Source organism: Populus euphratica, unplaced genomic scaffold (assembly GCF_000495115.2).
Source record: "Populus euphratica unplaced genomic scaffold, PopEup_1.0 scaffold86.1, whole genome shotgun sequence".
NCBI lineage: Eukaryota > Viridiplantae > Streptophyta > Magnoliopsida > Malpighiales > Salicaceae > Populus > Populus euphratica.
In genome coordinates this window covers 1,421,058-1,490,628 of record NW_011499880.1, presented here as the reverse complement: position 1 = coordinate 1,490,628, position 69,571 = coordinate 1,421,058, and the positions used below count along the sequence as shown (strand labels likewise).

Below are 69,571 nucleotides of genomic sequence, written 5' to 3'. Positions count from 1 at the left end.
CTGTGGTTTGACCCCGGTCTTGCCGGGTTATTTATTACTTCGACACTCCTGCACTTGGGAGAAGACATCAATCTTTTAGTCGTGTCACATATAACTTTATATTCAGGGAATTGTTTTGGTCTTGAATGGCTAATTTTTTATCAAGTGATAATATAGGATATAGGTTAAGGTTGCAAGGCATCACTTCAACAAACAATATGTGTTTTACTGATGTCTTTATGCAGTATATGCATTTATATACAGAGTTGTATTACTGTATTTGAGCTAAAAGAAGGTTGTTTAAATAGAGTCTCAATAAGTAAGTGCCTTATATTAATTACTTTGTCTCTATTGCAAAGGAGGTTGTGAGAGTTTCATTGGTAAAAGCATTAGTGAATAAAATGGAAGGAATAATTGAAGGGGTGGGAATTACCAATTTGAATAATGTTGGAGTAGGTTGAGTTCTAGTTTTTAACCTTTGCTAGAAACACTCCTTTATTAAACACCAAATGTTTAGAAATATAAACTTTGTTATTTTCTAAGTCTAAACATCAATATCCCTTCTGAGTGCGTGAATATCCTTGAAAAACACATTGTTTGCTTTTATATCCTATATTATATGGTTGATATAGTCTTAAGAAAGAATAACATGAGTAACCAAACACAAGTAATTCAGAGTAATTTGGGGTTTAACCATTTAAGACTTCATATGGACTGCAATTTTATAACACTTTGGTAGATAATCTATTGATCAAGTAAACTACCAATAGAAAACTAACTAACCTATAGGTTTGCTCTAGACATGATTCTTAATATAATTAACCCTAACTTTTAAATATCTTTATGTTTCCTTTTAGTTATTCCATTTTCCTAAAAGGTATATAAACAAATTAATCTGTGAAAAATTCCTAAGTTACTTAAAAAGTCTCTAAATTGATTGGACAAAATCCCCCTTCATTATCATTATGAAATTATGTAATAGAGAATCATAATAAGTTATTAGCATAGACTTTAAATTTGAAGAAAGTAACAAAGACCTCACACTTATTATGTAAGGGATAAATATATGAATATCATAAGAAATCATCAATAAACAAAACATAATAACGAAAACCATTTGATTGATGAGTGGATTTTAAAAATGACAATTTTTTTGTTATTACTAAGAGGACATGTAGAATAAAAGCTTGTTTTATTATCTTTTAGTAACAAACTAATATGGTTTGACTTTGTAAGTGATTGTAGGATAGCTTACGAGGGATGACCAAATCTTTAATATAACTATTCAGTTGTAGTCCCTTTATCTTCTTAAACACATATCCTTTTTCACCCATAGTGGTAAACTAAACAACTTTTTTTTTAAGGTTTGAGGTTTTGGTTTCCCTATACTCCATTTGATTTTATAAGGTTGCTTACCTACCTCCATTCATGATTAAGTTTCCATAGTTTAGGTGTAGATAAAACGACTAACAAGTGTATTGTTATTATAACAAAGTAGAGGTGTATTAAACTTGTCGCACCCTTGCGGTGGAGCACGGCGTGGTGACGATCCTTCCAGATCGGGGATATGGTGTTGAGGTCTTTGTTTCATGAATAAGGGAGTCACTACCTAGTATTATGGTTACTAGGAACTCTAACTGGTCTTTTAGATATTCTAAGACAAGAGACTGGTTGCGTAAGAGAAGGTATTAACATCTCTAGTACACCCCACCTAAGATAACCTATTTAGCATTTGGTTTACCTTATTATTGCTATAGTGTTGGTGTTCTCTTAATTAGTTTTCCTGTGATAGGTTTGCTATGATGAATGAATTTGGGTTCAAAATCTAAAAATCTCTTAAAATCTGTGTTTGATTCAGACTAAATTTATTAAGATAAAAATCTAAGAAGATTTAACATGCTTTAAAAGCTCATTTTTCTCTTGGTATTTCAAGTATTCGTGACTCATAAATTGCAAAGAAAATGAATGAAGATTTAAAAATCTAAGAAAATTTAGAGCACTTTAAAAGCCTCTTTTTGGCGTTGCTGTTTCATACTCTCATGGCTTGTAAACCGTGGAGTTAAAAAATAAAATGTCCTCAATTATATTGAAGCTTCTTTCAAGGATGTGTGGTGACTTATTATTTCTATAAAAATATTTTAGATATTAATCATTTGGGGTTTCTTTATCTAAACATTAACAACAAATAATAAAAAATTATTTCCAATAATATTTTGGATATTCATCCCGTAGGGATTTCTTTATCCAAACATTAACAATGAATAATAACAAGTTATTCCCAATAATATTTTGGATATTCATCCATTTGTGATTTCTTTATCCAAACGTTAATAGTGAATAATATATGAATTTATCTAAAAATAAGATTTTTATATTTTTTTGAAATATTAGCCAACACCCTTTGGAGTTTTATAGAGTTTTACAAACATATTGTAAAATCCAGAATGCAAGAAAATAATTTTTTTATGTGTAAAAAATCCATGTCAAAACACATTTTCTTTTAAACTTCAAATATTAGTTTTTTTTTAAATTAAAATATGTTAGTGTATTGACCGTATGCATGAAAACAATATATATATATATATATATATATATATATATATATATATATATGTTTGCCACATTGTGTCAAAAACCGAGTATTCTAAATACGAGATTTGTATTTGTTACAATATAAAAATACAACAACCATAACATAAATACACGAGAAAAACAACGATATTAATTGTTTTTCTTTCAGGGTTTGGATCCAGCTCGATCTATGTGGCTGGGCTAAACCTAATTGGTCTTACCGGGTCACTAGTTAAAACTAGTGACCCGATTTGGCACTGTGCAGTGATGCGTGAATTACTAATGCATACACTGCACAGTGCGAAGGTAATTAATTTACCTTCGCGACGATTCTTTTAAATGAAAATGCAGAATTAAGAAAGGAGAGAGAAGACTTACCTAGTGAGCCAACGACTATTGGTGAAGTGGAGGGAGATGATTGGTTGCTGCTTATAAAAGACGTCCTAGCTTGCTGTTCATGGTGGAGCCAGGTTTGCCGTAGTGTTGTACGCGTTGCAGACATGGTGCTGAAGAGGACAAACTGGCAAGCTGCAGGGCTGGTCAAGCAGGGACTGGAGGCGAAGTAGAGGGAGACAACTAGTTGCTACTCATGAAAAACGTCCTTGGTCGTTGTTCACGATGGAGCTAGGTTTGTCACGGTGGTGGACGTGTTGCAGACACAATACTGACGAGGATAAACTAGCAAAGTGCAGGGCTATCATGGTAAAGGGCGGCGACTCTTAGAAGGAGATTCAACAGCCTAGGGGGTGCTCCTTCTCAAAGAGAGATTCAACAGCCCAGAGGTGCAACTTCTTTATTTCTAAAACCAAGAACAGATGAAAGATGGCAGTGTGGCTGGTTTAGGTTGTTAGTTCCTGAAGAGAAAAATAAACATGGGCAGGGAGGGATGGGAGCGATGGCTATTAGTTTAGGTTTCGTTAAAGAAAAGGGTAAGTCTGGTTTGTCCTTAGCAAAGAAGGGGGCTAATCGAGAGATGGAATGAGGACCAATAGGGAAAGGGAAAAGAAAAGAGCAGAAATGGCTAGCTGGCAAAGGAAAATGAGAGGTGACTTCTGTGTAAAAAGAGGGAGGAAAGAGTGTGCAGTTAAAGGGAAAAAGGAAGCTTGTGTGCAGAGGGAAAGTTTTGGTTGAGAAAAGGAAAAGGGGCAATAATGGTTGTGAGAGGGAGAGCACTAGGTCTCAAGGTTTATTGGGGAAAACAATAGCAAAAGAGGAAGGATAGGGGGAAAAAATTGGGAAAATAATAAAGGTTGATCAGGGCATACTGGTTTTGGCAAGAAAGAAGAAAGAAAGGAGGAGGTGGTGTTTTGGGTGAGAGATGATTCTCTGGTCATTTTAGCAAAGGTAGGGGGCTCTTGGTTTTACATGGAAGATGGAGATGGGAATGGTGGCTTGGTTTAGTCCAGGAGAAAACATTAGGTTTAAGGTTTTGTAACTGCTCTTATTTTTTTGTCTTAAAATTATTTCTTTTTTTTGTAAATTTTTCTCCTCCCACCTTTTATATTATGGCTAGAGGTTCACTTATATAAAAATCATCTACATATGCTATTCAAGAAAATATTGTAATAATTATTGCAGAGATTGTGTTCTATAACCAGTACCAATAAATTCTATATATATGGTATTTTATATCATAGTTATTATTTTACATAACCAGTATTAATCAAATCATATATTTATAGTATTTTACATTGCATTAATTATATATGATTCAATAATTATCTCCTTGACATATTGCTTCCTTAATATTAGTCATGATGCTTTATGTTATCACCACATGTTCTTTCTATTTTCTTTTATTTTTTTTTGAAAAATTACCAAAATATAGGATAAAATTGGGTAACAACAAATGCCTCCTCTTTATAATACTTACAAAGCAAAACTCTTTAATGTTTTACATAGTAAGTTTGTAAAGGAAAAAAAAAGTCTTCCTTACTTACTCAGTGATCGCATCATCCAAGGACTTTACGTTTTAAAAGAAAATGATCTCGTTATCATGGGTGACTTGCCCTTTTTTTAAAGAAAATTGATCTATTTTCATGAACGACCTACCCTCATATACTCAAACCTGTCTATTTTCAAGGGTGACCTGCCCACATACTAACACTAGTCTATTTTCACGGGTAACCTACCCTTTTGATTAGGTTAACCTAAGATTCCATATAGCAATCTCTTTTAACGAAAGCTAAACTCTATGTGTGGTTGGGTTAACTTGAGATCCCATCTGGCGATCTCCTTTAATCCGAAGCAAAGTCAATGTGTAGCTTGGTTAACTTAAAATCTCATCTAGTAATTCCCTTTAACCAAATGTAAACTTTGTATGTAGTTGGGTTAACTTAAGATCCTATCTAGCAATCTCCTTTAACCAGAATCGATAAAAAAAATATGGTTATGGTCTCATTATGATGGGTGACCTACCTAAATGCAAGATCGTCTCATTGTGATGAATGACCTACTCTAGTTGAAAAAACAAAAGAGTGGTCTCATTTTTATGGGTGACCTACCAAGGGAAAGCATGACCTTATTATAATAAATGACCTACCCAGGTTAAAAAAAGATGGAGAATGGTTTCATTTTAATGGGTGACCTACTTAGAAGAAAAAAAATGATGGTCTCATTATGATGAGTAACCTACCCAAATGGAAAAGAGAAAGAGTGGTCTTATTCTAATGGGTGAACTACCCGGGGGAAGAATGACTTTATTATAATGGGTGACCTACCCATACAAAAAAAAAATGGAGAATATCCTTAGAAATAACCCGGTTTAAGTCCCTAAAGTCCAAACACTGATTTTATCTTCCTTTTTTGGCACAACAACTGTCTTGGACACCTATTGTGGATACCTGACTATTTTTAGAAAATTGACGTTCCACTATTTTTCAATTTCTACCTTTATTTGGATTGGACCTTCTTAATCTTTGCTTGACTGATTTGCATACTTCTATTAGTGGTGCCCTATATAAACTAGGCATATCCTTGTAGGACCAGGCAAAAACAGCTATATAATCTCGGAGTAGTGCAATGTAAAGTGCAGGTGTTGTTTTGGAAGATTTGCTTTCAGAATTCCTAAAAGTGGAAAGTGATGTGTAAATGTATTGTAAAAACATAAAGATGAACTTTTAAAAATACATGATCTCATTAAAAGGAAAAGTTTGGCTAAAAAACAAGGATAAAATCCAATTGACATTTGGAACCTCGATTTAAAAATGTGAAAAAAGCAAACAACATAATATTATGATCAAACAAGCATTATTGATTAAATTTTGAACACTAATAGAGCTTGTTGGGTCTCTCAATTATGGAACATCTCTTTCTTGGTTAGCTTTTGAATGAAGGTCTTGAGATTCAAGATGCTTTGAGCTTAGACTTACTTGGATAGAAAAAGATATTACAGACCATACATCCTATGGATAGGTTCTAATTCCTTTATGTGAGACATATGGTAGGTTTACTACTTGATCTCTAAATATGGTCTCTTGATATCCCAGTAATCACCCTCATAAAGGCAATATAAGGGTTCAATAGATAGTGGGAATAGACGTGTACTAATCATTATCGGTCTAAACACTCAGCAAAGAGTTAGGGTTTACACAAACTTAAACCTTGACTCAAGTCATAAGGCAAGCTGTTAGTCCCCCACTTAACTTAAAGTTTAATGTATATGCCCTCAAAAAATAACAATAATAAAGTTATGCGTGACTATACCATGTATGACAGAATGTAAAGATGCATACTAAAGCTTTTAAAAAATGTAAATCATTCATAGAAATCATAGAATAACAAATACGTAGCATAAATGAACAAATTACCAAGTTGAGTTCAAAGGTCTTTAGTAGAGTCGTCATCCTATCACACCCTCGCAGCGAGGCACGACGTCCTAATGACCCTTCCTAGATCGGGATATAGTGTCAAGGTTTTTGTTTTGTGAATAAAGGAGTTGCCATCTAGTATTATGGTTACTAGGAATCCTAACTAGTCTTTCAGAGATTCTAAGGCAACGGACTAGTTGCGTAAAGGGAAGATATTAACACCCCTAGTACGCCTTGTCTAAAGTAAGCTGCTTGGTGTTTGGTTTACCTTATTATTGCTATGGTGTTGGTGATCTCTTAATTAGTTTTCCTATGATAGGTTTGCTATGATGAATGAATTTGGGTTCAAAGTCTAAAGATCTCTTAAAATATATGTTTGATTCAAACTAAATTTATTAAGATAAAAATCTAAGGAGATTCAATATGCTTTAAAAGCTCATTTTTCTCTTGGTATTTCAAGTGTTCGCGACTCATAAATCATAAGGAAAATGAACAAAGATTTAGAAATCTAAGAAAATTCAGAGCACTTTAAAAGCCTCTTTTTTTCCTTAGTATTTCTTACTCTCACGGCTTGTAAATTATGGAGTAAAAAATTAAAATGTCCCTAATTATAATCGAGGCTTCTTTCAAGGATGTTTGGTGACTTACTATTTTTAGAAAAATATTTTGGATATTAACTACTTGATGCTTCTTTATCCAAACATTAATAGTAAATAATAACAAATTATTTCCAATAATATTTTGGATATTCATCCCTTTAGAATTTTTTTGTCCAAATATTAACGATGAATAATATATGAATTCTTTTAAAAATAAGATTTTTGTATTTTTTAGAATATTGGCCAACACCCTTTGAAGTTTTACAAATATGTTGTAAAATCCAGAATACAAAAAAATAATTTTTTATGTTTAAGAAATCCATGCTAAAACATATTTTTTTTAAACTTTAAATATTAGTTTTTTTTAAAAAAAATTAAAATATATTACAATATTGGCTGTATATATATATTTGTGTGTGTGTGTGTGTTGTTTGTGTGTGCGCGCGCACGCGTGCTTCGAAAGCCAAGCATTCTAAATAACAAGATTTGTATTCTTTACAATATAAAAATACAATAACCACAAAATAAATAAATGAGAAAAACAATGATATTAATTGTTTTTTTTAGGGGCTAGATCCAACTCGATCTATGTGACTAGGCTGAACCCAATCGGCCTAGCCGGGTCACTAGTTCAAACTAGTGCCCCGGTTGGGCACTGTGCAGTGCATGCATGAATTACTCACGTATGTCCTGTATAGTGCGAAGGTAATTAATTTACCTTTATGACAATTCTTTTAAATGCAAATGCATAATTGGGAAAGGAGAGAAATAACTTACCTGGTCAGATAATGGCTGTTAGTGAAGTGGAGGGAGACGACTAGTTGTTGCTCATAAAAGACATCCCTACTCGTTGTTCAAGTTGAGCCAAGTTTGTTGCAATGCTGGATATGTTGCAGACACAATGCTAAGGAGGACAAACTGGTAAGGTGCAGGGCTAGTCAAGTAGCGGCTGGAAGCAAATTGGAGGGAGATGACTGGTTGTTGCTCATGAAAGATGTCCCTACTCGCTGTTCACGATAGAGCCAGGTTTGCCACAGTGTTGGATGTGTTGTAGACACGTGTTGAGGAGGACAAACTGGCAAAGTGCAAGGTTGTCACGATAAAGGGCAGCGACTCTCAAAGAGAGATTCAAAAGCTCAGGGGGTGTACCTTCTCTGTTTCTAAAATCAAGAACAAATGAAAGATGGTAGTGTGGTAGGTGATTAGTTCATGAAGAGAAAATAAACATGGGCAGGGAGCGGTGGCTATTAGTCTAGGTTTCACCAAGGAAAGGGGTAAGTCTGGTTTGTCCTTGGCAATGAAAAAGGGGTTGGTCGAGAGATGGAATGGGGACCAACAAGGAAAGGGAGAAGAAAGGAGCTGAAATGGCCTGCTGGCAAAGGGAAATGAGAGGCGACTTTTATATAGAGACAGGGAAGGGAGAGTGTGCGACTAAAGGGAGAAGGGAAGGTTGTGTGCAAAGGGAAAGTTTTGGCTGAGAAAAAGGGAAGGGGCAGTAACGATTATAAAAGGGAGAGCACTAAGTCTCAAGGTTTATTGGGGAAAACAACAGCAAAGGAGGAAGGATAAGAGGCTGTGTAATAGAAGGGGGAAAATGGGGAAAATAATAGAGGTCGATCAAAGCATACTTGTTTTGACGAGAGAGAAGAAAGAGATGGGGAGGTGGTGTTTTGGGTGAAAGATGATTCTCTTGTCTCTTTAGCAAAGGCAGGGGGCTCTTGGTTCTGCAGGGAAAATAGAGATGGGACTGGTGGCATGGTTTCAACTGGAGAAAAAAATTAGGTTTAGGGTTTTATGGTTGCTCTTATTTTTTTGTCTTAAAATTGTTCCCCTCTTTTTTGTAAATTTTTCTCCTCTGTTTTTTTTTTTAATATTATGGCTAAAGGTTCACTTATATAAAAAATCTCTATACGTATTATTCAAGGAACTATTGCAGAAATTGTCTTTTATAACCAAAATCAACAAATCGTATATATATGGTATTTTATATCACAGTGATTATTTTCCATAATTAGCACGAATCAAATTATATATATATATATATATATATAGTATTTTATATTGCAATAATTATACATGATTTAGTAATTATCTCCTTGACATATTACTTCCTTAATATTAACCTTGATACTCGATGTTATCGTTATATATTCTCTCTCTTTTCTTTTCTTTTTTTCCAAAGGATATAGAGGAATACAAGAAGGAATTTTAAAAAACTAATACTTCAACATCTACATCCTGATAGATGATGTTTCTTCTTATAAGAATATGCTTGCAAAATGAGTAGAAAAGAAATTCAAGGGAAAATACCTAGTTGGCTACTCATATAATGTTAAAAATGCTTATTCTTTAACTGATTCAAACTCAAATGAGAAAGTTCAACACCAATTCATATCAATCATAGGAAAAAAAAAATGAAAGGCTATTTAAGATATTAATAATAAAAAAAGCCTATAAAAGCTGTAAAATCTAGTTACAAATACATAATGACTATTAAAATGGTTGAATAAAACAAAGAATATTTTTAGGACATTAAAAGAGTTAAGAAAATCTTTGATCAGTTGGTATGTGAGGGTAAATTAAGCTTATTAGCAATCATAACATTGAAGAGGATAGGTGCATTAGGTATAAATTGAATGTTTGATACTTTAATAAAATTAAGACCTTAATTTTGACAACAACAATCACACAATTAAGTAAGGAATAAATGAAATACAATAGATAGTGAGAGAAAGACACCAACTTTATAGTGGTTTGAACAACCGCTTATTCCACTCCTTTAGCTTCCATCTATGTGTCCATTAACAAATTATAGCCTGCTTAACAGCTAAGATCTTATTGAGTACACTAATATTTTTCAAGGATTAAGAATAGAAAACTTTACAATTATAATCTTTTCAAGGATCAAGATTTAAACATTTTAGATGGTTCGCAACCAAATATTATCCAAGTGGGTTAAGTGATACTTATACTTTTATAATAGATAAAACTCTCACAAAAACTCTCACACTTCACAAGAGAAGATTACAAAGGATTAAACTCAATTCTTTATAGAGATATAATATAGCTCAATAATGTGAAAGAAAAATTTGGTGCAATTTATGATTTAATGCTTTAAAAGAATAAAAAGAGGGATTAAAGCTTTTTGGATAAAGCATCAATTATATAATATTGTGAAGTTGTAAGCACTTTCTCATGAAGTCAAATTGTAGCATTTATAAGTGAAAAACATTGCATAAACATTATTCTTATGTAAGAAATTTTGATTTTTTGAAGTTCTCTTCTACTTTGTTAGAAATGGCTAGGTGCTTCCTTTGGAAGAAAACGAGCTGTTACAAACAACTTGAGTATAAACTATGTCAATCATGTCAAATAAGTTAAATATAGAGAGTTAAACACACTTCTTCTAAAATTATTATTTTACAATTTTAGCTAAGAAGGGATGAAAAGTGTTTTGGTGATTAAAAGTGCAAAAACAAATGTGATAAATTTTGTACTTTTTGTTTAAAAGGAAATAAGTGATAATACCAAAGTATTTCTTATAAGGTATTTTCAACTATGTATAAGTTTTGTAAATAAATATATTTTGGATGGAAAAATTTAGCAATTAAAAATAATTTTTAGATAAAACTATTTTTTGTAATATCAAATTCTATAAAGACTAGATTATATTAAATTGAGATTAGGCATCTTCAAGTGATATTTGAATCCTAAAAGTCTATTTCTTTAAACTGATGTGGTAAAAGTCCAAAAATATTTAAACTTTTGACTAACACATAACATTACTAATTATTGTTATCATCAAAATAATTAATCCATGGGTGTTAATAACCTTTCTGCTAATAAACATCCCTACTAATAATAATATTAATAAGAATAATTACTACTGTGAGTGATATGACTCATAGAAATATTGATATGATCTAAGTAAGGTTGAATTTAGATTTTGAGTGAAATGTTTTACTATTCAGTTTTACACTATTAAACATAACTTTCAACTAAATTATTGAATTAGACTTAAAGTTTTATAGGCATTTATAGACATGATTTTCTACATTGAATTAAAATTTCAAGTCAATTAGAGTTCAAGAGTAGACTATTTTAGAGAGTCGAAATTACGAGATGAATGTTGTCAAATTTGTCTATCTAAACCTTCATCTACTATTTGGACTATATCTAGAGCTATATAGGAATTATGTTGATATATCAACTAGGTTGGAAAGTATACATCCATAATTTTCTAATGGTTATGGTGAACATATTAATTCATTTAGACGAGAGAAAATGATATGTTTGAAATCAAGATTGAAATTTGCCAAGAATGTGTGAAAATTAAAAAAATATTATTTTCTTATATATTGTTGATTCTAGTGAATATAAGGATTTCTTGATACACTTGGAAACATGTGTGACAATTATTGACTCATGTATTCTATAAGGATTCCATGTCAAATAAGGAAACATTTATGGAAGCAATTATTACCCATAATTTGCAAGGATTTCATACCCATTATGGAATGTATATGGTGGTCAGGAGGCTTGTGATTCTTTTTTTTCTATTATTTTTCTTACTTTACAAGATTTCCTCGCACATTAAGGAAACTACAGGGAGGCGATTTAAGGGGAAAAAATTTCAACAATTAAACAAAAAGTTTCTTAGCTAATTTGGAGCATGATGTTTCGGCAAAGCCTCCACAGAAAATAAAAGGGGATATTTGGCTATGCATGGGGATTTATAGCAAGGGGAATTTGTTTTATAATAATTTTATTTATTTATTTATTTTAGTTTTGAATATTGTTAGGTTTAGACTTCAGTCTAAATTGGGTTTGTTTTAGTCCATTAGATATTGTTTTAGAGTTTGTTTCAGTGTTAGACTTATATTAATTGATTACTAGATTGAGCCTATTGGTTTATAACCTAAAAGAGATCTATTAGGTTTAAATGTAGAGTTTATTTACATGTTTACAACATATTTTAAGCCTTAGATTTTGGTTTGGAATCGAAATTTATTTTGACAAAATCATTAATTTATAGTGAAAATCAAAGAGATTGGATGCTAAATTATTATTCCTTGCATAGTTTTCAATATGTAGTTCTTTTTATTTGACCAAATCTGGTATGAATCTGAGTCCACGTTGATCATTCGGGTTCATGCTTCGTGTTCTTTATTTTTTATGTGTTTGATCCATTTTGTATAATTTTTTTTAGTTTTTTATGTTTTTGGCAAGTTTAATATGTATTTTTAGCTTTGGTTTTGTTTTCGGTTTGTTTTCAGGTCAAACTAGATTCTTTTTGTTTGTTTTATGGTTGAACCAAAAATTTCAGATCAACCCAGACAAGTCGACCCAGTCGAGTAAAAAACATCTGTGTCACAAGACTTATACCCTGTTTGGTTTCACCATATTTTTGTTAAAGGTCTTTTGATCTATTGGTGTGTTTCGCAAACATCCTTTAAGTTTATTTTGATTAGTTTTATTACAAGAAAAATGGGTTTTTTTAACCATAAATGGGTAATTTTTTTACCATAAAAAGCCCTAAAAACATTTTTAAAAAATTCTTTTTTTTTCATATGGAAAAAATTCCCAAATTTATTTTGAGCATCTTTTCAAAGAAAATTTAAAACACTTTTGGCATTTTCTTAAAAAAATATATTGCATGGAATTTATAAGATTCCATAGGATTTCGGCTTATATTTAAAAAGTGTTTTTAAACCTTTTTTTTTTTGCTAGAAAATATTATTCACTTTTAATATAAAAATAGAAAAAACCTAAAAGGTGTTAAAAATATAAAATATTATTAGGGATAATAATAATTATTTACTTTAATATTAGGATAAAACATCTAAAAGGTGTTAACATCCAAAATATTATTAAAGATAATAATTTTATTACTCACTTTAATATAAAAATAAAAAAACTTGTATGGCTAATTTATAAAGGCAATCACCATTTGAATTTGAAGAAACCACCTTGCTCAAGTATAAAGATAATCATCATTTGATAATGAAAAAACATACACACGCACACACACATATATATATATACATGTGTGTGTGTTACAACTCAAAAAAATAAAAATTGTCATAAAATTTATGGAACCTTACAATTTTATACCTAGAAATATAATCCTTGTGGCTAGGAAAGTATAACTTTTATATATGTGCAACAAGGTTTCCCATAACTAAAGGGCAATAACCTTTATATTTAGGCAATGTGGCCTTTATATCCGGGAGAAGTATTGTCTTTGTACTTAGACAAGGTAATTTTTCATAAGTAAATAATGATTATCTTTATTTTATAATAATAGTTTGAAATTTAACATCTATCAATTTCATCAATGGTATAATGATACACCATTATAGATACAAAGTCACAAGGTTACAATATTTTCTTGACTCTATACATGTAAATTTGTTTACAAAACTTTTATAAAGTCATGTCTAATATGAAATGTAAGATATAAGTTATTCAGGAGAAGATACCTGTAAAACATATAAGATCATGGAAACTAACATAAATATTTGTATCATTATGATTACTAATAGTTAAAAAAACTAAATAAGCAATCACTGCATCTTTAACATATTTATAAGCACATCATTTTTGTTTTTTACCAAATCCTTAATTTAATACATTTTTTTTCAATAACCAATAAACATCATTTTTTTTATACTTATTGAGCTATCATTGTCCTGCTTATAATGACTCTTTGATTAACAATTCATTTCGTAGTCTATCTCAAAACATTCATCACTTATATAATAAAATTAATGATATTCATTATAATATGATAATCATCTTCATTCATGTTTTGATTTAACCATCTTCATGAAATTATCTCCAATACTGTAAATATAGTCTAAACCAATTTAAGGTTCATTACCCCTTACTATACCCATAGGTTATGCTTAGTTTAATCATGAATTTATTAATTCATATTACACCCTTATCATTTGTGGATATCATTTTAGTTCGTCATTCATGTTCATTCATTTCAACATTTATTGTGTCACTTTTAACCAACTAATTTTTATTTATTTATTTTGATTCCTATAGTGTCATTTATGGCTCAATAATATCACTTTTCAATCCAAACATCTATTATACCTTAAAGTCCATCCATATATTTTTTTCATTCTTCAAATTTTTTATACCTATTCATGGCTCAATCATTTATTTTTCATTTTGAATATTTCATGTGTCCATTTATAACACATTCAAGTACTTTTTATCTTAAATGTCTTGTGAGTATTTATGTTACATTAATTTCTTTTTCATAATTACTACTCTTTTTTTTTAATCACTTATAGCTCATACTTCAATGTGATACCCTTCACTATTGTTGTCAATTTAATTCATATAGTATTAAATTTTATTGTTATGGTCCAATTAATTAAATCTCATAATTGTGTGGTTAATTTCAATTTCATGTATTAAATTTCATTATTGCAGTTTATTTAATTAAATCTTATTATTGTGTTTTAATTAATTAAATTTCAATGTTGTGGTTAATTTTAATTTCACACATTAAATTCTGCCATTATAATCCATTTAATTCACAAAATATTAATTTTCTACATGTAATTTTTTCCATGTTATACTGGTATTTTCATTTAATGTCATTATTCTACCTCAAATGCATAATTTATATAATATCATTCTACTACTCTAAAGACATAGTTTACATCATATTATTTTCCTTTCCTAGAAGCATAATTCATATACACATTAATTTTATGCCTTATAGGCATAATCTACATAACATTTATTTATTATTTTGAAGACATACTTTTTCTAATATCATTTTTCTACCCTGAAAGCATCTACATAATATTTATTTATTATTTTGAAGACATACTTTTTCTAATATCATTTTTCTACCCTGAAAGCATCTACATAATATTTATTTATTATTTTGAAGACATACTTTTTCTAATATTATTTTTCTACCCTGAAAGCATAAATTCACATGTTATTATTTTCATGTCTTGAAGGCATAATTTTTTATATGATACATAATTATACAATATACATATAATTTATATTACATTCTAAAATTATGAAAGTAATTTAAACAATTAAAGAGGTAAAGAGGTGGCCTTATCTAAAACTTCTAATACAAATCTCATGTCACAACTTGTTCTTTAATTGTGTTTTGTACACCCCTTAATGGTATAAATTTAATAGCCCATATGATGATCATAAATACATAGTTAATCCATCTATGAATGTTCATTCTTCCATTAATATTTCAACCCATAAAGTTTCTATACTTCCAAGATTTTACATAATTTTCATCCATATAGCAATCATTAATTAAAGTTCACACCACCAAATAAATCCAACCATAAAGATTTCTATTTTTTCTAGCATTCTAATAAATTTCCAACCATATTATAAACATCATTTAATATTACAATTCATAAATATCCATGTCATATTTTAAATCCTTAGAACTTTTACACTTTCAATTTTTAATTTCATGTTTAATACATCACAATCCAAGTATTACTATTTACCTTATCAATTTACAATTTTATCAAAGAAATTTTCACATGTCCACAATTTCAATCCAATGTAATGTTCAACACACAATTTTTTTATTTTTATATTGATGAATAACAACAACTTGACTCCAAATACCAAGTTATATTCAATCTCATAAATTTCTCACACTTGTAAAGTTAAAATTTCTCATCTCTTTGTCACACACAAAAATAATTAGACTTACCCCATTCATACTTAAAATCAAATATGTAAAATATTTCAAAAACATTAACTAACAAAATCTTTAGTCAATTCACATTTTAACATTTAAACCATAGTAAACTTAAGAGTCCACATTCCTATATGTTCCAAAAAAAACATGACCACAAATATTTAATTCATGCAATAATCTCAATTTCACCCCAATCATAATACATTAAACTCATACAAAATCAATTAGTATGAAAATCACATTATCAAACTAACTTCTAAATCTTCCATCTTCATAATAATAAATTCTTGGCCATATTAACAAAGATTCAAGACAAACCAAATTTTCAACATTTCAAACCAACTCTAATATTTTTAACATTGTTTAAACATCAATTTCACATATTTCATTGAATTTCCATATGTTTTGTTTTTTCACCATTTAATGACTAATAGATAATTTTAAACTTGACATGTAATTTCTCCAAACTTACATACTTCATTTTATTCAATCTCATTCACAATCATCATCAACGTATTTAACATTTAAAACAATGCAAATAAATCAAATAATCATAATCAACTTTTAAAATTTCTTAAAATTCTTTAACTTTACAATTCAACCAATTATAAGAAAACTCATAATTTATCATATCTTTCTTCATTTATTACTCTAAATGTTAGTTTCAGTATCAATCATATAATACACATACCAATTCAACAATGTGTCCCCTAATTGAAAAAAAAATACCTAATTTCCATATAAGGCCAGCCATTGTATGAGTGCGAAACCCATGTTCTTCTTTTAATTTTGTTTTATTTTATCCGTTTCTTTTATTGTTAATGCAATTCAACCATTAACTCTATTTTATTGAGTTCAATCTATATTTTAACATCAAGGTTTCCAAACTTCATTGCCTATACTTTTTGAATATATGTTATAACATGTAAATATCCATTCAATCAAGAATTTTTACTTCAATTATAACTTCTAAGGCATTTCTTAACATTAATCCATGAACATTCAACATCCAAAGTCACATAAATTCACGTTCACAACATTTCTCAGGAACATATACAACATGTAATCTATATATCCACCAAAAATCTTTCCTAAACATCATTAATCATACCTGCACATTTAATATACATACAATACCACCAAATTTAAGCAAGGTTTTCCATCTCCCTCAATTTCTTCTATGGCTGGCTATAAGAACACAAAAATTTATAATTTTTATCCAACCTTTTCTTTAATTTTGGTTTCACCATTTACAAACTCATCAACCAATAATTCATCATCAAATCACATAAACCTTAGAATTGTTTTTTTTTTCCCCAGTTTATCTCTTCATCACTAAACCAAAAAAATAACCATAAAAAACATCTTACTTACAAATTAAACTCAATTGATGGCTTACTTTGCAAGTTATCCGTCAATCCTTCTTTCTCCTTTAAAGAATGCTTGTCTTTCTCTTTAAGTTTTAACCCCTTGTTGTTCTTCCTAACCCATTGATTTTTGGCATTAATTTATTTCTATAAACATCACTACCTTTACCATTAACTCCTTCTATAACTGAGAAGAAAAAGAAGAAGAATAAAGAGATTGTTGCCTTTTTCCTTTCTTTTGTTACTAGAATTTTTGGCCAACTTTAACAAAAAAAAGAAAGGGAGAAGTTGTTTTCTATATAATTACAAAAAATGCAACTCATTTGGTTTTTAACACGTGTAGTTTTTGTAAAGCCCCTAATTACAAAATCTTTCATCCATAATTTTATTCTCATTTCATTTAGAGTTAATAATATTCATTTAGGACATTTACCCCTAATCACAGTAAATTTCCTTATGATTTTTACCATTTTTTGTTAAAAAAGTATACAATTAAATACGGGGTTTATACCAACAACTGGTATGATTCATACATACATTTATTTATTTTATTTATTATGATATTTATCATACTATTTGACCAATTTCAAACCAATGCCACGTGTATATTGTATGTAATGGTGTTAGTATAAATGTATATTGATTATAAAAGAGGTGAACTTAGAAAAGAAAAACCTACCATTGAATGGCCATGGAAATTTGATTAAGACTTGATAAAGTGGAAGGGTTTAATTATTTAAATGGTTGAGAGATTTATGTTTAAATATGGTACATGAAGTATTTAAGATATTGAAAATGAATTAGTTGAGAGAAATGAGAAAGAAAATTCACTCTATTTTTTAATGATGGTTTTATCCAACCTTAGGTAAAAAAGTGAAACTATATTATTGAATTAGTTAATATATGAATTTGAGATTAATTATCTTAATTATACGATAAAATGACTTGCTCATGGATGAATTAAGGAAATCTGAAAAAACTTTGGTATGTTTATCTTATATATAGGTGTTGGCCAAGGTTAAATTGAGAGATGAGAAATTGATTGATTTAAATAGTATAGAATGTACCAAGAAAAAATATAATGGTATCAAATGGGTGATGAGATAATGGAAAAAAGATCTTGAAAACTCATGTTATGTGTTTACAAGAAAAATTCAATTTTGTAAACATAATGGGTGCATTTAAGAAAGTTTTAAATTCCTTACTATTGATGTAAGATTTAAGATGAATCAGAAATTTAAAAATTATCTTAATGATAAAAAACCTTGGTGATGATGTATTATATACCTATGAATACAAGGGAGGTCGCTCAAGCTGGAGATTAAACAAGAAGAGAAGGATCATTATGAGCATTAGATAAGAGTTGGCTCCTTAACTGTTATTATGTTAAGTTTTAATGTTAAATTTATGTAATTTTTTTTAAGTTTCATAGTGGGAGAACGTAATGTTATTAAATAAATGTTGAAAAATAAGCTTAAAAATTGACTAGTACTCGAAGAGGTACTAGAGACTTCGATTAATCCAACAATTAAGAGTTTTAATTTGTTTAGTACCTAGATAGGAGGTGTTAGTTGATCTGATAACTGAGAGCATAAATTTAACTAGTACCTAGAAAGATACTAGAAATATCAGATTTAATAACCAAGAAATTTAGAATTTGATTGGTTTCTCTTATGAGACTAAATATATTAATTTATTGAGTGGCTGAAATGATTGCTAGCTATTTTAATTTTCTTCATAAGTTATTTATGACTTAGAAATCTAATAAAAAATTGATTATTCTATTATATTGATTATTACTTTATATCTCTTTAATATAAATTAAATTATTTTTAGGATTTTCATTAGTTTGAGATGTGCAGTAGATTACTTTAGATTACATAAATTAGTTGTTAATGATGTTGCTAGAATTGATGTAATCTCTCATGTAATTTTAGAAAACATCTCTTGTTATATAATTAAATTCAATGTCTTTAGTTATGACTATAAAACTTTATAATATTCTTCTCTTTACTAATTAACTTAAAATGTAAGAAATTTAGCTATTAGTTTTTTAATTTTTCATTTATGTTAAATTCTATGGTGTGGACGTGACATAATTATTAAAATGCATGTCATCGTGAGTTGAAGAGATAAATATAATTTATGTGTGATATATCAAAAAGTTTATAATAATTAAACCTTGTGATGAAATAAATTTTACGAAAAATAGTACATGAATTGAATTTTTTATGAAAAATATCAATGATATCGACCCTTGAAACAATTACATTACAGAAAAAAACTCTTTTAAAATTTTAATAGGATCTTAACACATTAAAAAAACATGAATCGGTCAAAAAGAGTTTACCCTAATTATTTATGCTTTCACATAAGTTGTATATGTTGAATTGAATTATAAGTTGAGTTGTTACAGGATGAGCGAGGAACACATCCTCAGAACATATATCTAATAAATCCCATTGACTTACTAACCAATAATCCATGTCATTAAAGTCATCACATGTTTAAAACACTGAGCTCTGTCTTAATCAGCTGTACGATTACTTCTTATAAAAAGCCAAGCCTATACTTTAAAAATCAGTTTTATATTACCATGATTTATCTTCTAAGATCTTGTTCCATAATAAATGCACGAAGGTTGAAGTATACATAAAAGGCCTTGAGTCCTAATGGAACTCTTTTTTTACTGTGCAGATGTTTTTTTGCACAAGAGCCTCATTTTTTTTTTTAATTTTACACAACAATACTCCATTTTAACCCCAAAAAACACATATTCAGTGTCTGTTTTACCTCATAACCAGTTAAAAAAGCAACGGTCATCTATGGATGTAATATTACACCATATCCAATTATAAAATATTATATTATTTAATTTTAAAATATATAGTTTAATTATTGAAATTATAGATTTACATTTCAAAATAATTTTAAAATCATTGAAAATGTATATAATTATTAATTTTAAAACCTATAAAATTAGTTAAAATATATACAAATTAATTCAAACATTCATATTAATTAAAAAAAACCACACCATTTGATACAAAGATTATCATAATAAAATCTCAAAGACATCTCAAATAACTTCTCAATTATCTTAGAGAGCATCTTGGTTGATCATCAAGCTAGGACTATTCGGCATCCATATATGTTTGGTCGGTTCACACACACGAAACCATATGTCATCCTTCGAAGTCTCAGTTCATCCAAGTAACTCTTTAAATAAGATGACCAGAGTTTAAACTTGATGAGTTGCATCTATAAAGCTCTAGTCTGTATAAATTACATGGTACACGTTAATTATTTTAAATTTATCTCAAACTGAGTGGACCTTACTTTAGAGATGAAGCAATTAATGGTGGAAATCTAGGTATTACTACAAAACCTATTGGATTAGAAGGGGGGTATAGAGGTATGGCTACCCAACAGATAAAAGCTCAATGACCAAGGGAGGGATAAACCCTCGAAACCAGAGAGAGAGAGGGTGAGAGAGAGAGAGAGGAGCAGGAAAAAAAAAAAGAAAAAAGAAGAAGCCTTTTTTCGGTTTGGTGATCGGGGCCTGCAGCTTCTTCCTCCCTTAAAAAAAGCCTCAATTTTTAATTACAACCCTTCCCCTCCTAGTCAATAATCCCTAATTCTTTCTTTCTTTGGCCTGCCCTAAAAATATAAAGAAAGAAAAGCAAAAAGAAAATAACTACAATTCGTCTCGTCTCGTCTTGATTCGTTTCGATGCGATTCGCCTTCTCAAGGCGGCTCTGGTGGTGGTTGACGACAAGAATCGACATCGTTTCAAATGAAGAGGAAGAAACAACATAATCGATTTCGTTTTGCTCTTAATGAATGGGCGGGTTTCAGCTGCAAAAATTGCAAATGAGTTGGCAACCGAGTTTGCTTAGTCAAAAACGAAAAAATGGTCCTCCTTTAGGGTTAAAGAATCTCGGCAACTCTTGTTATCTTAATAGCGTCCTTCAGTGCCTCACTTACACTCCTCCTCTCGCTAATTTCTGCCTGCGCCTCCAGCACTCCTCTCTCTGTAAGCAATTTTCACTTTCAATTTCTGCGTTCTCTCTTTATTTTTTGTCAATATTTTTGTTAATTTCTTAAAGATTTTTTCAAGGTGATTCCGTTGCTAACGGAGATAGAAAGAGAGACTGTCCGTTTTGTATTCTCGAAAAACGGATAGTCCGTTCACTCAGTTTGGATCTCACGCTTGACGCGCCAGCTAAGATTCAAAGCTGTTTGAAGATTTTTTCCGAGCATTTTCGCTGTGGACGACAGGAAGATGCTCACGAATTTTTGCGGTATGTGATTGATGCGTGCCATAATACGTGTTTGCGTTTGAAGAAACTAAGAAGGAAAGGGATTGAGAACGGTGGTGGTGGTGTGAGTGTGGTTAAGGAGATATTTGGAGGTGCATTGCAAAGTCAAGTGAAATGCTTGTGCTGTAATTATGAGTCGAATAAAGTTGATGAGATTATGGATATCAGTTTAGATGTTCTGAATAGTTATTCGGTAAGAGATGCAATGCAAAAGTTTTTTCAGCCAGAGGTTTTGGATGGGAATAACAAATACAAATGCGAAAAGTATGTAGTTTTAATTTATTTGTTCTTTTTTGTGTTTGTTGTTGCTGTTGTGTTTGAGAAACTTTGCTTGTTTAGATGTCAGAAACTAGTAGCAGCTAGGAAGCAAATGTCAATACTTCAAGCGCCAAATGTTCTTGTTATCCAACTGAAGGTGGGTTTTAACTTTCCTTGATCCTGTTCTTGTTGTTGTTATTTAGGTTTTTGGTGTTTAAAGTTGGTTGTGTTGCTGCTTTTGAGTAATGAGAGTTATTGCTGGATTTTGGTGTTTGCAGAGATTTGAGGGCATATTCGGAGCGAAGATTGATAAGGCCATTGCATTTGAAGAAGTTTTGGTTCTTTCAAGCTTCATGAACAAAACAAGCCAGGTACTGATGATTTGATGGGTTCAATCAGTCTGTTGAGTAGATTTGCGTGGTTGGACGTAGGTTCTTTACGATGAGTGTAGTTTGTTATAAATGCGCTTCTCATTGTTTGATATGTGTGTAATATGCATGCAGGCATACAATCTTTCTGACAACACACATTGACCTTGTTTGAAGTTAAATTAAGTAATCTATTAGACTTGCAATTTCTTGATGATGGAGTATAAACTGTAGATTATATCATTATCATATTTTTCACATCACCTTGAATTTACAAGATTCAAAAACATAATTAATGTGTTCAGACTTCAGAACCAGGCTTTAGCTGGTAGAGTTGCATTTGCCTGAAACAGAAGGCTCTTGCAGTGGTTTCAAGTTTTGGATATCCTGTTATTTGCAGAATTGAAGTCTTAGACATCTTTATGCTAGGCTTTGTCTTAAAACAGTGGAGTTCAGATTGAATGTGTATATAATGAGAATGGAAACACAAGCCCCTAGCCTGTCATGAGCGCCATTTTATATTGACAGGAAGGGGAGAACAAAACAAAACAAAATATAGCTTCTAGCACTCCATTTTGTTACTTGAAGTATCAATAACTCCTTAACTAAAGGTGAGAATTTTCAAAAGCTCTATGAAGTGTCCTTCCATGTGTTGTTATTTTCCATCTCACTTCTTGAAATATTAAAGCAAACAACAACCAATCTGTGGTTCCATGTGCACCATTCATATTCCATTTGCTATTGTACTGTCATAAAGAATGTTATTTCCAGCCTTCCTTTTTAGTTGTTAAAAAGGAAGGCTGAAAAAGAGAAGACTCCTGCTATGCTGTGTATTATTTTTCAATTGTAATCTCCCTATTCCCAACAACATCATGATACCTTAAATCATCTTCAACTCCTCTAGCACTGCTATTCAATTTTGTCTTCATGACTTGGTGTCATAGCATGTCATAATGAATTTTGTTGATACAGAGCATACAATAAATGAATGTGACTGTTTTCTTTTCTTGCTCATCTTTCCACTTTTGTCGTAAATTAATCCCTAAATCGATTGAAACTTATGTCTGAGACTGATAGAACCAATTTAGAATGTCAAGCACAAATGATTCTGCCATTGATTTTCAATATCATCATTTGCAGAAACAACAGAGGATAACAGTCCTTTACACAACTAGGGGATCTTCTGTTAAACTAGTTTTCTGGTGGTTTGTAGAATTCCCTATTAAGAGAGATTGTACGCCAAGCCATTGCCTTCCATGCTTCCACACTCCACCTCAATCACCATTTAGTTCTCTTTATTGCCCCATTCTCTTAGAAATTGAAAAAAGAATGAGGGCATTACAGCCTTTTGATGCTTTGAGACAAATAATTTTGAACTTAAGCAGACGAGGACCATATTTTGTCATTGCTTTGAGCCTTCTAACGTAATTAATTGATCAGAACCTTATGCTGCATAAAGGCTGCTACTTTTCAGATGAGACTGAATGTGCTTTTACAGTAGAAAACAAAATTAACAGATATAACATCTGACCGAAAGACTAAATTCATTGTCTTAGCATGTGTGCTTTCTCTTTTGAGATCAATTAATTGGTATTTAAGTATCTTATTTATGATTTTTCTTTTAATTTACAAGATTTGGTTACTGGTGACAAATTGACAATAGAGAGAGATTTTAATTTGATGGTGACTGCCACCTCTCAACAAATAAGAAAAGGAACAATAAAACTATATAAAGAAAAAAGCTACCTGATTGGCACACATGTAATCCATAGTTTGCATTGACTTTGTTTTGCTTTCTTCCTTTTTTTCTTGTTTGTAATTAATCGTTATCAATATTTCCTCTGGCTGATTATTCTCTCTCATGATTACATATAAAAATGACAAGGCATTACATAAATTTAGGGTCCCATATATATATATATATATATATATATATATAAGAATTGATGGGTAGTCGAAGAACATTATGATAGTTAGTTAAATTAATTTATTTGATGCAATGCCTCATATATGATTGAAACTTTAATGTTTGATTGAGCATAAGGTTCATCCTTACTATAGCTGTAGGGCTTCTGTATCTTGCTATGGCATATTCTATATATTTTTATTTCTCCCTTTTTTAATCCATCACAGGACCCACAACCCGAGTATAATCTTTTTGGTACCATTGTGCACTCTGGATACTCCCCGGAATCTGGACATTATTATGCATATATAAAGGTCTGTTTACTGGGTTTTTATGTACTTCATTATTAATTTTGGTTTGTACTAGTTATAAAAGCAGCAACTTTAATTGTTATTGATGTTATTTCATTGTTGTGCGTGCAGGATGCAATGGGTCGGTGGTATTGCTGCAATGATTCATATGTGACACTCTCTACCCTGCAGGAGGTCTTGTCAGAGAAGGTCTATGTTCTCTTCTTTTCTCGTACTAACCAAAGGCCAGCATCCGCTGCCTCCTCTTTTGCTTCCTATGGAGCAAAATCACGCGACTCAAATGGATGTGTGGAATTTAAAAGTTCAAAGGGTGCTGTTCCTCTGAAAGCATTGCCTACAAAACCACATGTTGAACAATCTTCAAAAAAGGATATTTCAGCCATGTCTAGGATTGATAGAGTGCCTTCAAGCCCACTGGTAAAGTCTAGCATTTGTGGGAACTCTGGATCCAAAAGTACCCCTCTATCTGTTAATGGAAAGGTTGATCATCTGAAGGGTCAAAACAAGGAAATGAATGGGGATGTGAAAGAGACAGTTCTTGTGGAGAAACGTGACAAAGATGTGTCAACAGTAACAAACAGCAGTAATGGTTTTGAAAAGCATAAAAATGTTGATGCTGTAGAAGGTGAAAACTGTCATGCATTTGCAGCAGCAAGTGAAAATGGTCATTCTCAAAATGCTGCTTTTAATTCTGTAAAGCCCCTTGTCTGTGACAGTAATGGTACAACAAGTAAGGTGACAACAGGAAGAGTACATGATCACCTTGAATTGCAAAATGGCAGTATGAAGTGTTGTGCTGACATTTCAGGTTTGAAGAGAAAGCTAAAGGAGGACACATCCATTTTGCTTGCACAGGATGCTCAATCTCTAGCCAAAATTGAAGAATTTAAAGCAGCGTATGTTGCATTGTACTTAATCTGTTTGAAGTCTTATTTATTAAACTGATTAGCTTCTGTGGAATAACCTAAATTTCCCAGTTTATATTGAAGTTTATTTTGATTGATTTGTGTTTATTAAATTTTGTCGTCGTGATTATTTAGTAATTTTAAACTCTCAAGTTAGATCCTGATTGTGACTAGTTGGATTGAAGCTGTGTTGGACTTTTAGATCTTAATACTAAAGCCTAGTTTTCTGATTAATTTCTTTTGAAATTGTTTCACTGGGGAGCCATTTCATGAATCAGTTGTTGAAACTGGATGTTGCTACATTAAACATTATTTGGATAGTTGAATGTTAATGATGTGCTTGCTAACAATTTTGGTTAATCATCTTTACTTTTCTTACTATTTTTTTGCTTGTTTGTGTGCTTCTATATTCTGTTTCAGCCTCAAGCAACAAGCATCTTTGATTTTGGGATCATGCGGTTTATTTGATGAGGTTTATGATTTTATGCGTGCGAGAAAGAGGTTGTGTGTTCATGAAGCAGGAAACAAACCAAGTGGTACTGAATTAAAGTAAGTCTCATTTAGTTAGATTTTCTGTACAGTTTGATTTATGTTCAAAACTTTGATGCTAGTAATTTCTCTTCATATTCAATGTCACCAGAGAAACATGCAAAGCCATTTAGATTCTGCCTTTGCATGTTCAGAATATGTATAAATCTCCAAATCTGTGTCAAAAAGTTTTGTGGTAAACTTGTGCCATTCTTGTCATGTTTCTCTGGTGGTTGCATGTTTTGTACAATTAAATAGAGTTTTCCAAATAGGATTAATGTTATGGCTTTAAACTGGTGTTCCCTTTGTTTTGAAATGCAGGAAGTTGTTGATTGCAGATGCCAAGAGAACCTTTATTTCACAAATACCCGAGTCATTGAAAGAGGACCTTGTCAAACGCCTCCAGTCATTTAGTCAAGAGAAACGACATTCCTCAGCAGTTTTGGGGAACTCAACTGGTAACTGAGGTTTTTGTTTTTTGGGTTTTTCATTTATTTATGTGGAGTCCTTGTATTACAGTTTGGCTGGTTGCATGACCATTACTTTCTGCTATGATATTTTTGCAGTCTCTTGATTTTGTAGCTGGAGGAGCTTGGTGTATAATCTGTATCACTAATTGATGTATTGACATAGATGCCTGTTCTTGAGATCATAGCTGGGTATCTGTTGTGACCTGTATCTGAGCAATTGCTTCGAGTGACAAGAGGTCATTATCTTGTCTTTTTTATTCTTAATTGCGGCAATATGTTATACTGGTAGATGCACCATTGGTGCTGAGAACGGCTGGGTTCAAAATCTTGCCAGAAATTTTCTTCCTTAAGGCTGTAAAGTTGGTTTTTGGCCGAGAACGAGTCAGAAATCCTATAGATTTTGTACCATACCTTTTTTGGCTATATTTTAGCATAAAATCCTCATTTTATGGATGCACTGCATTTCTTTTGGGAAAAATGTGGCTGGATAGCCCTTGAATCCATACACTATCTATGAATTTGCCCTTAAAGCATGACATGGTTTTATTCCTTTTAATGCCCTCCCGCTCCACCTTCTTTGATAACATTGATGCTTAATTAGCACATAGTTGTCTTTATTATTAGTATTATTATTATTTTGGTTTTGTCATGCATACATTTTGATCGCATTTTTTTTCTGGGATGTGCATCTGATCCGAGGGCATGGATCTGTTGTATGTTGGCTTGTTACACGCCTAAAATCCTTTTCAAATTAAACATTTTCCATGGAAGCTGAACATGAATCTGGATTCTGGAGGCAAGGGGAAGTATCATATACTATCCTTATATGGCGTTATCAAGTAGAGATGCGTCGAATATACAATGGTCATGGAGAGTCACGGAGACCTGGAGCGAAGTTGCAGGTAGCTGGTTTACTTTTGGCTAATCTATTTGGAAGAGTGATGTTATCATGCATCTAATTTTATTTTATTTTTTCATTTGTTGCAGATAGAATTAAATAAAACTTAAGTGGAGGGATTATCTTAACTGAGTACAGATTTATTATTACTTTTTTTTTTGTCAGTTTCTATCAGTCAGGCATTTTGATGATTATTTATTTTGTTGGGCACGTTAATCTGCATATCTTTGGCCCTGACATTATAATATTGTTTTTAAAAATCTTGATCTTTTTTTAGTTTTAAATTAATTTATTTTTAGTGTTTTTAGATTTTTTATGTACTATGTTAAATATAAAACTTGAAAATAATACTTTAAAAATAACTTATATTGTCAAATTGGTCTCCTAAACAACTTCGAGATGGATTGAGATCCTAAATACAGCAGGCCCGGTTTATGTTTTTTTTTACATTTATGTTAAAACAATGGATGGTTTGCTTCAGACCCAAGCGAGGGCGTTGAAATTGGTACGAGGTTACTAGTATTGTCAAAATGATAAAAGAAATGAAAAGAGAAGAAAAGAACAATATACAATGAGTCCGTTGAACATTCTTTAGTGGTCGAGGGTTTTTTTTTTTTTAATTCAAGTAATACAAGGGAGGTATGGAAATCTAATGGGTGAAATATTGATAGGAAACGAAAAACTAAAGTAATATGTTGTAAAAAAAAATAATTTTAAATAAAATAAATAATAATTAGAATAACGAATTGAATTGAAAGGAGATGAAATTAAAATATAATTTTATTTTTATAAATTATTTTAAATAAAATAAATAATAAAAAAATAAAAGTAATTTTCAAGGAAAAATAAATTGAGGGGTTATTTGCTAATTTGGAGTGAGAGTGAGGTGAAACGGTTGAAAATGTCAAATCAGACACTTGTTAATTATTAGTGGAGGGGCTATTATATCATCATATGTCACCTAGGAATCCAATGTTTTGTGGCACATGTCATTCAAGACACTCAACAACTATTTTAACAGGTTACACGACAATAACCTGAAGAAAAAGATAAAAATATTTTGTGTATTAACATCAGAGAGTTTTCATCTTTAATAAAAAAGATTTTTTTTAGGTATAAGTCACAAATTATCTTTACCTATCACACATCAAATATAAATTATTAATTATCTTAATTAAAATAAATAAATAAGATTACTAAAACCAATTAATTAACCAATTATTTAATCTCATTTTTTGAGACTTTATCACTTGTAAAAAGTCAATGAAATCTTGGCTCTTATCTAAGAAAATCAAATGTCTTGATTTTAAAACTATTTTGATCTTTTTACATGATCCAAGATCCATTAATCATTAAAGAATTAACTAGGAGTCTGTATGTATATGTATATGTCTTTTGTGATTCTTTAAGCATAGGAAAACGATCAAAATGCTTTAAAAAAAAATAGTTACACTTAATGCTTTTTTATATTTTTACAATGATTTTTATTTTTTGTATTTATAAGATAAGTTGAGAGGTAATTTAGTATTTAACTAAATAAAAAAAATAAAAAAATAAAATGCATAGTGAAAAACTAAAATACACCTATAATCCAAAAAATTAAAATTGACATCAATAAATTTTTTTATATTTTTCACAATATTTTAGAGGCTATACTTAATTTTTATAAGCTTAATTGAATGAAAGCATGGGTGAAATTACAAGAAAAATAAAGTTTAAGAGCCAATTAAGGGTCAAAGTAAAGAAATTCAAGATCAAGGACTTACCTATAAAAGGCGCCCAACATTGACGGCTATACTGAACTTTTTCAGGGATTAAATTGACAACAATCAAAGTTTAAGGCTTAATTAAGGATTAAATAGAACAAATTAGAAAACAAGGATTACTTTGAAAAAGGCGCCAAACTTAAAGGGTTTCAACTGATTTTTGACAAGAATTTAATTGCATAAAATTAATTAGTTTTATCCCAATTAAGGATGTTTGAGCTCAAAATGGAAAATAATAGAGACTAAATTGAAATTTATCAAATTCCCAATTAGAAAACCCTAATTTTTAGAGTTTAAGTAGACGACATGTTATTTGCTTTTAATAAATAAACCGAGTGACACATCAGCTATCCCTATTTTATTATCTTTTTCAGTCGAGAAGGCTGATCAAGTTACTACCTTCAAGTGAATAAACATGGATTGCTGACCATGCTAGAGGCTTCAACTACTACAACTTGACTGAGAAACATCTCCTTCACAAGAATTAGTTATCCTCATCATATGTTTATACCTCATTTGACTAAATGAACACAACAATAACATATTGTCCCTGATCAGCCTCCTTTGCATTTGATAGTTTCATACTAATTGAGGGCTCACCTTTCTATTAATGAATATGAAGTTCTAGAACTCTAAATCAGATGAAATTTGATCCCCATGCTAGATTACATCTCACATCTCCTTTACAAGTATATGGGTTTTTTGGCTTTAATAATCTTCTATTTGCCATAATTAATTCATGAAAGGTGCACCCTTTATCAACTATTTTTTGTTAGGTTTCTATTATGAGGTTTCTAACATTTTCTAAAAGTTCTAAGAGTTTGTTAGATAACTAAGAAAAGGAAAACAAAAAAAAAAGAAGAGAAGAATGACTTTCTAAGAGATCAGAGAAATGAATCCCTTATGATTTAGTTTCAAAAAGCTACCTTTAAACCCATAAATGGTTTCACAACCACCTACCATTTTAGAGCTATAAAAGAAGAAAACATACAAAAAAAGGGTAGGAATATGAGAGAAAATCAAAGAGAAAAAAGAAAATAAATATATAGAAATTAAGAGGATACTTAGAATATAATTGAAATAAAAGTTATAAAGATTGACTTGTTCAGAAAGAAAAGGTGGAATCAAAATTAAAAAAAAGTTGAAATTCAAGAAGAAAGAATTAAAGAATTCAGAGGAGGAAACCACATTCTCTTTACAAGGTAAACTTTCAAACTTTGTTGAGAGGGTGAAGCTCAATGAGCACACTCCCTTCCCCTTCTGTTTTGTCTTTTAAATTGCTGCTCAAAATAATTGCTAAACACCCTTTAAAGTCATTAGCTAGTTTTAAAAACTATTAAATATTTATTTTGAGATGTTTAAGCATGCTTTAAAAATAGCTTGTATTATTTAAGTTTTGTTAGATTGCCTTGTTTAATATGTTAGAATGTGATTATGGTATGGTATATGATAATCTATCATGTTGTTTTGCATATTTGAATGTTTGGTTAATCATTTGTAAAACTATGACAAGTTATGTTAAGTTTTGATATTGTTATAGATTAAGTTATTTTATGATAGTTTGTGGGGTTTGTTGAAGTTATAGGTATTTTTTTAAGTTTCAAGATAATAAATTTAATCAATAAAATAATGTTTATGCATAGAAAATGCTATTTTTGTTTGCTGCTATTATAAATTTTGCTTACTGTTTGCTCTTGATAATTTGTTGTGTCTTGTTATTTTGATGATTCAAGCAAATTTTATTGAGTATGTTTAAGCTTTGATTGTTATTTTTGGGGTTTAGGAATTTTTTGGTTTTAAAGCCTCTAATGGGCATTTTCAGGTTCTTATGCTTTATAGGTTTCACATTTGTCTATTGAAAATGATCTTGGGTCCATGTTTTGCATATATTTTTTTATTAATTGTTGACTCTTGCACATGCATTTTATCTTATTGATCATTAATTTAGGACCTTATAGGTTTAAAAACACTTAAATTATGATATTTGATTTTCAGTTTCTTCATTTTATATTTTGCATAAAATCAAATAAACGTGACTTGAGATTGTTTGTTGTGATAATCCAACCTCAAAATCTTGCTATACTTTTGATTGTACATGTTTATGTGTCTTTGATTTGATGTAATATGGTTTGATATTGAATCTTAGTTTTTGGGTTTGATCTGAGTATTCATCATATTGTTGCATAAATTTTGAATGTTTTCTCCTTTTTTGATCTTCATTATTTCTTTTCTAGTTTTAGGTCATGTTTATGGGTTTGGACCTTTGAGTCAAGAAGTCTAATTCACATGGTTGTGCGGAGTCCATTTATGCTAAGATAACATTCAATTGATTTAAAATTCATAAAAGAAAAAAACATCATATTTTATTCTTATGGTGTGTTAGCCAAACATGACCTTAAAATAATTTTTAAGCCTGTGTTTTTTAGCTTTATTGATTTTACAGTAGTGTTTATTTTTTATTTTTTATGCTTTTGTCAAATATATCTCAAATAATTTCTAGAAATTCTGAAAACTTTCAAGGATCATTTTAAAATTATTTGTGGATCCCTCGTCTATTTCCCAACCATTTTATTTAATATTTGGATTGTAGACTTATATTGTAAGATCTCAACCATTTTATTTAATATTTGGATTGTAGACTTATATTGTAAGATACTGACCTAATATTAAATACACTTGTTTTTCTTTTAAATTTTAGGAAAAATAAAAAATTTCCTATTTAGAAAATAAACACTTTTATTCGTGTGCAAATGACCATGTTTATAAAAAAAATAAATCATATTTGCATAATTTAGCATATTAAAAATTTCAAAAATAATCTTTTTATTTTGCATGTATTTTATATTTACCAACTAGTTTATTAAAATCATGAGAATTTGTTCTATATTGTAAAAAAATTAATTTTTTTAATATATGAGATTATAAACTTACAGATAAGATGTATTTTCAATATTGAATAAAAAGATAATCTTTTTTTTTTTATGTTTTGACTTTAGAACGGTTAGGATTTTAATTGGATAAAATAAAAACTTTCTTATCAAGAAATTTTTTTATTAAACCTTAGACATATTAATAATTAGAAAACATAACAATATTGTAGTTTATATTAAATAAAAAAAATAATACAACTTATTATATTTAACATATACTGAGAGGTATTGAGTTTTTTCCTTATATAACTAGTTCTGTTATCTATATTCTCATAAGATATTATATTTTTTAATAATTATAATATAAAAAGTATTGAATTTTTTTTTACACAACTAATTTTTTTATTTATATTCTCATAAAATATTATAATTTTTAATAATCATAATACCACAAGACAACTTCTTAACCTTTCAGATCATATTTTTTTTGATTTTTCAAACATATCCAAAATCCCTATCAATTCAGGAGCTATACCCGTCGTCTGATGCCGCGCACAACAAGACCGGGAGGAACAATTGTTTTTTTGCTAATGCATTATGTTGTTTTTTGCCAGTCCTTTCTGTCAGGTTGGGCTGATTATCTTGTATCTGCAATTGGATTGCTCATTCTGGCGATGAATAAGTTTCCCTGCTTACAAGATCCGAGTTTAATATCCAAGAACCCTTTATTATTATCAGGCTGAACTAACCACCCGAACACTGTTCCAGAAAAAGTTAAGAAAACAAAAAATGCCACAATAGAATGGACTTGGATACACTCTCCATTTGCAGTACTATATATTTATTCAACCCCCAGCTTCTGTTTGATCTGCAAAACGACTTCGTAAACCTCCTTTTGGTCACTTAAAGACTTGGATACAGTCTCCTTTTGCAAGCATCTCTCGCCCCACTCCACGAGCTTAGGGAACTCGGCTGCCATGCTCCAGTTTCCTAGGGTCTCAAAGGTGTAAAAGAAGCTGTAGAACGGAACAAGTGCCAAGTCTATATAGCCAAAGCTCTCATCCCCAAAATATAGCTTGTCGCCAAGTTCTTCTTCCAAAATCTTAAAGCACTGAATCAAGTCCTTCTTCGATGATTCTTTGAGCTCACCTTTAGATGCCCATAGGTTCCTTCCAATAGGATAAATCTGTACGAAACCATTTTGCTTGTCATTACTTCAGTAATGTTTCCTTTCAAAAACTAAACACAGTACGTAAGACAGAAAAATAAATTTGATCAGTTCTAAGAACTTACCTTCTTGTCGATGTAGTCGGCCCAAAACCTGGCATGTGCTCGTCGATAAGGATCAGAAGGCAACAACGAAGGCTTATGGCTCCAAACCTCATCAATATATTGAACTATGATCATTGACTCGCAGATGGGTCTCCCATTATGGATTAAGACAGGGATTTGCTGATGAACAGGGTTCATCTTGAGAAGAGTAGAGCTCTTGTTGCTCAAGTCCTCTACCTTAGATTTATATTCTATTCCCTTCTCTTCCAAAGCTATCCTCACCCTTGCTGCAAAAGGACTAACCTTCAAATCCAGTAGAACTACTTCATTAGCCATTTGTTGCGCAGGAAAATAGAACGATTTTTCTCAGTAATTTGTTTCCTTTTTCAATTTGCAATGAGGAACTGAGGCGAAAACAAGAATTTATAGCAGAAGATGAGTCCTTAGTGGAGCTCTCAGTTTCCCTTGTGCTTCTAGTACTTCGCTTTTGTTGTCATTGCTTGCGTCAGAATGGTCACCATTATTTTTGAGCACTGGTTGGGATTTTCCCGGGAAACCTCCTCGCACCATTTTGTCAACAGAATGTTATAAATATTCTTCTTGTGCAAATATCAAAGTGAATTAGACTACGTCATCACAAGAGAAGGATCCAGAATCTCAAAATCTTGGAGAGCAATGCAAAGATTTTTTTCGCCTTTGTTTACTCGCCCGAGGCAGGATAAAAATTAAAGCAGCGGCTCCTTGTAAGATTTCAACAAATAACCGTTTTTCTAGATTTTTTTATTTATTTTTTCTTCAAAAGAAAGTAATAAAAATATGAAAGAAGTGTTCGATAAGAATTTTTAAATTAGCTGTTTAAATTTTGAGAGTAATTTTTATTAAAAAAAATATTAAATGTACATTGGATTTCACTTCAAAAACTATGTTTTTTTATATACAAATAAAATGCTACTTAAATATTTTAAAATTAGCTAACCGCAATCATATTTATTTCATATATAGTAATTAAATAATATTTAGTTACATAGTTGATAATCTTAAATATTATAAAATTTAATAATTATAAATATTCTAAAATTAACTATCAATATCAATGGAGGAATGGCAATCTATGGCACACGTGCGCACATCAGCAAGAATATCTTACTCGGGAGACCTGCATGAAAATAAATTTGATCCCCAGCCGATATAGTCTAAATTCATCTGCATCTTAATAATTTATATTGGCCTGTGTAAAGTGTGGCCGCCATGCTGGAAGAGAAGAAAATTGTTTTCTTAATAAAAAATAATAAAAATAATATTTGTAATAAACATAATATTTTAGGAACCACATTGTTCACTGGCCTTATGAGATGAATGTTAATTATATTCATTTTGTTAGCACAAATAACAACTTCATCTAAAAAAACTAAGTAAGATGAATGTTAATTATATTCAAACCAATGTTGTGTGTGATTATTGTGAATGAAATCACTCAATTATCTACTGCAAATAGGGAAGCCTTTTGCTAAACCAAATTTCAAGGAAATTAACTACATGTACAATTTGGAATGTCAAAACAATCCTTATTTAAATATATTTATGCGGTATTTATTTTAGCTGTCCAATAGCTCTTTAAAACAAATTTAGATTTTTTTTTTTGCTTTAAATTAATTTTTTGGTATTTTTGAATTGTTTTGATATATGATGTCAAAAATTATTTTTAAAAATAATATTTTGATGTAATTTTAAATACAAAACATTTTAAAAAACAATATTTACCATAATCTCAAACACGTTATTAATCTCGATAGAAGAAATCACCCTAATATTTTATAGAGTAATAATAAAAGGGAAGCTAGAACAACTAAAGATTTCCCATAGTAAAATAGAAGCCAACATTTGAGCAATTGCATATTAATATTCCTTTTACGAAGCTTCAGATAAAATTCCTAAATATGATAATGAAAATTGGAAGTTGGAAGAGTACGAGAAAATGCCTTTTTAATTTTACAAAAATAAAAATAAAATTACCACTTCAATTGAAAGATAAAGAGAGAGCAGTTTTACTATTGCACAATTGGAAATTTTTATTTTGAAAAATCTTTATGTGATTTAGGTGTAGATGTGAACTTAATGCCTTTTTTATTATAAAGATAATTATATCGTTGTGGTGTGAAAAAATAAAAAAACATGGAAAAGTCTTCTTTTGCAAGTTTAATAATCCTTTTGCTTTCAAGTGTATCGACATCATTTTATCGTGCAAGAAATTTTGAAAAGATAAAAAACCCTAAAAAAATGATTTTACTCCAAGGTAAGCTTTGTTTGTTTTTTATGGGCAAGGAAAGGTGAACGCCAAGAAGCAGCGAAGAAGGGTCTCATAGAAAGCTTCAAGGCATTCGAAGGAGAGCTTGGAGACAAGCCCTCGTTTGGGGGTGAGAGTTTTGGTCTAATAGACATTGCACTTATTCCCTTCTTCAGCTTTTTCTACGCATTTGAGACCCTCGGAAGATTTTCCATGGAAGAGGAGTGCCCCTGATTCTTCCATCAAAATTCAATCATAGCTTGGCATAAAATGGGCAGTGTGTGTTTGTCCATAACGTCATTAAATTGTTCATAGCCTAATCAATGTGATCATCGAATATAACTAGAGAATTGAGCGGTTTCAATTGGTTTTTGATGGGGTCTAATTACATAAAATTAATTAATTTTGTTTCAATTAAGGATGTTTAAGCTTAAATTGAAACAATAGAGACTAAATTAAATTTATCAAATTTCAAATTAAAAAACCCTAAATTTACAATTTAAGTAGATGACATGTCAATTGTTTTTAATAAATAAATCAAGTGACACATTGTTTATCCCTATTTTATTGTGGTTTTTAGCCAACAAGACTAATTGAGTTGATACCTTCAAGAAAATAAATGTGGATCTCCCACCATACTAAAGGCTCTAACCATTACAACTCGACTGAGAAATATCTTATCTAAAAGGATCAACTATCATCATAACATGTTGATACCTCATTGAACTCAACAACATCTTGTTTTTGATCAGCCTCCCTTGTATTTGACAATTTCAAGCTGATTGAGGACTCATCTTCCTATCAATGAATGTGGAGTTCTAGAACTCCAAATCAAATGAGATTTGATCCCCAAGATAGATATATATCCCCTACACAAGATATATGTTTTTTTTTTACTTCAATAATCTTCTACTTGCCACGATTAATACATGAAAGGTACACCCCTTATCAATTATTTTTTGTCAAGTTTTCATTCACCTTTTCTAAAAGATCTAAGAGTTTGTTAGACATCTAAGGGAGGTAAAATAAAAAAAGAAAAGAGAAGAATGTCTTCCTAATATATTTGAGGAATGAATCCCTTATGATTTAGTTTTGGAAAACCACCTTTAAATCTACAAGTGGTTTTACAACCACCTACCATTTTAGGCCTATAAAAGGAGAATAAATCATATAGAAAAAGAGGTAGGAATATAAGAGAAAATCATAAAGAAAAAAGAAAATAAATACATAGAAATTAAGTGAATGCCTAGACTATAATTGAAAGGAAAGTTATAAAGATCGATTTGTTGAGAAAGAAAAGATGGAATCTAAATAGAAAAAAAGTTGAAATTCAAGAAGAAAGAATCAAAGAATTTAGAGGAGGAAACCACATTTTCTTTACAAGATAAACTTTATGAGGGGGTTCTCAAAATGATTGTTAAGCATCCTTTGAGGTCATTTGCTAGTTTTAAAAACTATTAAATATTTGTTTTGAGATGTTTAAGCATGCTTTAAGAATAGTTTGTATTGTTTAAATTTTGTTGATTGCTTTGTTTAATATGCTAGAATGTGATTATGGTATGGTATATGATAATGTATCATGTTTTTTTACGTATTTGAATGTTTGGTTAATCATTTGTAAAACTAGGACAGGTTATGTCAAGTTTTAATGTTGTTATGGATCAAGTTGTTTTATGATAGTTTGATGGGTTTGTTGAAGTTGTAGGCATTTTATTTAAACTTCAAGATAATAATTTTAATCAATAGAACAACGTTTATGCATAGAAAAAATTATTTTTTCTTGTTGTCATTATGTATTCTACATACAGTTTTGCTCTTGATTCATTATTTCTTGTTGTTTTAATGGTTTAAGCAAATTGTATTATGCATGTTTAAGCTTTGGTTATTGTTTTTGAGTTTTATGAATTTTTTGATTTTAAAGCCTCTACTGAGCATTTTTGGATTCTTATGCTTTATGGGTTTCACATTTGTCTATTGAATATGGTCTTGGTTCCATGTTTTGCATATCTTTTTGATCAATTGTTGACTCTTACACATGTATTTTATCTTGTTGATCATTAATTTAGGACCTTATAGGTTTAAAAACACTTAAATCATGATATTTGATCTTTAATTTTTTTATTTTGCATAAAATCAAATAATGATGACTTTAGGTTGTTTGTTGTGATAATCCAGCCCCAAAATCTTGCTATACTTTTGATTGTACATGCTTATGTGTCTTCGATTTGAAGTAATATGATTGATATTGAATCCTAGTTTTTGGGTTTGATCCGAGTGTTCATCATGTTCTTGTGTAAATTTAAATGTTTTCTCTTCTTTTGATCTTCATTATTTCTTTTCCAGTTCTGGGTCATGTTTGTGGGCTTAGGCCTTTGGATCAGGAAGCTCAGCCCACATGGTTGTGTTGAGTTCATTTATGCTAAGACAATGTTCAATTGACTTAAAATTCTTAAAAAAAAAAACATCATATTTTATTCTTATGGTGTGTTAGCCAAACACAACGTTAAAACAATTCTTAAGTCTCTTATTTTTAGCTCTACTGATTTTCCAGTATTGTTTCTTTTCTTATTTTTTATGTTTTTGCCAAAAAAATCTCAAATAATTTCTAGAAATTCTGAAAACTTTCAAGGACCATTTTAAAATTATTTGTGGATGCCTCGCCTATTTTCTAACTATTTTATTTAACATTTAGGTTGTAAACTTGTGTTGTAAGATACTAACTTGATATTAAATATACTTGTTTTCCTTTGAAATTTCAGGAAAAAATACAAAAAAATAAAAAAGTTCCTATTTTGAAAATATACACTTTGTTTGCAAATGAACTAGTTTATAAAAAATAATCATATTTGCATAATTTAGCATACTAGAAATTTCAAAAATAGTCCTTTTAATTTGCATGCATTTTGAATTTAATAACTAGTTTATTAAAATTATGAGAATTTTTTCTACATCGTAAAAAAATTAGTTTTTTTAATATATGAGATTCTAAACCTATAGGTAAAATGTATTCCTAATATTTAATAAAAAGATAATTATTATTTTTTATCTTTTTTATATTTTGACTTTAGAACAACTATGATTTTAATCTAATAAGATAAAGATTTCTTTACCAAGGAGAATTTTTCTTACACTTTAAACATATTAAAAATTAGAAAACACAATAATATTGTAGTTTATATCAAACAAAAAAATAATATAGTTTATTATAGGTATGATGTGTTAGAAGTAATGACTTTTTTCCTTACATAATTAGTCTACTTGCTTGAACTCTCGTAAACCATTATATTTTCTAATGACTATAATATTACGATGCTTTAACTTTTCAAATCATATTTTTTTTATTTTTCAAACATATCCAAAATCCCTATCTATTCAGGAACTATACCCGTCGTCTGATGCTGCGCACAACATGACCGGGAGGAACAATTGTTTGTTTGCTAATGCATTATGTTGTTTTTTGCCAATTTTTGCCGGTCCTTTCTGTCAGGTTGGGGTGATTATCTTGTATCTGCAATTGGATTGCTCATTCCGGCAATTAATAAGTTTCCCTGCTTAGAAGATCCGAGTTTAATATCCAAGAACCCTTTATTATTATCAGGCTGAACTAACCAACCGAGTACTCTTCCAGAACAAGTCAAGAAAATGCCACAATAGAATGGACTTGGATACACTCTCCATTTGCAGTACTACATATTTATTCAATCCCCAGTTCCTGTTTGATCTGCAAAACAACTCCATAAACCTCCTTTCGGTCACTTGTAGACTTGGACACGCTCTCCCTTTGCAAGCATCTCTCGGCCCACTCCACGAGCTTTAGGAACTCGGCAACCATGCTCCAGTTTCCTAGGGTCTCAAATGTGTAAAAGAAGCTGTGGAATGGAATAAGTGCCAAGTCTATATAGCCAAAGCTCTCATCCCCAAAATATAGCTTGTCTCCGAGTTCTTCTTCCAAGATTTTAAAGCACTGAATCAAGTCCTTCTTCGATGATTCCCTGACTTCAACTTTAGATGCCCATAGATTCCTTCCAACAGGATAAATCTGGACGAAACCAATTTGCATGTCATTACTTCATTAATGTTTCCTTTCAAAAAGTAAACACAGTAAGACAGAAAAATAAATTCAATCAGTTCTAAGAACTTACCTTCTTGTCGATGTAGTCAGCCCAAAACCTGGCATGTGCTCGTCGATAAGGATCAGAAGGCAACAACGAAGGCTTATGGCTCCAAACCTCATCAATATATTGAACTATGATCATTGACTCGCAGATGGGTCTCCCATTATGGATTAAGACAGGGATTTGCTGATGAACTGGGTTCATCTTGAGAAGAGTCTAGCTCTTGTTGCTCAAGTCCTCTACCTCAGATTTATATTCTATTCCCTTCTCTTCCAAAGCTATCCTCACCCTTGCTGCAAATGGACTAAGCTTCAAATCCAGTAGAACCACTTCATTAGCCATTTGTTGCACAAAGAGAATCAAGATTTTTCTCAGTAATTTGTTTCCTCTTTCAATTTGCAATGAGGAACTAAGGCGAAAACAAGAATTTATAGCAGAACATGAGACCTTCGTGGAGTTTTCAGTTTCCCTTGAATTTCTACGTGCTTCGCTTTTGTTGTCATTGCTTGCATCAGAATGGTCACCATTATTGTTGACAGGTTAGGATTTTCCTGGGAAACCTCCTCGCACCATTTTGTCAACAAAATGTTACAAATATTCTTCTTGTAAAAATATTAAAGTGAATTAGACTAGTTATCACAAGAGAAGGATCCTGAATCTCAAAATCTCGGAGAACAATGCCAAGACTTTTTTCGCCCTTGTTTCATCGCATGAGGCAGGATAAAAATCAAAGCAGCGGCTCCTTGTAAGATTTCAACAAATAAGAAATCAGAACGTTACCATGGCGAAGGAGCGGTGGAATAACTAAAAGCCAGTTTTAATCCCCGTTTGCTAGATTTTTTTTTTTTTAAAAAAAGAAAGTAATAAAAATATGAAAGAAGTGTATGATAAGAATTTTGAAATTAGCTATTTAAATTTTGAGAGTAAGAGGGTAGTTTTTATAAAAACAGATTAAATGTACATTGGATTTCACTTCAAAAACTATGTTTTTTTATATACAAATAAAATGCTACTTAAATATTTTAAAATTAGCTAACCCCAATCATATTTATTTCATATATAGTTATTAAATAATATTTAGTTACATAGTTAATAATCTTAAATATCATAAAATTTAATAATTATAAATATTTTAAAATTAATTATCAACGGATGCATGATAATTTATGTTGCTCACTTGCGCACATCAACAAATATATCTTACTCAAGAGACCTACTTGAAAATAAATTTAATTGCTTATTAAGATCAAGTTTGTTTGGTTTGGAAGTGTGATGATTTTGTTTTTCAAAGTATAATATTTTTTAAATACAAACCATATTTTTGAAAGCTAAAAAAATATTTTTTCCTTAAAAAACAAAGCTACCTCGTCTCTGAATATACACTATAGTTTAAATTCATTTGCATTTTAATAATTTATATTAGATTGTATAAAGTGTGGCTGCTATGTTGGAAAATAAGAAAATTAATTTCTTAGTAATTTATGCTAATATCAAAAATTGATATTTATAATAAAAAATAATACCTTTTCATACCGACTTGTAAAATTAGAAAAACAGTAAATTAATTGAATGACTTAACAAGAGTTGTCATAAATAATTAATTAATCTTTTAAAAAATACCTATTTCACATAATGTCAAGTAAGAGATTTTGTTATATTTTATTGATTTAATGTAAAATATAACAAAATCTCCTACTTTTTCAAATAGAGCTCCCTTTCCTAGTGCATAAGCTATTCTATAACATCAATAACCCACCAAACCTTCATTTCATTACGTGGCTGCAGGAAATGCCATCCAAGTAGAATCCTAAATTGAGATGAACTGAAAAATTAAAGGACCAACCTGTACTTATGCCACAAATATGAAACGCGGCAAGGTAGGACTGCACCAGCACCCATCAGACCCAATTAGGAAAAGAGAAAAAAGTTTCGAAAAAGAAAAAGAAAAGCAAAATAAAATAAAATAAAAGGGGAGAAGAAAATGACGGCAAAAGTTGCTTAGGACTTTGACTGAGTATAAAATTACATTGGATTGGACCGTGACACATATCAAGGGTGACCATTAATCTCTTTTTTATAAATAAAATTTTAAAAATTTATTTTTTATATTTTTATCTTATAATTAATTTTTGAAACATAAATTTATCAAAATGATATTTAAATAATTATCTGATTATGTTATTGTTTTCAAAAAATAATATTAGTACATTTCATTATAATATTAACTATTTCTTTTGAAATAATTGTATATTAACAGAATTTATTTATGAATATTCAATGTGAAGAAATATCTATTTTTTAATTTTTTATTATAAATTTTTTATATATATTTTCTCAAATTTATTATTCTAATACTTTATAATATATTGATTTTATAATTATTAATTTTTTTATTCTTATTAAAACTTATTTAATGATTGTGGGAAGTTTTTATTAAAAAAGAATTCATAATTTGTTTTTTGAAAAGCAAAGGAACACATTAACAAGAGAAAGGGTTTTTTTATTATTATTATTATCAAAGAGATAGTCCTTGTATTAAATCATTCATTTTTTTAGATATTTATTGTAATTATTCAAACTTGATTGTGATAAGTTTTTATTAAAAAAACGTACTTTTGATTAAAAAAAAAATTATTTTTATTTTTTTTAAACAAAAGAACACATCTATAAGGCAAGTAGTTTCCATCCCAAAAAAAAAAAAATCCAACAGAAAAAATGGATTATTCTCATTCACCGCCGCGAACGCTAGGAGGAGGTGGAGGTGAAGAAGAAGTAGTAGGAATTGAATGTGGAAAGTGGTTGGAGCTGCCGGAGGATTTGATGGCGTCGATCCTGAAGAGGGTAGGTGCAATCGGCATATTGGCAAACGTAGAGAGAGTGTGCAAGACATGGCGCTACATCTGCAAGGAACCTTCCATGTGGAGATCTATCGATATGCATAATTTGGGTGATATTTGGGACATGGATTATGATATGGTCAAAATCTGCAGGCACGCTGTCGATCGCAGCTCAGGTGCTTTGCTTCATATCAATATCGAGTATTTCGGCACGGATGACCTCCTCCTTTACATCGCCGATAGGTATTCTTGATAATTCATCCAATTTCTTGTGCTTATTTTTAAATGATTTTTTTTGGGATAGTTCTTGGAAACATTCTTGTGAGAGATGTATTCATGTTCAGATCTTCAATATGCATGTAGAGGCCCTTAGGATTGTTGAATTCCTAGTCTTGGAATTTAATGTTGTTTTTGTTAGGTCAAGGAACCTCAGATTCCTGTAACTGTATAAATATTGTGTTTGTTGGGTGATTGGTGATCTCACTTTCTTAATGTAAGATTCTTGAAGACCAAAATTTCCCCTCAAATGGGGAATTGCTTTCCCGTGCTAATTGTCCTCATTCTCGGGAATTTTACATTAGCTGGTGTTCATGAATCCGTTAATTCCACAGGGAATATGACACTCTGAATTGAATGCATACGGTGTTAATTTGCTGGATTTTGATGATACCACGGTATTCTATGATTATTTTACAGATCAACTCAGCTCAAAAGTCTTCGGCTGGTATTTTGCCAGAATATTTCTGATGAGGGATTGATTGCAGCAGCTTCTAAAATTCCATTGCTGGAAGAGCTTGACCTTTCATACTGCTCATTCTCAAAGGTAGCTCTAGAAAAAGTTGGGCATTGTTGTCCTTTATTAAGATCATTCAAGTTAAACACCACAGGGTACAGATATCCATGTATAGAGTGTGATGATGAGGCACTAGCTGTTGCAGAAAGTATGCCCGGGCTACGTCACCTCGAAATGTTTGGGAATAAGTTGACAAATGATGGCTTGCAGGCTATTCTTGATGCTTGTCTTTACCTTGAATCACTTGATCTGCGCCAGTGTTTCAATGTTATTTTGGAAGGGCAGATGGGGAGAAGATGTAGTGAACGCATCAAAGATTTGCGGCAGCCTAACGATTCCACTGATGACTATCCATTTGATTCACGATTTCCTCACATTTTATGGTCTGATGAGGAAGACTACTTTAGTAGATTTTCTGACATTGATTTCATGTCTGATAACGATAACTATGCGTTCTCATTTGGCAGTAATTTTACTGAGGTATATGATGAAGAAGATGGGTGGCTTTTCTGAAGCAGTTGAGGTCTCTACAGATGAGTGAAACCAAGCTATGCAAGTGGAGGCACTGACCCATCATTTCAGTGTTCTTGGTACCAGCTAGTTTTTTGTGAAGAGTTTGTGCATGTTTTTTTTTTAAAAAAAAAAAATTATTTCGAAGACTACTTTCTCATGTGGACCTAATATGTGCGTTATGGATTGTCTCTCAATTGACTTTGGATCCCAATTCCCAGGTAGTGAGGGCCATAATTTTAAACCATCTACTTTACTACTTGCCAAGTGAAATTTGTTTTCCGTTCCTTTTCATGTTTCAGGTCGTGTAAGGAAAAACGAATGTACCAAGTTATGATTATTAATAATAATGTTCCATTTATTATTAAACCTTACGACTGCAAAGGAGTTTTTATTGTTTATCACAATTTTGAAAGGAGTTACCCAGTTCTCATCAGAAAACAGAGTAAACCTCTGCTTTTCATTTGTATGCACCGCTGCAAGTTCCAAGGCACTTGACCCGACTGTAAATGGAGCGAAGGTAAAAGCCCTCAAACAAACTGAATTCAAAGCTGACATACTGTCAGGCATGCTAGGGATGATTCTCTTCGTTTGATCACACAAGAGAGTTGCTGGAGACGGTAAGGGCTCAGGGAATCATGAGAGCTTGTTAAAACAAGATTCGATGTAGAGGTTGCATATAAACATAACGCATGATCTCACAATTTTCAGCTAGGCTACCAGCTATTAACCAGCACGGCTACGACAATTGCAGCAGGCAAAGTATCTCCAGCTCCAGTAGCGTAAATTGCTATGCAGCAGAAATAATAGAGTTGCTTGATTGACTTTCCCCGTCTGCAAATAAAGCCCAAACTTTGCCACCGAAATTTAACTTGCTTTACTCCCTGAACGCAGACATGTATATATTTCAGCACAAACTTCCAAATGAGGCTGCCATCTATTCTTCTGTTGCATCATCCACTATATCCAAGCTAATTTATTTAGAGTTTTAACCAAAAAATAAAAAAAGCTGTAGAAATAGAAATTCTGGTATAAGCTACTGATAGCTTGCCAAATTAAGTCCGGTTCACAACCATTACGTAACATCTACAACCACGATAAATAAACTACGGTCCTTCAAATTCTTTTGGAATATTCAAGTGAATTTGTTCGATAATTTTTACTTTCATACTCCTATTTCTTGCTTCCGTCCCATTATGACTAATGCAATATTCCTGGATTCAGTTTTGCCAAGGACAGAATTTGCCTGATTCTTCAGCAAAGTTCAAAACATCAAGAACAACTCCCAAAGCAACCCTCCATTGCAAAGCAGAGGACACAGGCGGATCTTAGAATTTGAGTCCTACTCTCATTTTGCAAACACAAAAACAATACCTGTAAGTGGCAGTGCTAATGAATACATAATACACCTGACCCAAGTTTTACAAACAAAAAACACCACTGCTGTTTCTAATCTAGCTAGGAGATATACATTCAAGGCCCAATTATCAAAATGAATCACACATAATTCATTGGGGGAAATAATATGAAAGGGTGAGCCGCATGTAGGCTCCACCACTACTTTCAGGAAGGCACTAGAAATTCCGGTCCAATCACCGAGAAAGTGGCTTCTTGCAAGCGGAGATGTACTGAAGATTATTTTGCTGTAAGGTGTTAGGCATGCCTTCTCATCAAACTACTCAACCTTCACATCTTTCAGGTTGTGTCACCACCATTTACAGTCACATGATTGGAGCTTGATAGGTCTACTCTTTTCAAAAATTTAGATTGATACTGCAATCTAAGCACATGGTGTCCATAAACTTATGATCAAACAACTAAAATAAATAAGAGAGTCTGACTCTATTAAATTGTTAGAATCATGTTGTATATTTGAAAGAGGTTGACCTCCTTACTCCTCTCAAGGTACATTCTTTTTGTCATCGAGCTACTTGCTGGAATACATATATATTCTACAAAGAGAAAATATAGTACTAATACTAATAGTTCATCATAGAAAAAAGGATCCACTAAGTCAATATCACCAACTAATTCTAATCTAATAATAACTAAGCCTAATATAATATTATTATCTAACACTAATAGAATAGAAAAAATTGAACAACAAAAAATAAAAAAAAATATTTTCTCTCTATACTTTCTTCAATTTTGTTGTACCATGTTCCTTACGTAATTGATGAGGTCATATAGATATCCTTTCAATACAATATAAGTTATTGAAAGGATTTGGAGACCCGCCAAAGCATGAAAGCTAGGACATTTTAAAATATGAATTCCTATTCAAAGGGTGCATTATTACATAAATAAGCTTATACTAATCTGTCATTTTGGGATTCAATTCAGGATTTTTCTTAGGAGGTGTCAGAAAAAATTTGAAATGTAATAAAATCAAATCATACTAATAGTGAAGAAAATGTTATCTATTGATTCAAATGATTTACACATGGGATATGGGTAAAAAAAGATGAAAAAACTAAAGATTTCACATAGTAATTTTGATTGAAAATTAAATATGATTTATTTCGCACCATTCATTAAATGAGAAAGTAGATATTCTACATGATGAAACTTATAGGAATTAAAAAATTATAGAAGGAAAAAAAAGGGGGAGGGGATAGTAATAAATAAAAAAAGAGTTTGAAATTTAAATGAACAAATTCAAACTTGAAAAATCTTTCTAATTCTCAAATAATAAGGGGCAAAAAGAATGATAAAAAAAAGAAAATAAAATGACTAGACCAAATTTGCCAACCTTGCTCAGACCCATACGCTTTAGCTTTGTTGTTACAAGCCCTTTTTTTTATTCATTTGGGGTTTTTTAGCTTCTTCTTTTATCTTTTAAGTTTTTCCTTTCAATTTCATTTTTTAGAATGAGATTTTTTAAATTTTATTTGTTAATATTATGTTGATAATAAATTATTTTTTTATTTTTTTATTAAATAATAAAATAAAAAAATTAATGTGACCAAGTAGAGCCCATAACTTAGGTTGCAGTTTTTGTGGGTTAACTAGGGATAATAACTTCGCCTATCTTTTTTTTTTTCTTTGATTTTTTTAGACCTATTGGCCTATTCTTTTTCTTTTTTTTCTTTGATTTTTTTAGACCTATCCAGTCTACAAGGTCATATCGAGACAACTTTCACATAATTTAATTTAAGATAGTGTTTGTTTACAAGGTTGTATTTGCGTTTTGTTTAAAACGCAGATGTAACTTGTTTTGTAAAAAAACATTATTCACTATTCATGGATCCCACTGTATTTTTGCATCTGAAACACATGGGAAAGAAAAGTAAATAATTCCTGTTTCTTGTTCATTGTTCATGCTAATTACAATGTTCAGCGAACCATGTAATTAGCATAAGCAATGGAGCTGGCTACACTGTTTAACAGTGTAACCAGCTTCATTATTCTAGTAGGACTAGTTCCATCTAGACCGAGTCAGGTTCAAAGCTCAACATTAATTGAATCGGATCCGACCTAGTAAAATAAAAAATAAAAATTATTTTTTATTTTTTAATTGTGTTTTATTCAAAAAACTAGTGTTCAACATTATTCAATGACACTACGTAAATTAGATAGAGATCGCTTGATAACATAGCATTTACGTAAATTAAATAGAGATCGCTTGATAACATAGCATTTATAGAATTTGATTGTAATTTCAATTTTATTCTTGATTTTATTTTACCAAATGTTGTTGCGCACTTAAAAAACCAAAAAAACTGTAGTCCTTGTCAGATGTATTTCATACGTGATAAAATTGTAGATAGTTTAATGAAATAATGAAAAATATTTTATATAAAGTATTATTTATTTCATGATGTAATATTAACAATAGTTAAAGTTGCAATATTTAAATTAAAAATTATCAATATTAATATATATTTTTTAAAATTATTTTATAACCTCAATTTTAAAAGCATTATTAACCAAACACTTTAAACTATATTTTGTTCAACCTCAATTTTAATCACAATTTTAACCAAATATGTATAAATATCAAATTAACCTTAATTAAAAACACTTTTTATAAAACAACTTTTTTCAAACTACAACTATAATAAGTAAGGACAGAGCTAGGTTCATACTACAGAGGAGGCCAAAATTAATATATATATATATATATATATATATATTAAAAAGCTTATTTATTTAAATTAAAAATATTAAATAATAAAAAAATTTAAATTTTTTTGCAAGGCCTCAGGCCCTACTTGCCACCCTTTAATTTCACCCCTAATAATAATTACTATAATACTAAATATATTCTTAAAATTTAGACTAAGTAAAGAGTTCAGTTCAAAGTTTTAAAGTTTAAACAGTTATATTAAATTTAATAACAATGTCAAATAAATTATGATGATCTAAATATTATTTTCTAACTTTTAATTTTTTTTCTGTCCAAGCCACAACGATAGCATTAGCAGGAGACATGACTTGGTTAAACCTATGTCATTTGCTAGAAAATTCAACATACAGACAGTGAAACAACATATGCACCCCCCACATTAATCTTTGCACTAGCATGAGATACTATTATAAACAAATTGTTAGGACGAAAACCTTTGAACAGGCCATCCAAATGAACGACATAATTTGATATTGGAAGTCATACATGGAGAAGAATTGGTGTTGAACATATTAATTATATATTTGATATTATAGTAATTTTTGTAGTTATAATTTAAAAAAATTAATTTAAAAAAGCATTTTTAGTTGTGTTTAGTTTGATAAAATATATAATGGATTAAAACTATAGTTAAAGTTTATGTTGAAGAAAAAATAATTTAAAGATATTTGATTAAAATTACTTTTAAAAGTGATTTTGATAATAAAATAACTAAAAAAACATGTAGTAATTTTATAGTTTTATAATTCAAATGTTATAGATTGGATTATTAATATATTATGAAATCAAGAATCTTTTATTAAGGTATTATTTTTATTATCTTCAATTCCATCTCATACATAATTCATCCAAGAAAATCTCTGGTATCCAACACTAGTTTCATAAATCAATTTGTTTTATATCCTTAGTCCATTTTACAACCATCCCATTTGTTTTTTAATTTTGACTTGATAAAAACATGACTAACTTGTTCTTTAAAAATAGTCAACAGAAATTTCCAACTAGTTTTAAGTGTTTTGTCTGTTTTTGATATTAATAGTTTTGATGCAAATATCAACAAAAGAATGCATCATTTTTTTTTGTCCAAATAGCTTTATCCAAACTTTTAAAACAATCCATTACTTTATCAAAATAAATAATCACTGGAATAAGTATTAAATAGTAACTCAAATTATCATAAAAAAATATATATACATGATTAAGGGTAGAGGCATGTATGGGCTCGGGTGGGTTCTAGCTCAGGTTAAGATTTTATTAATATTTTTTTATTAATTTTATTTAAAGAAAATTTCTAATTCTTAATTAAGAAATTAAAAAATTCTAAAAATTTACATGGAGCCTTCTAATATGATGTTTTAACTTAAGTTAAAATTTTAAAATTTTTGGATAAATTCATAAATTTGATAAAAAAAATCATAATTTGACTAGTTTTACGTTATTGAATGTAATTTTCAATTCAACTATCAGATTGAGTTAAAATTTTACGAGAGATCTTAAAATATATTGAATAAAATCTAGTTAAAATTTTAGGATGAACAAAACTTGGTAGTGTTAACAAAAGAAAAGGTCAAATAAAAGCAAAACGACTCATTAAGGGTGGAATAATTATTTTTCATTAAAAAATAAAACAAATTAGTTCTTTCTTCTTTTATATATTGCTGACTAGGCATAAGCAGAATATAAAAGGAAAGAAAAGAAAAGGCGAGAGAGAAAGAGAGAAAAGTAAGGAAAAAACATAAAAAATACCAAGGAAAAAAAAAGTGAGAGAATAATCTTGTAAATTTACAAAGTCCAACTTATAAAATATTAATATAAGGAAGAATTAAGTGAAAGAAGGAGGAATTGAGAGAGAAAAAAAATTTAATTACTTTGTTTTTCAGTTGATGTGAGATTGTTATTTTATCCCGGTTGAGAAGTTGTTACAATATCGATTCAAATTCGATTATAGATAAATTATATTCCACAAAACATCAAAAAATGTAACTTTAATAGTAAGTTTATTTTTATTTTCACTTTAATTTTATATAATTTCAAATTTATTTTTTAATATTTTAGATAATGTATTTGAATTAAAATTTTACTGTTAACTTTAAAAATTCATGTACATGAGTTAATGATTTATCTTAAAATAAATTTATAAATTTATTTAATAGTCCATGATAGGAAAAATTTCTGGCTCCACCCTCTTATATATGATAGTGTAAAGATTATGGAACTAACTTAATGTTTCTCACTCTTTCTCCCCAATGTCATTTGTAAGTTTACACTATATCTTTCAATTGTGCTAACAACCTCAATGGACCGCATGTTTTAGATTCCTTATAATATATACGAGGAAAAAAATTTAATTATTTTATTTTCCTATTGATATGAGATTGTTATTTTATCCCGGTTGAGAAGTTGTTACAATATCGATTCAAATTCGATTATAGATAAATTATATTCCACAAAACATCAAAAAATGTAACTTTAATAGTAAGTTTATTTTTATTTTCACTTTAATTTTATATAATTTCAAATTTATTTTTTAATATTTTAGATAATGTATTTGAATTAAAATTTTACTGTTAACTTTAAAAATTCATGTACATGAGTTAATGATTTATCTTAAAATAAATTTATAAATTTATTTAATAGTCCATGATAGGAAAAATTTCTGGCTCCACCCTCTTATATATGATAGTGTAAAGATTATGGAACTAACTTAATGTTTCTCACTCTTTCTCCCCAATGTCATTTGTAAGTTTACACTATATCTTTCAATTGTGCTAATTAAATGTGTGTTTTGCATGTTTTAGATTCCTTATAATATATACACTGTTTAGGTGCAAATAATTGTATTTATTAAAGACTTTTCTTCTCTTCTCTTTGTGATTCACACATCTAAAGTTGTTAGTTAAAAATAAATGATGCATAAAGAAGTAACCATTGGTATGCATCCAAGGAATTAGTCAAGTCAAATGATACCAATACCAAGCTGATCAGTATAGTAATCAAATGTTGTAAATAATTGAATAATCTTGAGTTTCAAATTCAGATACGATCATTTTGGACTATAGCTTGGTGTGACTTCTATTATAGAATATTAATTTGTTTTGATAAATCAAAACTCCAAAGTAGTGCTAACTCGCAAGTTAAAGGAGAAGGGAAGCGCAATATGAGCATGGTGAAATCAAAGCTTCCAGCTTCAAGGACGAATAAAAGATCACGTGAGAGGTCGAGGAGAAGAAGCACTTTGCCGCCGCCGCCGCCGCCAATACCAAACGCAATTATATGCAAGTTAAAAAAGAGACAATCTTTGTATTGTTCAAAGATTATCTGTAATTTTGAAGGGCATGATCAACTAATCAAATTATAAATTTATTTTATAGAAATTATTGGTTTGAGTTTTACGATGTTACTAAAAAGTTATATAATTATTAATTTTAAGATTCATAAAATTAATTATGAAATTAATTAAGATATATATAAGCTGATTTAAATACCCATAATAATAATAATAATAATAAAAAAAAAAAAGACTTTGGTCTGCTCTACATTTGTTGTCTTAAATTAAAATTTGCTTAGACCTAAACATGTCTACTTCTTCACCTTTTCCTCTTCCCTGTCCCAAAAGTCCAGGCCACTAGTCTTTCAGTTCTGAGTCACCATTCCTATGAAACACACTTACCCATTTCTCCACGTTCCTATTTCTCTTTCTCTTCACGGAGGGAGTTTTTTTTTTTTTATACCCCACTTTCATTCACAACCATTGAAACTAAAAACTGGTTTTTTGTTTTTTTCCTTAATGGATAATCAACTTAACATCATCTATAAAATAATTTTTTTTTCCTCCCCACATCAAAATTGGTTCATAACAACCAGCAGAAAGAAATGAAATTCCTAAAACATTACCAGATTGCTCATTTTTTACAAAGAGAAGCCTATACAATAAGGGATTTCTTCAGTAATTAGAATTATTTTGTTGGTTTTGTTAAACCACTCAAAACAAGCAGACAAATACAAAGTGAAGGAGTGTAGATCAATGTACCTCTATGCTATAACAGTTCCACTTCCCTAACCACAAAACAGTTGTTTTGGTCTTGGACTGCTAAGCATAGATCCACAGTACTGAATTATCAAGATCTTGTTATCTGTCCGCGGCCGCCGCCGCCGCCGTGAATACCAAACGCAATTATATGTGAGTTAAAAAAGCGCCGATCTTTATATTGTTTAAAGATTATTGTAATTTTAAAAGATATCAAATTATAAATTTATTTTATGAAGATTATTGATTTAAGTTTTAGAGGGTTATTAAAAATTTATATAATTATTAATTTTAGATTTGTAAAATTAATTAAGGTATATATAAATTGACTCAAATATCTATATTAATAATAAAAAAAAAAACTTTGCTATTCTCAACATTTGTTGTCTTAAATTAAAATTTGCTTAGACCTACACATCGTCTACTTCTTCACCTTTTCCTCTTCGCTGTCCTAAAAGTCCAAGCCACTAGTCTTTCAATTCTGAGTCACCATTCCTATGAAACACACTTACCCATTTCTCCACGTTCCTATTTCTCTTTCTCTTCACGGAGGGAGTTTTTTTTTTTTTATACCCCACTTTCATTCACAACCATTGAAACTAAAAACTGGTTTTTTGTTTTTTTCCTTAATGGATAATCAACTTAACATCATCTATAAAATAATTTTTTTTCCTCCCCACATCAAAATTGGTTCCTCCCCACATCAAAATTGGTTCAGAACAACCAGCAGAAAGAAATGAAATTCCTAAAACATTACCAGATAGCTCATTTTTTTACAAAGAGAAGCCTATACAATAAGGGATTTCTTCAGTAATTAGAATTATTTTGTTGGTTTTGTTAAACCACTCAAAACAAGCAGACAAATACAAAGTGAAGGAGTGTAGATCAATGTACCTCTATGCTATAACAGTTCCACTTCCCTAACCACAAAACAATTGTTCTGGTCTTGGACTGCTAAGCACAGATCCACACTGAATTATCAAGATCTTGTTATCTGTCAAAACAAACAACAACAACAACTTTTGAGCAATAGTTATTTGTAAGGCATCATATATAAAATCAAACATCATGATGCTGTAATAGGTATTCTACTGTAGAGTCCTAAAATCTGAAGAAAATGCAACAAATAACAACAAACCATTTCAATTTAGTAAAATCTTTACAGTGAGTTTTAGATTTTTTAAGATAAGCAATATATTACCAGCTAATCAAGACCTCCCCTTCTTTTTCGATGCATATTTCGGTCTGTTCTTCTTTTTCTATACCAGGGAAAACAAAATATGAGTTGATTGTCGTTTCTACAATCACAAAAAATACAATATGAAGAGCAAACCACCATGATTGCAAATGTTATAAAAAAATAAAACATTTAACAGAGGGGCTAAAGAAGTAGGTCTTGACATTAATTCTTCTTGTTTTCTTTTTAGAGATGTCAGTGTTTAAAAATGTCAGTTCGGCACTTCTGTTATTGCTACTGCCATTGGCTTAGAGCTGTCAGTGTTTAGAGGACTCTTAGATATGGTAATCTATAGCAGGTATTTCTTAGCAAGAGTTCAGAGGCCTAGATTACAAACCAGAGACTAATTCTGCAGTAAACTGGATTGGAGTAGTCATTTTGTTAGGTCTAGTGCTAAATTCTGGGGAAGGAGATCACTTTACTTTCCTGGATTTTACTCATACTCTGGCCAAACTGATTAGCACATGAAGAAGCAAGTGGAGGGAAACCATGAAAGAGATTGAGGAACACATTAGGAAATTTTTTGTTGAGATTCTCTTAAGGTTGGCTTTGTTTACTGATTTGGGTCCTCATTAAAGGTCGGATCGTGTATGTAATTGCTCTCTGTTAGACTAATATTTTAAAGAAACGCCTTATCAGAATTTTTGTTATGATCAATTACATGGAAGATGAAATCCTTTAGCTCATACTATTTTGAGGCCAACTAAGGAGAGTTTGTTGCTTGCCTTGTTGTAGCGGTGGGGCAGTCACAAGGTTCCCAGGCTAGGCAATGAATTTAACAGATCCCAGACATGTAAAATGAACATTCCCTTGAATTTGACAGATTCTAGATATGCAAACTCACTTAAATGGTCCTAAATCTTCGACTTTGTGTTTGGAAATCCCAATATACACTGGGTATTGGTATGTCTACCCTTTGAGTTTATTGTCTACCCTTTGACTTCTCCTCCTCCATTTCTGAGTTGGTATTTCAGATCTCTCGAAGTAGTATCACAGAATTCTGCTCCTTGCTCTAAAATTCAAGCATGCACTATTTTGAATGTAAACCAGTAGGCACTGCAACATAATTATTTTCTTGGAAATTTATTCCCATCCTGTTGTATTTCATCATCATTTAAATTGGTTTTTGTTTTGGAATGTACTATTTCATATAACATTGTTTGCATGCTTGCAATTTATAGCCTCAGAATCTCTAAGATTTGTTTGTTTTAAATTTATCAATTATTAGTTAATAAAAATCTACAAACATGAATAATAATTTTATTGTATTTTTAAATTACTAAATCTTTTCTTGAATCATGTATTTTAAAATACTTAAACTATATAAAAAATAAAATTACTTATTATTTTAGAATTCATTCTTATAATATGAGTTTATATTGTATAATATATTTTTCATGCCGTGTCAAAAATATATTTTTTACAACCACAAGTTGAAAAACATAAAATGCCACAATATCAAGCTTTATCAAAAATATATTTTTTACAACCTTACAGCACAAGTTGGAAAACATAAAATGCCACAATATCAAGCTTCTTTTACAGTATTATATATTTATTCAATCCCCAGTTCCTGTTTGATCTGCAAAGCAGCTTCAAAAACCTCCATTTGGTCACTTGAAGACTTGGAGACGCTCTCCTTTTGCAAGCATCTCTCACCCCACTCCACGAGCTTAGGTAGCATTTCACTCTTCAGTTAAAAAATTAAAGTAGAGGCTCCTGTTTAGATTCCAACAAATAAAAATTCATGGACATTACCATGGCAAAAAAGTGGTACAATAACTAAAAGCCTGTTTTTCCTAGCTTTTGTTGCTTTGTTTTAAAGTAATGTAATTAAATTGTTAAAACTTATTTGATAAAAAAAATTAAAAATCATTTGTTTACATTTTGAGAGCGAAAGGTAATTTTTATAATAACATATTAAAGACATATTAGATTTCATTTCAAAAAGCATCAAATTTTGTTTTCTAAATCAAATGCTACTTATTTTATTTAAAACATACAAAAAAATTTAAATATTTTAGAATTAAATAACCTCATTCATTTTTGTTTTATATATAGTAATTAAATAATATTTAGTAACATAGTTAATGATCTTAAATATTTTAAAATTAACTAATCTTAATTATTTTATTTTATTTTAAGTTTATTAGTTCTCAATTTATATGGATTTCAATTAAATTATTTTGTATTTCTATTTATTTTAAGAAAACCATGTGATGTTTTGATTATTGTTTCTTTTTTTTATCTTATTTTTATGATATTTGTGTGTGTGTTTTTTTTCAAAGAAAGACTTCATTTTGTAAACAATTCATTTAGTTTTTTTTTTAATGTTTATTTTGATAAAGAAAACTTTTAATTTAATTTAGTAATATTTATTTAGATTATCAAACAGGTGATATCACTTATTGCACAACATAACAATTCATTACTAAATAATTTGATAGGTTTAATCTCACATGCAAATCAAATTTTAATTTTATATGAAAAGATTGTAAAATACTTAAATATATAAATAAACTACACTATAAATACTAAAAAAATATATCAATATATTAACTTATAACATAACTGGATAGGTTTTCATACTTGATGTGTTGACACTACGAAGTGTTTGGATGGCTAATTAATTTACAGTAATGAAGCTTTGATTTATGACAAAATAAATTTACGGTAATGAAGCTTTGATTTATGACAAAATAAGTAAGAGTGACTGGTTTTTTGATTCGCAGTTCAAAAGGAAAAGGGAGGAGAAGAAGAGAATGAGGCTAATGTTAGTTATAATTCTTTTAAATTTGCCACCATAATATTACAACAAAAGACATTATTAAATACACAATTAAAATGCACTAGATAGAAAAATCCGTATTGTTCAGAAAAGAAAATGACTGAACAATTAATGTAAACTCAGATCTTGTAGCTAGCCAACCAGGGAAGCTTATCAACCTAGTTCAAGATTAGAAAAGAAGCACAGTGATAGTCAAATTGCTCTCTCTCTCTCTCTCTCTATCTCTATCTGAATTGCTCTCTCTCTCTCTCTCTCTCTATCTCTATCTCTATCTCTCTCTCTCCTATAAAAATCATTAGTTTTTTAAATCACAATTTATTAGTCAGAGAATTAATTGAGCTGATATACAAGATCGACGTCCCATCCCCAGACTTGCTTTTCCTTTGGGTGCAAGGTTTCCGGCTTTATTTTTTCCAAACAATACATGGATTCGTTTATAGAGCATGCCTCCCCTGCTAGCGTAGATAAGATTAATCCTCAATCTTTTAGAAAGAAACAGAACGAGGAAGAGGGTCATTTTCTGGTAAATGGATTGCAAACACTCGGTGAGACAATTTGTGCAAACATGATTCTTGAAATAGTGTTTTGAGTATCTAGAAAGATAATTTATTACCATTTTGAAAAACCTCACCAGTTTTTAGCAGACAACAAAGTCTTGTCTGCCTTTCATTTATATGCATTTTTGCAAGTTTTTAGAAGTTGACTATGAGGAGGAGGAAGCCCTCAAAGGATCAAACAGTTTGGAGTAGATTTAAAACTGATGTCCGTTCAGGCATGCTAGGGATGGCTCCCTTCACTTGAACACAGAGAGAAGCTGCTGCAGCTGTAAATATTCAAGGGAATTGTCAGGGCATCATTCAAATGAAAAATGATATAGAGATGTATAAAATACAAACAAAAACGGCGAACACCAGTCATACCAGCAAATCTCATGCATTCCTCCTTTGTTTTGCCCTCCACGAGTGCCACAGCAAAAGCAGCAGTAAAGGTATCTCCAGCTCCAGTAGTGTCTAGGACTCTTGCAGCAGAAATTATGGTTTGTTTAATTGGTTTTTCCCCTTCTATGAATAAAGCTGACCCTTTAGCCCCAAGCTTCACCAGAACTTGCTTTACTCCCTGAAAGTACACATTAAACAATATAAAGTTCAGTGCCAACTGTCAAGCATGGTTTCCTCTCAGTGTAACTATCCACTATAACGAGATGATCAAGTTACTCAAAACAAAAACTCAAATGATCTTGACATAAATTCTGATTTTAAAGATATGACAAACATTTAGTTGGTGCAATACATCATTTGATGATGGTTGTCTTATTCAACCATAAATTTAAAAGCATTGAAATGGCCTTATTTATAATTTGTGAATGAATGTGTGAAACAGGAATCAAACAATTGATTTCCATAAACTGAGAACAAAAGCTATTAATTGTACTTGAAATATCCAAAATATGCCTTACAAAGTTGATAGGCAATTGTAAGAAACTACAGTCGTGTTTGGCTATGTTTGGTATGTTGGACCATTAATTTTTCATCCCCTTCTACTTGTGCATGACAAGATTTTGGTGGCAGGGGAAAACATCAAGGAGGGTAACAATTTTAAACCTTGTGCAGGGAAACATTTTCCCTCATTTTATATAAAATAATACAAACTTGTTATTCTTTTTTCTTCCTTTTTTCCATTTTGGACCACGAACATATATTATTTTTTTTATATAATTATATTTAACTTAAAATCTGATTTGATTTATATTGGGATCTGCTATTCTCCAAAAAAATTTCAACTGCTATCAAACATTCTTTTAACTTCAACCTTCAAAACTTTTTCATAACTTTAACATGTCACCCTTAAAAAATCACCCTTTTAGCATCTCTCCTCAAAACTTTTCACCTCATACCTGATGCAAGCAAAGCACTTGATGATAGGGGTCTCCAAACTCACCATTTTATGACACTTGACGACAGCCTGACCAATCTGTTCAAAGCTTTCAGTTGACATGCAAGTCAAACGTGCAAGTTCACTTTCATTTGGGCTGAAGATGTCAACAACATTCAACAATTCTGGGGGCATTGGTGCGTCCATTCCCCCAGCATCCAAAATAACAGGAACACCAGCACTTTTAGCAGCCTAAAGACATAAATTATCCAATAGAGGTCAGAAATGATTGCAAGAGAAACATGAAACAAGCTATGAATAATAATAATAATAATCATGCCAGCAGAAACTTGGACAAGAAAATGCAGAACCATTAAAGTCAACTGGCAGCTGAGGAATTAGACATCTTCAAACCACAAGGTTACTCAAACATCCATGAAATTGATATAAAATTTGAATCTTAATATTCACAGATAGGCATCAAAAGAACAGAGGAGATATCTAGAAGATAAAAAAAAAAATGTTGAAAGAATCAAACTATTCAAGAGTAGGAAGTGGCAGCAGATACTAGAATGAGTGGCTATACTAAAATATATAATAAGCATATGCTCTGTCACACTTGTATTTATGATCAACTTATATCAAGCAACCACAAAGAGCTCAAGCATTTGGAAGATTTCGTGTTACCTTAATGGCTGTGTTACTTGTGTAAGCAAGTCTTTGGGTCTCCTCTAATTTGAGAAAAGAGTATAAGATAACTACAGTTTTTCCATTTCCAAATACTTTGTCCAGTTCCTCTAAATTTTTCCCTGCCTGGTTTCATCCCAGTTTTTCTTTGTTGACACAATCTCAAGACGTTTCAGAAGATCAGGTGAGCATGCATATAGAGAAAGCATTTATATGGTACTTCCAGTAATTCCACGGGTTCAAGTTATCATCTTCACCCACTTGCCTCTCTCCTTGTGTGTGAGTGTGTGTATGCTCAGTGTGAAGAAGAAGACAGCCAAAAACAAAACAAAAATCCCATGTCCATTCTGCATCAGGCACCCGATATTTCAATAGTGCAGTGACAGGTCAAATTTTCACCATTCTTTGCTATTTCAATTTCTTATCTACTGATATTTACAGAAGCCAAGGAGGAAACATGCTATAAAACAACAAGGAAATTAGTCATGTTGCTTAAAACAAGAACAGATGATCCTGATGTCTAAAAAGTATTTGCCCAGGGTCACAGATAAAATTTAACTGGCTAAACCAATACAAGCTAAAGCTTTCATTCATGAGAAATTAAAACAAAGGAAAATCTTCTTTATGACTAAAAAATCTCAGTTACAAGTTTAAAGATTTTACACTGACAGAGATATGTAATGGCTCAAAATATAGCTAAAATCCTGGTTAATAGATGAAGAACTACACTTAAGGTTGCCACTTAAAAGCAAAATCAGACACCAAACTGCTTAGCTAAACTTAATTAAGATGGAAATGTATTAGCAATACATTATAGTGGTTATCCTATGTGATAATGCAACAAAAGTCTTAATACCTGAGATATTTCCTGGAAAGGATTTTATAATGGAAGCTACTCCTTTTAATTGAAATCAGTCAGCAAAGAAGGGGCCCCTACCTTCCTTAAGAAATACCATTTGCTTTGGCTACAGTAAAACATTAACCTTGGAACTCAAAGAGAGGATTCTCTAAAATCTAATCCATGTATTGTGGCAGACAGCATGAAGATGATGCCAGCTAGTTTTAGTCCTCCATAAGAGAACCATTTTTAACTTCACATCAAACACCTACAACACTACAATGCTAGTCTGCTAGTTGCATTTCTCTAAAGTAGCTTACTATTTCCTCAACAAGATGTGCAAAGGAAACCTTTTGAAATTCGGAGTGCGCAGCTAGTTATATATCATGAAAATTTCCAGGGCTCAGCAGAGCACTCTGCATAGCATAGAGCAATAACTAACTTCAACTATAAGCAAATATTAAATAACAATCTGGAAAAGGACACTCAAAATTTCCAGTGTAGAAGATCCTGGACCTTCTACAACCAGCAGTTCAAATGAGAAATTCCATACGGATCTATTTGTAATATCCCTAAAACAGAGAGATCCATTGCCTGAAACTTGGAATATCCCGAGTTCTTTCAACATTTACTGGTTCATGAAAAACATAAATATGGTTTATTTTTAAGAACTTTATCAACTCAATATGTATCCATTCTTTCATCCAAAATTTAGAATAACAAACAATCATTGACCTGTACATTACTCGTTTTTTTGTTTAACATGTGACCTCTCTATCTTTGAAGCTTCTAGCAAAAACTACTTGCGATGGTGGAGTAAGGTGCTGTATATGGATTCACCTTGTTCTATTCATATATTGATGGAAGAAAGAAAGCACCAAGAAAACCACATCTCAATCTAGCTGGATGAACCAAATTCCAAAAAGAAAATCTAGGAAAAAGAGCTCGCAATCCATCACCAAATATGGACAAACATCAATTCATTTCGGTCCCAAAGAAATATGTCAAGAATTAACGCAATCTCAACCACAGACATTTTCTTTCATCCTCCCATCATACCTTGATGAACAATGTCACTGTGATCAACAAAGCCTAATCCCATATTAATATTCACTAGGCAAAAGAAATCACTTAGTTCATTTACACAATTGCTTATTTAGATGCAAGAAATAAAAAGTTCTGACTTTAAACCATAAACATGATCAAATTAACATGATCGCCATTAAAAATGAATGAATAACGAGTGATACAGGATTTAAAAAAAAAATTCATTAAAATGCCTGACCTTTGCCACTTGAATATTAACTAAATCAGGTATTTCCCTTTGAAGCAAAACAACCCCAGCCTTCCTCACAACCTCCAAATACTCGTCGCTGAGCTTCTCAGGCCAGCAACTCATGTTAGCTCCACCAACAATAATAATAGAATTTTGCCCATCAGGCTGCAGCATCACCACAGCATGTCCAGTGGGCACATCACTCAGATTCCTCACACAATCAAGATTAACCCCACCATTCTTTAAAGCCTCAGTGATCAACTTCCCATGTGCATCCTCCCCAACTTGCCCCACAAAGTATGTTGGATATGAAAGTTTTGCACCGCATGCGGCCTGGTTAGCTCCTTTGCCACCAGCAAGAGTCTGCCCAGTCTTGGCTGAGATGGTCTCCCCTTCTTTTGGTAATCTATCAATCTCCACGTATATATCTGCATTGGCTGAGCCAACAACTACTAGTGGCGGTGTATTGGTATATTTGGTTAACGGGGTTTGAGGGGTTTTTGAGGCTCTAATGGAAAATGAAGGAAACTGGTGTTTTTTGTTGGATGGCTTCTGGTTTTGGTGATTATTTAAGTGAATTGGGTTTGCAAGTGTTGGTTGTTTTATGGGATACTTTTGGAGTTTAAGGTTGCAATGATTTGCTGGTGAAAATGACATTGTTTTCATGCTTTCTCTTATCAGATTGATTTGTGTTTAAGGAAATCTGGATCAAAAAATGAGCTTTGACTTGTGCTGTTAGCTTTTTGTTTGGTGTGCTCTTCAAAGGATAAGAAGGCCACCCACTCAGCAGTTCGTGGAATCCACGTCGAAAACATTATGAGCATTTTATCGGTTTCGCCTTTAAGGTAAAAATATCTATTTGTTTTTTTTTAATATTTTTATATTTTTATATCATATTAATATATATATATAATAATTTTTTTAAAAAAAATAAAAATAATATATGAATGTAAAAAACCTAAATCAATTTGTAAATTTAAAAAGTTAGAATTTTTATTCTACATCTTGAAGTTACATCTATTCTTCGTAAACCATTTTTAAATAAATAAAAATCAAAATATGAATGTAGAAAATCAAAATCAATTTTCCAATTGAAAAGTTAGGAATTTGTTCACCATATATCATCTTCTAACAACATCCAAACTTTTGATATAGGTATCAATAATATTTTTAATTTTTTTATTAAATTAAATATTCAAATTAATTTATATATATTCCAATTAATTTTATAATTTTAAAATTAATAATTATATAAATTTTTAATGACTTTAAGATTTATAAAATTTAAACTATTAATTTTTAAAATATAAATTTAAAATCTAACCTATTAAACTATAATACTCACCACTCATGATTCATTTTTAATATCTTTAATAAATATGAAATGATTCTCTCTGTTTTAATTTTTTAATTTTTACATCCTAATTAAATGATTTTTCGGTTGCAATCGGAGTGTCACATCATCGGTTGGGCTCTCCAACGTCATGGTTCTTTTCTCTTATTATTAACATCCCTCGTTTACTAAATAAGGAGTAAGCTCTGTAGAAGTGAGTTTCAATTATCATGATCTGAAAAGAAAGTTTCAATCAAATAATATTTATTTTTTTAATATTTTGTAAGCAATTTAAGGAAAAAATAATTAATATAAAAAATTATGTAAATAAATTATAATAAAGAAAATAACTTATTTTCATTGAATATTTATGATACATTTTAAAAAGTTTTTGTATTTTAGGTTCATGTATAATATTTACCAAAATGATAACTAATATTACCATAAAAGCTATAATCTTATTTTAAAACTATGGAAAATTTTAATGATATTAAATTGAATAGGAATTTAAAATTTTTATATTTATAGTGAATTTTAATCAAAATTAAGAAAAATTCTAAAAAATTAAAAAGCAAAACAAAAAAAGCAAGACACTTAAGCTCGGAAGGGTGGGTTAGAGCAACTAGAAAAATAAAAAGAAACTCAGGCACATGTGGAAGAGCAGCCTTGCATGCATGGTTCTCTTTTTTTTTTTTTTTCATGAGTGGATGACATGTTGTTCAATTAATTTCTTTCCTTTTAAAAAATAAAATAGATAATAAGTCATTTGTATTGCAAGATGATATGTTGTCTCCTAATTAAGATCTTGATCATCAAATGTTGCCATTAAAGTTAGAATATGAGTTTTTAAATCCCAAATATCAATTTTTAACTTTGTTTCCACTTAAAACATTTAAAAAATATCGTATAAACCTTCTCACTACTAAACATGAATTGGACCTCCAAAGATTAAACGAGATTCTTGGGAAAAAAAATTGCAATCTAGTTTTTTAAAAAACAAATAATTCTAAAATATGCGTTGGTTCTAAAAATTTAAATAAGAGATTATATATATATATATATATATATATATATATATATATATTCCCTTTAATGTATCATTTCAAACAAAAAATTACCCTAATTATATATTTCTTTTAAATTTATTATGGACATACCATTAAATGTCTAAATTATTTTCAATCATATTAATAATTTATTTATTATTAATGGATATTTATTAAATTAGCATTGAGCCCTAAATCAAAAGTATCATAACTTGATTATTTTTATTATTTTTTTCATTTATTGTTAAAAACATCATCCTAGACCTAAGTCAACTTCTAAAAACTAATAGACACATTTTGCTAGCTATTTAAAAAACAATCTTTGATCAAAACATAATCTAAATATATATATATATATATATATATATATATATATATATACATCACAGGTGATAATATTGTTTATAAAATGATACTAAAACTATTGTGATGATATTAAAAATTTTTTTGTATATATATAAGCAAAAAGTTGTTAATTTTTGAAAATACAATTTTCACATATACATACATAAAAATATAACATTACAAACTTCTAAAATGGAGCTCATGCTATTGTAAAGCCAATCAAAATAAAAACTTTTAGGCTAGATATCCTTAAAGAACACATGACAAACCCACCTTACTCATTAAATTTAATAATATTTAAGTTTGTCTAGTATTAGATCCAATATACCTTAATATAATTAAGTGATGGCATGCGTGAACCCAATAAGCTTAATAAGCTCAAGAATGCAAGAAAATTATATCTATATTTTTTTTTTTAATCTAGTATTTTTTTGAAAAGATACAAATAAAAGTGTGTTGATAAAATTTTCATTCATCAATTTCTTACTGTTTATGATTAAAGTTTTTTTTTCCCCGTTAAAATTGTGCACCATCAATCATCAATCAGTATGTTAATATGTTTCAATCTTTCCATGGGATGCATAACGTGCAATTTACGACCCTATAAAATATGAGCAATTAGGCATGTTCACTTGAAGGTAATATCATTTATTTTTATTTCAGCAAAAAAATCTGGACTTTAACATTGTCTCTGTTGTTCTTATCATAGCTATGGCAATGGATTTTGATATTGCTTTCCTTAACATCATCCTTTGAAAGTCACAGGCACCTCTTGTGCAGGTGATGTACTGTGGTTGTGTCAGGGGCTCTATCAGTTTTTTTTTTTTTTTCTTTTCAGACATGGGGTTTTGTAATGTCAGCATGTTCATAGACTTTCTTTGATGGAATGATAGTTAGACAATTATTGAAAAAATCCAGATTTAGATGAAAATATTTTACGTGGTTGACGATCGAAGTTGTTGTTAATTTAGGACAGATTTAGATGCAGTTGCAGTTGCAGTTTCATGCAATAGATCATAGTTTCTAAGTGATCTTTGCACTAGATTAATGATTATATTGGGTGGTCGGGCACAAATTCTAATACAGCTTAATATATTTTAGAACCTAGTTAATGTTGTAAAACTGGTTTCCATCGTATTTTTCCTTAAATGCAATGGATTTAGAAATCATACTTCACATTTTATTAAATACTTTGTAAATTGTTTTGACATTGCAAGAAGAAACAACTAAAGCCTGAAATGAAGACTATTCACCAAATTCATTGTCTAGTCTTGTTAAACAAGATTGTACGGAAATAACAAGGTAAGGTAAAATACACAGCAAGTAAACAGAATTGTTATTAATTTTTGGATAATTACACAATAATAACACAAATGGAATATAAAGAGAGAAGAAAAATCCATTTTGAATCAATACAATTAGGGTTAGGGTAATCATATCAAGTCATATCCATGGCGACACAAACATGGAATGAACAAAAGGAATGTTTCTAGCCAAGAATCAATGAGCAGTGTTTACTTATCAGAGCTAAAAAGTCAGATAGTATATAGCTAAACTACCAAGAAGAGACCTTAGCTTAGAACCCTAAAGAACCGAATGTTGGGAATTTTGACCGGTGATGTTCTGTCAATTTTCCACTCTCAAGTTATTGAAACACAGGCTTATTTAGTGTCTGCAAAACTAAATCAGCTAGCCAGGCTTCCTCCATTTTGTCAATGTCACGCCCCAAAACGTACGTACCAACTATTTCCGGGACGTGACCGGCACACTGATTGAGAGATCACTATAATAAACACCTAAAAGGAAGACTCAGCGTATAAATTTTATATAATCAGATTATCTTAATCTAAATCACAATATTTCAATATATACAAATAATCGAAAGTCTGTAAAAACAACCTTTATTACTGATTCTCGAAATAACGGTCCCATCATTCATTTCGGTGAATTCTCAAAAGTTTGGATGATCTAAAGATAGAACTAGCGATTTACACGATGGTACCCCTACTTCGCTTGCTCTGTGTTTTACATGTAAAAAATGCCACTAGAAAACCAGTTTTTATCAGAGAAATGGGACAGCTTATGGACTAAAGTCTCCAACTTAACCTTCTTGCCTCAAATAGTACGTACTCTTGGCCTTGATAGGTTTTCCATATAGTTCACCAAGCCCAGAGGTTCATAGGCTCTCTTTTACATGTGGAATATAGAGAAGAATTTTAAGTCAAACATCAATGCTTGTATTCACTTGACTATTAAAAGATTCGTTAAAGAGCTTCGTTTTGCTTAGAAGCTTATCTTAGAAACAGTTTGATGAAAACATGGACTCATTTTCTGGTAGTCCTTTGCTTGAGAATGTGCTGTGATTATTTATCACAGCATATATTGAGGGAAGAGTGTGAAAATTGCTAATCAAATGTGTACTCATCGTCTCTCCTTGGAGAATTGCACTTGGAAGACTCATTTGGAAATGGTCTTGTACTTGCCTGGAGAGAGAAGAACTCGGTTTTGGGCTTATTATGGGTCATAAGCAATCGATTCGGATAGATGAACCAAGAGATTGTAAACTACAGAAAATTTATTGATTTATCATAGGCATGCCAAAGTTCTTTCAGTGAACTATCAAAGTCTTCAGGTATGCTTGTCATTTTCAGAAAAACAAAGTAAAGAAAAGGGAAAACCACAACTCTATGCACCTATGTTGCTGATTAAACTATAGTTATGAAGGAAAATAAATATATAGTGAACCTGTTTGATGAGAATTGTTGCAGCTTGTCTAGCTAAGAAAATGATTAGTTGACTTGCCTTGCGAATTCTGATGAGTCTTTTCTGTGAAACAGACTGGTTTTTTGTTAGAAAAGGGAGCGTTCAGTCCTGAATGGAGGGGGTGGGGAGAGCTCAAACTCCAGGCCTAGCATGCAGGATGGGGATGGCATGCTACCATAAAAGATCAAGGCTAACCTAATTAGATTAGAAAAAACATGATAATCATCAGTGTGAACGTTGCATTAATGACCTTTTCCTCCTTGTATTCATCTATAATGCATTAGGGCAGTGATTTGTGTGACATTTCTTATATTCTTCTTCCCTCCATGTTTTAAGCGCAAAGATGATTTCAATCTGTGAGATGATGCGTCGAAGCGCAAATGTTTGACATTACAAACTGGGCTAACGAAATGGGAGCTTCCAGGAATATCCCACTTGCTGGTGACACCAGAACGCCTCTGACACACACGAAGAAAAGAAAGGAAAAAAGCTCGAATAGTCTGTCATTATAGCATACACTGAGTTGAGATATCCATCAGTAGCTTCACCAGCCCTCACAAACACTCCCAGCAGAAATTAACTGCAGATAACATAGCTAACACTTCTGAGCTGATTTATTTCTACTCATTAACCTCACCTCATGACGCGGGGTGCATATCGACAAGGAAGCAGTCCAGACGTGTCAAATAAGATATATCAACAATGTATAACTTTTGATCATTGGATATCAGATTGAAAAATCCTAGTTATTTCTTTTTCTGTACGGGCGTTGCGTCTCCTCCTCGATAATTAGGTTTTGAATCTCGTGCGTTATGCATTTGGTATCCATCTTGTTCTCCTAATAATACTGTGACGTCATTGGAGACATATCAGCTTTTTCTAAGCCACCGTGAGCAGAGAAGCAGATCAATTAGTTCATTTTCCCTCATATAATGGCAACTGATCGATCGCCCCAGCTCAATCTTTCAAGCCACTGATCTGATACTCTCATATGATTCACTATTCCAGATGACTTAGCAAATTATGATATAATCTCTTGCATCACTCAATTCATTTAATAGAATGATCAACAGAAGTTGCAGAAAGCCAGCCATTTCTGCCAGGCCTAGAGTATAAATCAACCTTGAACAAAAACTTGATTAGACTGAATAATAGGTAAATGAACTGATCAAAACAACAACAAAAACTTTCAGTTCTTGCAAGAGCTTGCTCGGAGAGGGCCCTGCCTGAAAAATAATGAAGGTAGAGCACAGAAATGTAACAGGCCATTTCCCTTTTTTCACATGCTTTGACATAGCTTTAGGGAATGTGAAGTATAAATTATCCAAGCAAGCACTTCATGGATGGGAATTAAAATGCTGCAATAAAAACTTTGTAAAAAAGGGAAAACTTCAAGGTACAAATCTCTGTTACGATGTTCAAGAAAAGGAGCATCTTGTTTTTCTTTTTTCTTTTGCTGATGGATTAATTGCTTTTGCCTTCAAGTTCTTTCACTCAATTTCCAAACTCCTCCATTTCCCATGCAATAGGAAAACCACATAAAAGCTTGAACTCTGGCTTGGTCGTGTTGGGAATTCCGTCCGGTGATGTACTGATATTTGCTCATAGGAGAGCCAAGCACACTGACACAATATTTAACGTGGTTCGGCAAAACCGCCTACATCCACGGGAGAAGTCAATATATTTAGAGATAGAGAAAGAATACAAAACAAATACATGGAGGAGGAGGATTACACCCTCTCATACTCAACTCTCAACTCTCTTTGCTGCACTTGCAGCTGCTGCAATGGCAGCAAGGCTGCTGCCATTGCAGCTCTCTCTTCCTCTCTACTCTCTTCACATTTTCATATTTCTCTTCATTCATTTTGCTCTCTTGCATATGCCTCTATTTATAGGCATTCATGGAGGCTTTTCTTCAACAAAGGTGGCTGCCAACTCCAACTCTTCTTCAACAATGGTGGCTGCCAACCTTTGACATCTTGGATGAGTGCACATGGTTGGTGCAATAGCAAATGATTGTTGCACATTAATGGCAACCAACCTAACACCGAACACACTGACTCTCTCTCTATCGAACATCTCAAAATACTGATATATGACGCTGACAGCAAGAAGAACTCCAGTCCCCGAACCAACTGCACCCATCATGTCTGCGCACACTGTCAAGGCACCTAGGCACATTCCTTCAAATGCTGCAGCTACGGGTATGTGGCGTTTAAGCACGGCTTCTAACTGCCCTTCGCGATAACCCGGCATTACCATTTTTCGATCCTGCATGCAAAAATCGCAATTGACATTATTTTTCAGCTCCAAATAATCTCACCGTTTCAGAATCTGAATGATACAAGGTTTAATTAAGGAAATGGTGAGAATTTCAAGGTAACAAAGAAACTTGCCTTGAGCTGTTTAGCAACATCTTTAGCAGAGGATCCAGAAACTTCAGTCCATTTTCTTGAGAACCATGCAAATGCAAATAACATGAACACTAGATAAAAAAGTGCCCGCGTGGGACTGGCTGCCATATCAGCTAAGCTGCAAAACAATATCACAGGAAAATGTTCATAAGAAAGTCATTAGCATAAATACATTTTAAATGCAAAAGTAGATTTATAAAAAGGTCCTAGTTACCTTGATGGTGCAGTGATATAATATGCAAGACCACCAACAGGAATAGAATGGCTGGTCGGATACTGGGATTCACTCCAGCTACCGAGAAGATTCACCAAAACATTCCCACCAAATCTTGTGTGCAGTAACTGTAAAATCGAATAAAATAAAATTAGATTCCTTCAAAATAAGAATAAAAATAAACAAAGTATACTCTTGAGATCAAACCAGGAAACTCAACCACATCTGTACCTGAGAAAGAAAATAGATGTTTGATATGAATGCCGAGAGTAGAATGATGGGCATATTGGAGGTATAGAACAGCTTGATCGGATATGTGCCTCGCTGCCTAAAGCGGCTGTTAGGGTTATTACTCGTCACAGTCAAAGGAACACTGAATCCTTGTAGATGGCAAGTAGAGAAATAAAGGCTGAGGAGAGCAGATTTGTAACATTAGGAAGATTTGTTCGGAAAAGGGCTTTTCAGAGAGCTAGCGTCTTGTTTCTCTGTTTTAGCAGTCCATGGAACAAGGCAGGGATAACACCTTCAAATTCAGGTCCATAAACAGCGTTTATAGTGGTGGGACTAAATGATTTCCATATGACATTTTCACTGCAGGATATCATCAGAAAACAGTTTTAAACAATGAACATGTTATGATGTGAAAGTTTGCATAAGTATAGCCATTACCTTCCGAAACATTAGGCAGCATGTATTTGTTGGTAGGAGAAACCACTTGTGGTGGCTTTGAAACACTCGGAGGGGATAAAACACACTCTTTTATTTCAAGAACAAATCTTACAATAACATAATCAAAAACTTACAACAACCCCTCTTTCTTTATCTCTTTCTCTCTAGTGTTTCTCTCAATCTCTCCACACATAATTGCATAAGCTTAGCTATCTATTTATACACGAAATCAAAACAAGAAAATTCAACCTTCAAGTGTGAAGGCGGTTTTTGGCCGACGGTGTGAAAGCGGCTGGCGGCCGGTGGCTGGCGGCTGGGGGGTTGGTGGCTGGGCGGTGACAACTGGTGGCTGCCTTCCTTGACCTTCTGGATTGAGTTTACTTCAACAAATCTCCCCCTTAAACTCAATCGAGGGATGTCATTCCAAGCATGAATTTCAATCTGATAAATACTTCTCTTTTCAATGGCTTGGTAAA

General features: G+C 30.9%; 4 protein-coding genes and 2 pseudogenes across 5 annotated transcripts; 2 read left to right on the top strand and 4 right to left on the bottom strand.

Annotated features, from left to right (window-relative positions):
- Positions 1 to 20,362: 20,362 nt before the first annotated feature.
- Positions 20,363 to 27,159, top strand: LOC105129256 (ubiquitin carboxyl-terminal hydrolase 25-like). 2 transcript variants are annotated; one of them, XM_011031236.1, is made up of 10 exons: positions 20,363 to 21,080; positions 21,165 to 21,630; positions 21,706 to 21,781; positions 21,903 to 21,995; positions 24,126 to 24,212; positions 24,321 to 25,105; positions 25,535 to 25,663; positions 25,964 to 26,100; positions 26,225 to 27,014; positions 27,100 to 27,159. In XM_011031236.1, exons 1-9 carry the CDS (start codon positions 20,888 to 20,890, stop codon positions 26,260 to 26,262), a joined length of 2,004 nt encoding a protein of 667 aa, XP_011029538.1. In that variant the 5' UTR covers positions 20,363 to 20,887; the 3' UTR covers positions 26,263 to 27,014; positions 27,100 to 27,159. The 2 variants fall into 2 exon arrangements, with proteins under 2 accessions (XP_011029538.1, XP_011029539.1); XM_011031237.1 differs by having other exon boundaries at positions 20,364 to 21,080; positions 26,209 to 27,014.
- A 5,193-nt stretch (positions 27,160 to 32,352) lies between these two features.
- Positions 32,353 to 33,330, bottom strand: LOC105129252 (probable glutathione S-transferase parC). The gene is made up of 2 exons (XM_011031233.1): positions 32,940 to 33,330; positions 32,353 to 32,832 (listed from the first exon to the last, which is right to left on the bottom strand). Exons 1-2 carry the CDS (start codon positions 33,252 to 33,254, stop codon positions 32,488 to 32,490), a joined length of 660 nt encoding a protein of 219 aa, XP_011029535.1. The 5' UTR covers positions 33,255 to 33,330; the 3' UTR covers positions 32,353 to 32,487.
- Positions 33,331 to 38,768: 5,438 nt separating this feature from the next.
- Positions 38,769 to 39,720, bottom strand: LOC105129253 (probable glutathione S-transferase parC; annotated as a pseudogene).
- A 2,264-nt stretch (positions 39,721 to 41,984) lies between these two features.
- Positions 41,985 to 43,801, top strand: LOC105129254 (F-box protein SKIP19-like). The gene is made up of 2 exons (XM_011031234.1): positions 41,985 to 42,397; positions 42,851 to 43,801. Exons 1-2 carry the CDS (start codon positions 42,033 to 42,035, stop codon positions 43,458 to 43,460), a joined length of 975 nt encoding a protein of 324 aa, XP_011029536.1. The 5' UTR covers positions 41,985 to 42,032; the 3' UTR covers positions 43,461 to 43,801.
- Positions 43,802 to 55,999: 12,198 nt separating this feature from the next.
- On the bottom strand, positions 56,000 to 61,100 carry LOC105129255 (pfkB-like carbohydrate kinase family protein). The gene is made up of 4 exons (XM_011031235.1): positions 60,321 to 61,100; positions 57,577 to 57,762; positions 56,559 to 56,754; positions 56,000 to 56,461 (listed from the first exon to the last, which is right to left on the bottom strand). Exons 1-4 carry the CDS (start codon positions 60,975 to 60,977, stop codon positions 56,370 to 56,372), a joined length of 1,131 nt encoding a protein of 376 aa, XP_011029537.1. The 5' UTR covers positions 60,978 to 61,100; the 3' UTR covers positions 56,000 to 56,369.
- Positions 61,101 to 67,292: 6,192 nt separating this feature from the next.
- LOC105129293 (protein transport protein Sec61 subunit alpha-like) overlaps positions 67,293 to 69,571 on the bottom strand; it is a 10,745-nt pseudogene continuing 8,466 nt past the window's right edge.

What these genes read in the sequence shown, in the direction of transcription:
- LOC105129256 (XM_011031236.1), top strand. Translation starts at nt 20,888, where the DNA reads ATGGGCGGGTTTCAGCTGCAAAAATTGCAAATGAGTTGGCAACCGAGT. An exon ending in TTCTTGTTATCCAACTGAAG is followed by an intron (nt 21,782 to 21,902) that starts GTGGGTTTTAAC and finishes TGGTGTTTGCAG; the next exon opens with AGATTTGAGGGCATATTCGG. An exon ending in ATTATTATGCATATATAAAG is followed by an intron (nt 24,213 to 24,320) that starts GTCTGTTTACTG and finishes TTGTGCGTGCAG; the next exon opens with GATGCAATGGGTCGGTGGTA.
- LOC105129252 (XM_011031233.1), bottom strand. Translation starts at nt 33,254, where the DNA reads ATGGCTAATGAAGTAGTTCTACTGGATTTGAAGGTTAGTCCTTTTGCA. An exon ending in CCGACTACATCGACAAGAAG is followed by an intron (nt 32,833 to 32,939) that starts GTAAGTTCTTAG and finishes GGTTTCGTACAG; the next exon opens with ATTTATCCTATTGGAAGGAA.
- LOC105129254 (XM_011031234.1), top strand. Translation starts at nt 42,033, where the DNA reads ATGGATTATTCTCATTCACCGCCGCGAACGCTAGGAGGAGGTGGAGGT. An exon ending in CTCCTTTACATCGCCGATAG is followed by an intron (nt 42,398 to 42,850) that starts GTATTCTTGATA and finishes ATTATTTTACAG; the next exon opens with ATCAACTCAGCTCAAAAGTC.
- LOC105129255 (XM_011031235.1), bottom strand. Translation starts at nt 60,977, where the DNA reads ATGAAAACAATGTCATTTTCACCAGCAAATCATTGCAACCTTAAACTC. An exon ending in TTAATATTCAAGTGGCAAAG is followed by an intron (nt 57,763 to 60,320) that starts GTCAGGCATTTT and finishes TTATGTCTTTAG; the next exon opens with GCTGCTAAAAGTGCTGGTGT. An exon ending in TCGTCAAGTGTCATAAAATG is followed by an intron (nt 56,755 to 57,576) that starts GTGAGTTTGGAG and finishes GTGTACTTTCAG; the next exon opens with GGAGTAAAGCAAGTTCTGGT.